At 52.7% G+C, this 64,738-nt stretch overlaps 1 protein-coding gene across 1 annotated transcript; it reads right to left on the bottom strand.

Moving 5' to 3' along the window:
- Nucleotides 1-4,362: 4,362 nt before the first annotated feature.
- TNS4 (tensin 4) lies at nt 4,363-20,878 on the bottom strand. The gene is made up of 12 exons (XM_054593629.1): nt 20,458-20,878; nt 14,365-14,788; nt 12,841-13,265; nt 10,458-10,544; nt 10,014-10,139; nt 8,517-8,609; nt 8,344-8,421; nt 7,231-7,302; nt 6,207-6,375; nt 5,461-5,529; nt 5,144-5,170; nt 4,363-4,617 (listed from the first exon to the last, which is right to left on the bottom strand). The coding sequence occupies exons 1-12, from the start codon at nt 20,876-20,878 to the stop codon at nt 4,476-4,478; spliced, it is 2,133 nt and encodes a 710-aa protein (XP_054449604.1). The 3' UTR covers nt 4,363-4,475.
- Between the last annotated feature and the right edge of the window lie 43,860 nt (nt 20,879-64,738).

Raw genomic sequence — 64,738 nt, 5'->3', positions numbered from 1 at the left:
AGGTGTGACGGAGGAAGGAGGAGAGGCTACACAGGAGGCTTTGGGGAGAGCAGGGCAGTATCTGGGCTGGAGCGGGGGTGTAGTGTTGGTGGGGAGAGTCTGTGGGGGATGGGAGGGTGGAGAGAGAAGAGATGGCTCTAGCCTGGTGGCTGGGAAAGGTCACTCCCAAGAAGATGAAGTCTGAGAGTAGCCTCCAAAATCTCCAGCTCACCCCTTACACAGATGGGAAACTGAGGCCCAGATGAGCCCTTGACTTACCTGCCTGAAGGCTTAACGAAGCTGATGGCAGAAGCTCGTTCGAATGCAGAGTAATGTGGTTTTTTTTTTCCATACCATCTCCCTGTGGGACCAAGGTGAGTGTTTGAGCACCCAAATGGAATGGGACTCTTCAGGCACCAGAAAGGGGAAACTCAGTAGAAAGGGCTATTGTTTGGGAGGAAGGAAGGGGGTCCTGATGGAAGATGCTGGGTAGAAGATGACAAAGGAGGATGTGCCACTTTGCAGGCAAAGGAGGAGGGGTGATTTTATCAACATCTTAAGCAGCTGGAGGCTGGGGACCTAATCCCTGATGGGAGAAGAGGGGACAGCGGACAGCGGAGAGAGGGGAGGAGAACACTACCCCGGTGTACCTGGAGGAGGCAGGGGACTGGACCTGATGGCCTCCGGTTTAAAAAGCTCCAGACGACCTCCTTACTGTCATCATTGCCAGGGATTTGAGTCCAGATTGCCTGGGTTCAAATCTCACCTCAGCACCTACGGTTGGAACCTGGGAAATTGACAATCACCTAATCCGCAGTTTCATATCCACCAATGAAGACAAAAAATAGCGCTCATGCAATGTTGTTGTCAAGATTAAGGGAGATACTTGGGGCAAAGCTTCTAACCCACACATACTGAGGCCTGATGGGTGCCAGGCACTGTTTAGGTGCTGGGATTCGGTGCTGAGACAGATGAGTCGTTTTTCTCAAGGAGCTCCTGTCCCGGGCGCGTGGGGCTTGGCACAGACCCTAGGTGCTCAGTGAAAGATGGACAGGAACGCTGTCTTCCACATGACAAACATTTGAACTCTGTAGGCCGCAGAGTGCGCTCACGCCCAGCGTGTCTTTAGGCTTCTCATAACCTCAGTTTTTTAACATTTTATTTTACCTATTTATTTTTATTTATTGATTTGAGAGAGAGAGAAAAAACCACTGAATTGCTGTTCCACTTATATATGCATTCACTGGTTGGTCCTGACTGGGGATCAAACCCTCAACCTCGGAGTGTCAGGATGTTGTTCTAACCAACTGAGCCACCCCGCCAGGTCCCATAACCTTAATTTTATGGGGTAGGTATTGCAGTTGGGAAAACTGAGGCTCAATGTCCAGAGAAGTGATAGACCTCTCTCTCTCTGGGTTGGGAGCCCTTAGCCCCCACCCGCCTCCGCCCTGCCCTGGTTCCAAGCCTGGAGCAGACTGGATGGCGTGAGAATGAAGGACAGGAAGTGGAGGACGAAGCAGCAGAGGGGCACCGCCAGCCCTCGGTGGGAGATGAATGTGGGGGAGGTGGTCAGGTGCGGGAGGGTGCAGAGGGTGCTTCAGCCTTCCGCCAGGTCGCTCGGCAGCCGGAGAGGAGGCAGCGTTCATGGCGCATGGGGATCTGCGTCTTGAGCGGCTGGCGGTGCAGGCCACTGCCACCCTGCCTTCCATCCATCACTCCCGCAGCAGCTGGGCTTTGCTCTGGGTCCAGCCGCTCGGGACAAAGGGGCCAGGGAAGTATATGGGAAGAGAGTGAGAGAGAGGGAAGGTTTTTCTGTAAAGAGGGAGGAGATGGGTGTAGGGGTGGGTGGGTGGAGAAGGTGTGAGGAGGAGAGAGGTGAGGAGGGAAACAGAAACCAGCCGCGGGGGAAGTGAGAGGAGGCGGGCGCGCAGCATGTGTGTTGGGGGGGTGCAGAGAGGAGGATGGAGGAAGGGGTGGGGAGGGATGGGAAGCTGGGAGAAGCGATGCTGGAGGGGGTACTCAGAAGGAGGGCTTAGGGCCAAGGGCTGCAAGGCCTGGAAGCCTCTGGAGAGAAAACTCCTGGGCGTCCACGTATGGGTGCAAGGAGCCCTCCCCTCCTGATTCCTGGCTTGGTGACAGTCCTTCCTCCCCTCTGCCCTCCAGCCTCCCATCCTTGCTGGGCTGGCTGCTCTGCCCATCAGCGAAAGCCCAAGTCAAGTTCCGCGTCAAGTCTCTCTGGAGGAAAGATGAGCTGTGGCAGATGCTGCAGAGACTGTTAGCTTCCGTAGACCCTGTCCATGGCCTGGTGAGGGGGCCCCAGGCCGGTGGCTGAAAGTGCAGTTTGGTAGTGGGAGGGGAGGCAGGGGCTGCTCAGCGCTGTTGGGAGGGTTCCTTTAAATGCCTTCCAGGGCAGCACCTGCCACTGGGGCCCACAGCTCAGCCCAAACCGAAGCAGCAGCTCTCCCCTTCCTAAGGCTCTTCAGGAAAGTGGATGCCCCTCGCAGCCCCCTCTGGTACCACTTGGACTTGGACTGCCAGCATCAGAAGCCAGGCAGAACCTCAGGCCCGGGGTGGGATGATGGGGCCACTGTCCCGTTCTCAAGGGCTGAAGTGGTAGCTTGGGGGTCACCTGGGTTCAAGGACTCTTCTGAACTCCTCTTGAGCTGCGCACAGCCCATTCCCCTCTCCTCACCCCTCAGGGAACCCGAGTGAGACCTTAGAACCAGTCAGGGATGCCACACAGGCTCACCGTTGGCCCTGGGACACAGGGGAAATCCCAGCTCTCTGTCTTTCTGGCAGAGTGGCAGGAAAGGGATCGTGTTGGACACGTGAGGGACACAGCATGGTCAAAGTGATGGTCTGTGAAGTGGAAACCAGTGGAGACTGTGCTGCTGTGACCAGGGGCACGGAGGGAGCGTGGCAGGGGTGGTCTTCTCTAAGACACAGCCAGCTCCTGCCAGCTCAGGTCTCCTTCTCTGTTCAGGCCTCCATCTCTGAGGGGACAGTCCCAATTGCCTCAGAACCAACTGTTGTGCAAAAACAGACACTTTATTTTCTGTGACGGGAGCTACCCAGACACCCACGAGTATATATATGGAGGGCTCTTTGCCAGCTCCTCCCTCCCCCGTGCCCCTGGCCCTGGGGCTATGACCTTGAGAACTTGGGTACTGTGACCTTGAGAACCTTGTCTAGCATTCTGCAGTCTCTAGGGGTGGGGCAGTGCCAGACCACAGGCTGGACGGGCTGGTCTCAGCCGGTTCACCAGCTCGGGGCCGCTTCACTCTGGTTTGGTTTCTGGGTTGGAATCATACTCTGTCAGGCCCAACTTTGGCCAACGATAATGATGCTCGGGCAGGGCCCACAGCTGGGAGACAGCAGGTTCTTATCCTCATAAAGCAAAAGTGGCTGGCTTCTTCTCTGAGCCTCCCTTTCCACCCTCATGGTGTGGTTTCCTTAGGACCCCAGGCCTGCTAGACAAACTATCCCAGTTTCTGGAAGGCTGGGTGGGGGTGGGGCGGGAAAGACTGCCCAGCTTCTCCAAGCTTCTTGGAGCGGAGGCCGGGTTGCATTCCTGACTCTCTGCTGCCCTCGTGTGGCTGTAGGGTTAGTTGCTGCCACGCCACTGTAGAGGGCTGGGGTGGGGCAAGGGAGGCGTTGAGGGACAGGGGGGACCCCGAAAGACTGGAGCTGAGGCAGAACTAGAGAGATCCAACCCTTGTGTCTGTTCTAGAGAGCAGGGATCTTGCTGTCCTCACCCCAGGTGTGGTTACACCAGCGACACTGGGACAGCTGTGACACCAGCAGGAGGACAACTTGCTTACCAAACAATTAAAAGAAAAGATGGGGCTTTGACACTTATTTGCAGTGGAGGGGATGAGACATCACGACCGTGAGAACAGCTGGGCGCGCTCTGACCTTGGGGGCAAGTTCGCCCCGACTGAGCCGCTCTGACAGCCTGGCCCCCTGGCTGGAAGAACCGGGGCGCGGGATCCAGCTTTGTCCTGGGCACGGCTGCCCAGGAAGCCTTCAGGGAAGTGGGGAAGGAGCAGATATGGAGGGACAGAGAGTCAGCCCACCTCGGCCTCGGTCCTCCCTCCTCCAATCCATCCGCTCCCAGACCCCTCGGTCTGACGGCCCAGCGCTGCTATTGGCCGTGAAACAGGGGCACCGGTCTCTAGCGTCCAGGCTGATGGAGCCAGATGTCCTCAGACGTGGAGGAGCTTCAGGATCTCAGGGAGCTTGTGCAGATGCCAGCCAAAGTCTCGGAAGAACAGCAGATCCTACTGGCCTCCTTTCTTGGAGGAGGAAACCGAGGCCCAGGGAGTCTGAATGAAGGTCACTGCCGAAGGTCATGGTGGGTACAAAGGTGTCAACTTAGTACCAGTCTCCTTCAGTTCAGTGCATTGGTCCGTCGGCTACAGCAGCTTGTTCAAAGGGTGGAGGGGATTCTGAGCAAGTCCCTTCGGATTTCGGGGACACGTGCGGGGGGCTCCCCTCTACGCCCTTTCCGAGTCCTGCAGCAGAGCCCTCACCAGGCCGATGACCTGTGAGGTGGGCTGGACCGTGTCATGCTCTGCGAAGAGGTGGCACACGTTCTCCTGTGATTCGGTCTGGCTCTTGGCCACGAACCCAAAGATCCTGGTGGGAGAGGGCAGCGTGAATGAGGAGGGGGGATCCCAGGCTGCGGGGGGAACACAGCCCCCCAAACCTCTCCCTGCCCCTTCCCTGGCCAAGCGCCCTGCCACCTCAGTATGATGACAAGAGCTCTCTGCAAAGGGGGTGTGTGTGTCTCCCCTGTCAGAATGGGAGGTTCCTGAGTTCAAGACCTGGGTTTTCCTCATTTTGAAATAGGGGTCCCTGGGGATGGGACCTACGTATTTCCCATGAGAGTGGGGAGGGCAAAGATGTGTCTTGGCCATCAGCCTGGAGACTCCCTACAGACCAAGGCTCCCTGAGGTTAGAGCCCCTCCTCCTTCCTCAGACTGGAGAGTCCCTGTGGGCCCGGGCCTGTGCCACCCCCATCAAAACCATGGGCTCTTCAGGTCAGGACCGGGGCGGGGGGGGGGGGCCCATCTTTTCTGGATTCCTTCTGCATGCTGGGTGGGAGGCCCTGTCTCAGGGAGACCTCTTCTGGTGACTGGCTGAGCAAAGAGAAAGGCCTTACCGGGAGGGCTTGCAGTACTTCTGCCACCTGTGGGGAGGAGCAGGGGCAGCAGTGAGTACTGGGGCTCTGCTCCGTGCCTCGGCCTGGCCCCCAGCCGCGCCCCCCGCCCCACCCCGCCCCGTCGGCCGGCGAGCAAGGTAGAGAATGGCCTGCTTTGTCCCCACCGGCTCCGCATCCCGCATGCCCCTCCTTCTGTTGCCCTTGGCCACGGAGGGTCACAGGCTCTGTCTGGGATTCCAGTCCCAGAGCCAGAAGGACACTTGGGTGGGCAGCTGGGCTCTGGAGGGCCTCCTTCCTTTGGCCAGACTTGCACTTACTTTTGTTGCTCAGGGTCCATGCCACAGAAGCGGAGGGTGGCGAGCGGGTAATGGCGCCGGAAAAACAGCCTGGGAGGAGGCAGGGGAGCAGGGGAGCCGGTGAGAGCCGGTCCCAGGGTCATGTCTGCCGCCACCTCTCCAGCTTCCCGCCCTCCCAGCCTCCCGGCCGGCCCCTTGCAGCCCGCTGCGATCTTGCCCACCGCGGAGGGGCCTCCCAGGGCGCAGGTTGCACTTCTGTCCTTTCATGGAGCGCTCCTGCCATGCGCCTGTCCTACATGTTGGGGTTTTCTAGCCCCTTTCTCCTCCCCGCCCGCCGTGTCATTTAACTATTTGAGGACAGGAATTACGTCTTGGTCGTCTCTTGTTTTTCCAGCCCAGGACCAGGCTCTTGCTAGACTGCAAATCCCTGAGCCCAGGGGAGGAGCAGCCTCGTCCCCCTGAGTCCCAGTGGTCAGCCAGAGCCTGGCTGGCAGATGTTCTCGCGGTGGGTGCAGACTTAATCGATGCCCAACGAGTGCTGGTTGATTCCATCTCCATCCGTCACAGGAAAAGGGGGTTTTGGCAGGTCATCGGCGTCAGACTCAGTGAAGGCACAGAACTCGCCCGGAGTCACTCAGCATCTCTCTGACCCCATTGGGTCCAGGACACTGAACTCTGCCTTCACCATGGGTCCAGAGCCACCGTGGCCGTGCCCCCCAGCTCACCCTGCCCAGCCCTGCAGCCCCAGGGTGAGGGAAGTCCCTTACTTCCTCTGGAGGTCCGTCAAGGTGATGCCCTGCTCGGTGACTTTGAAGTGGACCATGGTGGGTGTGGGGAGGACGTCCCTCTCCAGGGTCGCCGAGATTGCCTTCCGTATGGCCAGGGCTCCGGTCAGAGTCTCCACGCTCACAGAGCTCAGGTACAGGGCATGGCAGCCTGTGGGAGGCAGACACTGCGCTGGAGCCCTGCCAGGACCCGCGGGACGGGCGGCGGTCAGCCAGGCCCTGGTCCCCGCTCTGCCCAGAGCCAGGCGCCAGAGTGGCCTTTCTGCTTCAGAAATCCAGTAGGGCTCCTCTTTGAGCCACCAGGCAGACAGACAGAGATGGCGGTGGGGACTCTAATTTGCGGGCGACCCCAGAGGACTTTGGGATCATCTGTTGCTGTGCATTGCCCTGGCCCCTGGCCCTCCCGTGAGGGACAAGGGAGGGAAGGTGGTCTTGTGTATAGGGACATTCAGGCAAAGCTTCCTTCTGTCCAGACCCACGGCAGGCGCTGCCTCCATCTCCACCCGCCCTTGGAGCCCTGCTTCATTGTTGAGAAGAGAGAGAAGACAAGGATGGGGAGGGGGCTGCTGGGCGGAGGGGCACAGAGTATGAGCTGTCACTCAGACAGGTGCTGATCTGTGACTGGCCTCTGGATGTGAGGAGGAGGGACCTTTCCCCTGTGGAAGCTCTCAGGACCCCACAGAGGACCACAGACACAGACCTCCAGAACAGGTACTGTAGGTCCAAACAGATCCCAGCACGTCTGCACGTGCCCATGTGTGTGCCGGACGGGGTGTAAGCCTCCCCGGGCCCCTCCTCCCCTGCCCCTCCTCCCCTTGGCCCTCTGCCTGCAGCCTCTCATCTCCCGGTTTACGGGGAAGGGGAGGAATGTGGCACCTTGTTAAAGATGAAGAAATAAAGCTGTGATGAGAAACACGTGTGGACATGCGTGTACGTGTGTGCGTGCAGGGCTGGGAGGTGCCCTCCAGGGACACAGCCAACCTGGAGCCCCCCACGTACCACTTACCCGCAGATTTCTTCAGGCAGGACGCCCGGCTGTCTGCAGAGGGGTCTGAGGCTCCGTCTCCACCTCCCAGTTCTGGGCCAAAGTAAAGGAACAGGCCCCGAGGGGCCGGGGTGGAGTGAATGGACGCCTCTCAGAGGAACAGGCTTCATTAATCCCTTTGAACATCTCCACCTCCGCCCACACCTCCAGGAAGTGACTGGGCTGAGAAACCAGGTGTGATTACTATAATCAGGCAAACGGGGCCACTTCGGGCTCCCCAACGCCCAGCTTGCAAGCCTTTTGATCCATCCTTCCTTTCCTTACTCCTCCGGGCCCGTGGACAGCTGCAGTGACCTGGTCCTTGGAAGCCCCTGACCCCTCACTTCTTTCCAGTTCACGCCCACCCAGGCCTTTCTTTGCCGCCAAGTAGGGAGACTGTTGCCCTCCCTTCCCCAGGCGCACCCCTGTCCTTTCTTCCTCTCCCAGAAGCCCCCTCGCTGCTCCTCCTGTGGGCTGACCTGCTCCGTCAGGGCGGGGGGTGCTCGGGGGTGCGGCTGGGCTGTAAACCCTGGAGGGGGCTTCCTGATCAGGGCTTGCGGCCTGGCTCTGAGTGCCTTTGGGTGAGTTACTTAATGCTCCAAACCCTGCTTCTCTGTGAAATGGGGGTAACAGCAACATCTGCTTCACAGGGTGTGAGGTGACGTAGGAATGAGCAAGGGAGTCCCCAGTTAATGTTAGACCTGGGAGGGAAAAAAACCAAGCCTCCCCAAGCTCGCTGATTTATGTACCTTTCATTTTCTCAAAGAAAGCTACTGTTTATTAAACATCTGCCCTATGCCAGGCGTCCTGCTAACGGCCCTGCCTGAGTCATTTAATTCCTGCACCAGTCCGATGAGTGGGTACGATGACAGCTGTCCCCATTGCATAGATGAGGAGACTGAGGCTCGGAGAGATAAACACCCTCAAATTCTCATAGCTTGGAAGTGGAGATATTGATGGGCCCTAGAGTATGTACTTTTAACTGTGGCACTAAAATAATCCATAAATCGGGCGAGACGTGACCACAAGGAGCCCTTCCAGTGAGAACACACAGACCCGGGGCCCCGCCGCTGCCGCCTCGGGGCCTGGACCCACCTTTCTGCGGGATGGTAAGTTTGCAGGGCAGGGCCAGCGCCATGATGGAATGCTGGCACACAAAGGCAGAGAGGCTCCCTGCAAGGAAACAGGCGGTCCTGCGTGAGAAGGCCTCCCCGGACCTCCCTCCCGGCCCAGGGCGGCCGGGCCCACCCAGGGGCCTGCCGGCTCACCAAAGTAGGGCTCCTCGTCTGCTCCTTTAAGATGCACCCCTTTGGCGGTAGACTCAATGAGGAAGTGGCGGATAAAGTCACTGCTGTCATCGCCTGGACAAAGACAGAAGCAAGCGCGTGTGTGGATAAGAGGTCCAGATCCCGTTGTCGGCCACACCTGACCCGCCTCCTCCGGGTCCATCCAGAGGTGTGCTTGTTCCTTCCTCTTCCCGCGTCTAGGACTCCAGGTAGGAATCCCGTCTCTCAGGCCTCCCGCAAAGGAGGTGCCCACACTTCTGCTGAGAGGCTTCTGCATCCAGTGACGCTCCCTTCAGGAGACCTTTGTCTTGGTCCCAAGAACTCTCAGGGGCCTTGGCTGGTGTGGCTCAGTGGATTGAGTGCTGGCCTGTGACCCAAAAGGTCACCAGTTCAATTTCCAGTCAGGGCACAGGCCTGGGTTGTGGGCCAGGTTCCTGGTTGTGGGTGTGTGAGAGGCAACCGATTTATGTATCTCTCACACATCGATGTTTCTCTCCCTTTTTTTTCCTCCCTACCTTCTCCTCTCTCTAAAAATAAATAAAATCTTTAAAAAAAAGAACTCTCAGGGATGGTTTAGATCAAATCTCAACTCTTCCGCCTGGTTTCTCTCTCCCCCTCCCCACCCTCTCCCAGGCGCCTAGGATTCTCCACCAGGCGGTCCCTGCGGGAGCCGAGCTGGCCGGGAGGGTGAACAATGCCCTCTGCTCCTGCCCCACCAACCCACAGCTCCCTTCTCCTCTGGGCTCATTGGCAAGGCTTCCTTGATAACCGACAGCACCCCAGGCATCACTTTCTTATTTAGCCCCAGAGGCGCAGGGCAGAGAAATCCGGCTGGCTTTTCATCCTTGGGTTTCCGCGCTATCACTTGCTTGCTCCATGGGGTTGTCTGCTAACTCTCGGAGCCTCTGTTACCTCATCTGTGTGTTGTATGAAAGCTGTAATCTTGGGGTTTAGGGCGGGACTGCGACCAGGTACCTCATACTGTAGTGACCTGTTTTTAATCTCTTTCCTCAGTGAGGCACCCTGGAGCCTTTCGCAGTGCCTGGGTCAGGGCGCACGTCCCACCCATGTGTGTGGCGTGTGCGAGACCACGGGCACGCACGTGATAAGCTGTCACACATGGGTTTTTACGTTGGGCCCCCTAGTGATAAGTCTGGAGGGAGGTGGGCCCCCAGAAGAGAGCAGCCTGGAGAGGGGCTGGGACCTTCCTCCTCCTCTTCCCTCTTCCCACCATGACATTAAAGCAGGGAATCTGGGGACATGGTGGGGGGCGGGGAGGGGGTGGACAGCTCAGGCTTGCCGTGAAAGGAGCTTCTCACAGAGTCCCAGGGCTGAAGGCTGCTGGGGGAGGCTGAGGCGGGCCCTCCTCCCCAGGGTCATTGTGGGCCCGGCCCAAGGTCACCCTGCAAGCAGCAGCAGAGCTGGGACTAGACCCACATACCCCGTGGCCTCCGAGAAGGTACAGAGACAGGCGCGTACCTGATCGGTTCTGGGCAGATGTGGGGGCCTCCTGCACCTTCAGAGCGAGGCCGAATGAGCCTCGGTATGAAGAACTGTCCCTCACGACGAATGTCCCCGGCTCCTCCTTCCTCAGCAGCTCGATTGCTGGAACAATCCTTGGGTCAGAGACAGTTACCACCCCCTCCCCCCGGACAACCTTCATGCACCAGCCCCATAGGGTCTTCATGGGGCAGATGTTGCAGAACCACCTCTGGTTCCCAGGAAGCCCTTGCTCTTGCTTGCGTAATCCTCACCACTGCCGCTACCGCCCCTCATTCCTCGGGTCGTGAGGTCGCAGGACACCCCCTTCCCTGGGTCTGCCCTTTGCCGTTCCCCTCTCTGCCATGATCCAGGGCCCTGACTGCAGGACCCAGGCCTGATTCCTGCGTCACTTGTCCCCTGAAACACTGTGTTTTCTTTTACCTTGCTCTCGGGTGATGCTTGGCTTAAACCAGTATTTAGAGGTGTCCATCACAAACTTCATGGTGGGCTGCATGTCCCTGGTAGGACCTGGAGACAGACAGAAAAGGGGAGCCCTGTAGGCTGGACAGAGGGGAGCTGAGAGACCCTCTCCCATGCCCTGCCCAGTGGTCCCACTCAACCCACCCTCTCCTGCCCCAACCACGTTGTATCTCCAACTGCCTGAAGAGGCAGAATGCATCAGAAGAATTTCAGGGTTTGGCGCATCTAGGATTTAGGAGTCTTCCCTTGTATCCTTGGTAATGAATAAAAAAGCTGGAATAGATAAAAATCTCAGTGGATCGAATGCCATCCTGTGAACCAAAGGGTCGCCGGTTCTATTCCCAGTCAGGGCACATGCCTGGGTTGCGGGCCAGGTCCCCAGTTGGGGGCGTGTGAGAGGCAACCACACACTGATGTTTCTCTCCCTCTCTTTCTCCCTCCCTTCTCCTCTCTCTAAAAATAAATAATTAAAATCTTAAAAAAAAATCTCAACTTAATGAGAAAGAGTTCCTCAAAGCTAGTGTCGCCCGCGGGGGACTGAACAAGGGGTAAATAAGGGATTCTGAGATGCATCATTTGTTTGATTTCACACTCTCCTCCTTAATAATCCTTCATGTTCTTTAGGGATTTATTCAGTTTGGAAAAGAAAATGAAGGAAAAGGTGAAGGGAGGGGAACGGAAGATCTGGGCGGCAACGCGTGTGCTCAGGGGTCAGGAAATGGGATTCCTGACTGGTGTGGGACAAGCTTTCGGCTCCTAAAGCTCAGAGAGGGTGGAGAGAACTCAAAAACCCCGGAGGGTCTTTATGCGCCAATAGCCTGTGAAGTTACAATGAATTTTGTTGTGTGACTGTTTTGCAGAATCTAATAAGATTCCAGGGTATAATTAGTAATAATCCCGGGCATCACCAAACCAGAGTAGGGCTACCGCCACACTAAGTAAATGTGCTCTTTGAGATGCCAAAATGCCGATTTTCTGGGTCCCTAAGGCAGAGAGCAATGGTTCTTCATTTAGGCATCTTGAAAAGGTGTGTTTGGTGGCCAGCTGAGAGTAACTCACAAAAACTGTACTGAAATCTGCTGATGATTTGTCGTAGGAAAACAGAGCAGATTCAAAGGCATACACATTGTGTCGTTTCTCGAGCTTGCGTCGACATGGCTTCGCGAGTGGGATCAAGCAGCCGGCGGGAGTCAGTATTTCATCCCCCCCACCCTGCACCCCCGCGGCCAGGAGTCACCTTGACACCCGTTTTGTGGCCCAGGGAGGGCTGAGGAGCAAGCCCCGGGAAGCAGATGGCTGAGCAAGGAGGGCCAGCGTCCCTGTGGCTTTGCAGGGGCCCTGCTCATGGCCTCTTGTTTACTGCTTTGGGCTCTGGTTGGTTTTGCTCTTTTGGATGCCTGCAGTGGCGGGCTCCGCGGAAGAGGGTGTTCGCCGTTGTGTGGTTTTAGCTGTCTGAACTGGAACGCATTGTCTCCCTTGCCAGTTCCCCTTTTGTCTGCTCGTCCACCCACCCACCCACGTCAGAGTGAGGGCTGACTGGCTCACCCTCTCTCTCCCCCGGGTTTAGTCATCAAGCCTGCTGCTTCCACTGCCCGAGGGTCTCTGGGCCCTCTCCCGTCTCCTCGCCCCCCCTGCCCCCGCCCATTCAGGCTCCATCTCGACTTGTCTGGACCACTTCATGATAAAAGCCCAGGCAGAACCACATAGAAACCACCCTCCCTGCCCAGGCCAGGCCCTGTATGGAATTGATCTGGCAGGGCGATCTACTGACGTGTCTCCGACCCCCTCCCTCCCGTTTGAGACACTCTGATGCTCTCCCATTGCCTAAAGGGTAAAACCTGCTCTCTAGCTAGGTGTTCAAGGCCTTTTACAGTCTGGGCCTACGCTATCGTTGACCTCACCCGGCGCCCAACATTCCAGTCATTCCCTAAACATGCCATGTGCTCCACACCTTCCTGACTGTGGACTCTGTTCCCAGGGCTGGAGATGCCCGTCCTCTCCTGCTCTGGCCCAAACCTCTGACCCGTGTTCCGGACCCAGCGAAAGTGTCACTTCCTCTGAGGAGTCCTCCCAGTTCTCCAGACTGAAAGGCTCACTTTTCCCTCTATGACCCCATGAGGCTTTGAATATTTCTTTACCCCCATGTTTATCAACTCTATAGTTATCCTTGGTTTTGGTCTCTCTTTCTAGAATGTTTTCGTCTCTCCTCACTCCCTGGCATGGTGCTTGGCACACAGTAGGTACTCAATCAGTGTGTTGACTGACTATTGCAGAAACCCACTGGTGCTTTGTCTGTTCCCCCCAGCCAAAGCTTACAATGCTGGGCGTGTTGGCTTACCCGTACCTTCTGGGGATGTGGTGGGAGATGCATCCGGTGGGGTCTGGCTGTGGCTCCTGCTGGCTGGACAAGGGTGGCTGGCAGAAGTAGCCCCAGATCGGACAGAGTCCTGGTGTCCTGGGGTCCCCTGGGGTGGGGGAGACCCTGGTTCTGGGCAGCCGTTGATCAGCACGATGGGTATGTCCACCATGGAGTTGGCGATGGATGGGGGGCAGCTGTTGGCATGTTCCTTGGCCAACGGTGGGGAACAGGTTGCTCTGGGCTGGCCCGTGCTTGGGGTAGAATTGCTGGGGACCTGGATGTCACTGGCTCTCGTACACAGAGACGCTGGGCCGAGGCTGTGGAGGCTGGAGGAAGAGCTGGCTGGGCTTTCCAAGGACCTAGAGCATGACCGCTGGCTGGAGAGGCTGGAGCGGAGGAGTGACTGGCTGCTGCACAGGGAGAGAGCAGCAGGGCGGCAGAGTGTCAGGGTGCGGAGGTGGGCACTCAGGGACCAGAGCCAGGCTCTCTCATTTAGTGACCGGGGTGTCTATGGCTTTGGCCAAATAAAATACTGCAGAATCCACTCCCTATAGCCTAGAGCAAAAGGCATGCCTACCTGATCCCCAAGGGGTGCTGAAGGATAGAGAAATGTCCCCCCCTCCACTGTAGAGTCTTGGATCAATTGAAGTAGTCAAAGGGGCTGACCCTCCACAGATCACAGGACTGAGACTGGACGGATTCCTTCAGCTTTCCCAGCGGGGCAGGTCTGAGTTGGCGCACCAGCCTCCCCATCACTCCCACGAGCCCTGCACAGGGGCCAGACCTGGGCTGGACCGCGTCCCGTCTAATGCAGAGGGTATTTGCCAGCTGGGGGAGGAGGCCAGCTCTGCCCCCAGCCAGGCTCTCCCTGAGCTCTCAGGCCCATGCCAGTGGGCATGGCTGTGGGACTCCAGTCTCCTTGCCAGGGAGTGCCTGGCACAGAGGCTTTGGAACTGGTGTAGGGGACAGAGGTCCTGTGGTTTGGTCTTCCTGGGCGGGGCGGGGCTGAGGGAGACGGTGTGTGCAGCTCCACTGGGAGGTCTGCGGAGAATGGGGCTGGGCGATTGTAGAGAACGCCAGGCAGCTTTGCCTCCCTCCTGCCGGGTTTTGCCAGCAACAGGGAGGATGGAGTCTCTTCTTTCTTAAAATGGTTCACCTCAGGCCCCTCAAGTCTATTTACATCCTGTATTTTTTGGGTTTTTTTTTAGTTTTTATTTTTTTAAACCCTCCCTTGAGATGGATTGCATGAGGGCTGGAAAGGATGCAGGTGGGCACATTAATACAGCAAGAGGTGGATATAAGTTAAGATCTTTGTATATTGAATCATATTCTACATGGAAGGCTTGAGATCCCAATGGCTGTGATGGCATAAAAGAGAACATCTACTCTCTTATTTTGGGTGCCTTCCCAGATTTTGCGCAGCGCAGGGGGCCTCTCTCCAATTTTAGGCTCTCTGTATGTGTGTGTGCTGTGCAGGAAATGTAAGAAGCGATCGTGGGAGTGACCTACCTTCCAAACACGTAGCTGACATCAGATGCTGGGCTGGCCGACAGCACGGAGACCCTGCTGCCTTGCTGTGGGCCGAGGCCCCCGAGTCCCTTCTCCAAGCCTGGAGAAGCCTTCAGCGGGGATCCCAAGCCTTGGGGGCCCGAGGCCTTGCTCCTCAGGCAGGGGATGGCGATGCTAGGGGAGGGCGGGGGGTGAGAGGACGGAGCCCCAGCTGGGGGTGGAGGACGCTGGTGCCCCCTGCCCTGGTTCCCAGAGAAGATGAGGCTTTCGCTGCTGCTCCGAGTCTCTCGGGGGACATCTCTGGAAAGGAGGAGGCCGCCACTGCGCGGGGAGCCGAAAGGCGGGCTGACAGATGGGCTGGAGCAGCGCTGGTGGCCATCGTGGCACGTCGATCTGGTGGACGTCACCTCGATGTACTTTATGTCTTTGGGGAGAGAAGCAGAGCACTGGTGAGGCCCGGGAGGCTGGATCCACAGAACAGAAACACTGGAAGCGTCAGGAAGACAACTTGGTCCCCCTTCTCTTATATAGACTAGACAACTGAGGCTCGGAAAAGAGAAGCTCATTGGAATCAGAATGAGCACCCAGCTCCACCCTCCGGGCCCGTGCCAAAGTCACACTCTTTGGGACATCTTCCCTTGGGTGGGGAGATGCCATGGAATGAGCACGGGCCTTGGAGTCGGCAGATCTGGGTCTCCAATCAGGCTCTGCCACTCACTGTCTGAGCTTGGCTAAATGGCTTCATCACCTAGAAGCTCAGTTTCCACACCTGTCAAATGGGATAACTGTATTAAGCCTCTTGATGTTACAGTGAGGATGAAATGAGATGAATGTAGGGGGCCCATTGCTGTGCCTGGCACATAGTAAGCCCTTTGTGTGTGCCCCACCCTCCAGGCTGAAATGACCGCTTAATAGAATACGCCAGTCTCATCTCCTGCTGTCTCCTGATGTTTCGCGCGCAGATTGGGCGTGCGAAAGCTGTTTCTTTGTCTGTACCTACAGTGAAGGCCTTGCTGCACCCAAGAATCACCCAATGGGCTTTGGAAAGTCCTAATGCCCGGGCCCCGCCTTGTGCCCATCAGACCAGCGTCTCTGGAGTGGGCTCTGGCCTCAGGTTGTTTCTTTTGTTCCCCAGGTGATTTCAATGTGTATTGACATCATCCCCATGGTCCCTGCCCAGCAACTTGCCACTCGTGGGAGCTGGTCTGATGTGCAGAATCTTAGGTTCTGCCCCAGGCCTATCGCATCAGAATCTGCAGTTTTAACAGGAGCCTGGGGGTCTGGGTCCACTGCAGGTGCGAGAGCTCCGCTTTAGCGCAGGAGTTCCCTGAGGGCAGGGCTTGTCCAGGGCCGTGCTGGTAGCTGGTGCACAGCAACCGGTTATCAAACTTGGCCCGGGCTGCTGACTCGAGCTCTTAAATTCCCCAGTGGCGGCACACGGACTTTTGTCCCCAGACTGTGTTCCTCCCTGGAATGGGGCGCCCTGTGGTTCTACCCATGGTGAGGATGGACATCTCTCTTCCTGGCCTGGGGGAGAAGAGCTGTCCCTTGGTGCTGTTCCAGTAAAGGTGGGGGTGAGTGGGGGTTACCGAGGGCTGCAAGCCCCGCCTCTGGCTTCCCGGGATGGAAACTGAGGCAGAGTCAGCAGGAAACTGCACCGTCAGCGCCTGCCTGCTGGCCTCTCACCTACTTGGGCTGTGGCATGCGCACCCCGCCCGCTGTGACTCCAGAGTCCCTGCCTGCCCCAGCCCGCCCCGGGGCAGGGCCTCTGGCTCTGCTCACCGCTGCTGCCTCTGCCTGAGCCTGCTTGGGCCGGGGTTGGGGTGCCGGATTGCATCAGAGGAGGGGGGCTGGCAGGCTGACCTGGGCTTTTCGCTCCAGGGGTGGAGGCAAAGAACTGGCTCTGTCGTCAGGCAGGCCTGGGTGTGAGCCCCGGCATAGCCATTTTCCCGCCAAGAGGCATCAGGAAGCTTTCCAAGCCCTCTGAACCTCAGTTTCCTCATCTGCGAAGTGGGGAGCTAAAACCAGCCTCCCATGATTGTGCTAAGATAAAGTACGCGGATGAATGGAGCCTGGAGTCTGGCCCGTGGTGGGCTTCTAGGAGCATCTTCTACCCGCCCGCTTTTGGGGGCCGTATGGGCCAGATGGTTAATGCTTGCTGGCTAAAGCGTGGGTCCCACTGTTGACGGCAAGAGGCTGTTTGGCACAGTGTACTGTGGGCTCTGAAAGAAATGAGGTCTTGGAATGGGGTGGATTCTTCTGGAAGTTTGGCAAGCACAACTTGTATTTTTATGGGACTTTATAGTGTTTATACCCATAATCCTTTCAAACTTCACAACAGTCCTTATGCCCAGTGCCAGCAGGCATGGCTTTTATAGAGGAGGAAACTGAGGCCCAGAGAAATAGGGGAGTGGAGCTGACATTTATTGCACAATTTTTAATAAAGGCTGGTATTTACTAAGCGCCATGTGCCAGCACTGTTACAGGCACGTTACCTGTATTAGTTTATTCAGCCTTCACGGTAACTCTATTGAAGCAGGAAATATTATGAATTCCGTGTCACAGATGAGAAATCAAGGCGCAGCAAGGTTAAGTGAGTTGTCTGGTGCCACACAGCCAGGGAGCAGGGGAACCTGACTTCTGCTCTTGTGCTCTGAATCGGGACCTCTTTCCAGAGGAGGGGTTCCTGGGGACGCTTTCCCGAGGCCTGGTCCTGTGAGAGGGCGCTTGGCGGCTCCGGGGAGGGTCTGTTGGTCTGGGGTGGGGGGGCTCTGGGCCACCTCCTTACTGGGTTACCCAAACTCACCAAAGGCCTTGCTTGGGGGTGGAGCAAGCCTGGGGACAGTGCGGGAGTCGGGGAGCTGTGAGTCACTTCCTGCTGTTGCTGGGAGGTGGTTGTGGCTGGGGGAGGGGGAGGCCCCCAGCCAGCACCTGGTGCAGTCACTGTTTACAGGCCCCTGGGGCAAGTCTGAGCAGCCGGCACCAGTGGGTGGGTGGGGTCACGTAGGTGGGGGGAGGAGAGACAGCATGTAGGCACCTTTCACTTGGGATTGGCAAACAGTCTTGCCTGGCAGAAACTGCTGGAAAATAAAATGTGAGGACCTCTTCCAAAGATGAGGAGGGGCAGGAGGGAGGATAAAGAAACGTGGTGTTTCCTTCCAGGAGCACAGCCCCTGTGGGGCGAGACCCCCCGCCCCCAAGCCTGAAGGAAGGTGAGCAGGAGGCGGGGGCAGAGAGGTTATCGCAATTTCTTCCACAACTCATGCGTCACCAAAGGCTTTCTGTATGAACAGGGTGGGGCGGCTGTGAGTCCGTGAAGCACAGAGTTTATTCTTGTATTATTATTTTTTATGGATTATTGTATTATTTCCCATACGAACAGTAAACCTACTTTTGCCCCTGCCCGCATTTAGGGGAGGGGTCCGCATAGGACCATCAATGTTTACTTTTTAATTCTGCCAAGTGCGGGAAGAGCAAGAGCAAACATCTGCTAGCACCGCGATTATAGAATGTCTCCCCTTCAACACCCCAAAAGTTGGGAGGATGAGACCTGCAAATGCAGGGAGGTTCTCTGCGTGGAATGCACGTGGCCGCCAGGCAACTCACCTGGTGCCCAGATTTAGTTGCACTGCCCACGGGCCAGGGAGCGTTTGCTTTGTTACCAGTACTGGTGGTCTGAGGGGAGGGATTTGGGAGGTGAAGATGCACAAGAAAAGTGCAGCTTAGGCCAGTGACATGTGGACACTCGCTCTTCTGAGTGATCACACAGAACTTTCTAACAGGAGCCGACCAGGCTGAGCTGGATCAGGAAGGAGTGAGTTCCCCAGACATCGCAGGTATCCAAGGGCAGACTAAAGGAGTCTGAAGGGGCTAGGACAGAGCTGGGCAGCTTCTTCAGGCCTCTCTGACCACGGCTGCCTTCTGAGTGCCCGAGTCAGGTGGGCACATCCCCACGATGGCAGGTTGTGGCCAGGGCACCTGAGAACACAGACTACTGCCCGTCAGCCCCTTGGAGGGAGGGCCTGGCCGTGAGTGTCCCCACCTCATACATGTGGGGGCTCCCCAGAGACTGGTCTCAACACTCCCCGCCCCCACCGCTGGCCTTGAGTGTGTGGAACCGCTGCCTTGGGGCAGGAACATTAAAGTCCTGGCCTTGCTCTTGTCACTGGTAATTAGGCCCCACCACCTTCCCTGCAGAGGCTTGCCCAAGACTGGCCTTAAAAAGCAGAATGACTCTGGAGAGCTGGAGGCAGTTCTTTTAACAGGCCTGGCAGGCAAAGCTCAGTGGGAGGAACAGAGGCAGGTCAGGCGCCCAGGCGCCAGGGGACCTGGGCCGGGACTCCCTTTCACCCCAGAGCCTGAACCTGCCCTGGGGCTGGTCCCAGGCACAACCCTAGCGATTAATAAAGCAGCCACCATTTATAATAACACAGCGTGTCAGGATTTGTGATAAACACCCAACGAGTGTTATTTCTTTTAATCCCTGCAATACCCTTTGAGGTAAGAACTCATTTATATTTTACAGATGAGGAATTTGAGACACAAAGAAGTGGAGTAAACAGCTTGGGGAAGGTTTGCCTGACCCCAGTGGTTAGGCTAGATCGGCTCCTTCCTCAAACCTTTCAACCTCAGTCTTTTCATCCATAAAATGAGGATAAAATAGTGACCTCATGGGGGTGAATTGTGAGGATTAAAGGTTCTACTAAAAAGTGCTCAGCACAGTGCCTTGGTAAACTAAGGGCTCAATCAATAAGTGGAAAGTCTCATGGATCCCATCTTTAATCCTAACCACACTCCTTGGCCCACGCTGATTGTTTAAATCCCTGGAAGCCTCAGTCTTCCAGCCTGTCAAATGGGGCTGCTGCTCCTTGACCTTCATTTTCAAAGTACACTGAAAACTTCTTGCTTGGGAAACTGCTGTCAGAGGTAGGGATTTCTAGATCCCCTAGGATTCGATGGTGTACTGGGGTGGCTCGTACCAGCTCAGGGCAGCTGCTTGTTAAATTTTCAGGATTTTGTCAGGCTGGTTGCTAAACTCAGCCATTATTAACAATTAAATTATATAAAATTGCAATAAACTGACATATTAAAAACAGAAGTAATAAATATTCAAAATTCATCACATCCCAACGATTTTACTACTTTTTGCAACTTATACATACGCTTGAGGTGATTTACATCTGTTGCACTGGTCTGGTGTATATCAACACTGTACAATAGCCTGCTGCTGTGTATCTCCTTCTAAGGCCACATGCAGTGACGTCATGTCGGTGGCTTGAAATGGGCCATGGGGGGAGGATTTATACCACGGAAACTGGCAAACGCCTCAGGTCAGGCTCTCTCCCCCGGCCCACCAGGAAGCCACTGTTCAACCTTTACCAGCAGCTACAGCTGGAAGACAGCAGGGCTGCCATCGCAAGCCAAAGGGGCCCTGTGTATCCGCAGCCCCTCTCCTCCCAGCGCGGGCCCGCCCGGGGGGACACTCCCCCGCACAGGGACGGGGGTTCAGCTAGGAATCCTACAGAGTTTTTAAGAGGGCCAGGTTAGGACCTAAGGAGAGACAACATAGAATAGCAAGGTTCTGGGACTGCACACGTATTGAGCTCTTATTTATAATGCATGGCATTGTACTATATATACATATATATATATTTGTATATAAATAATGCATGGCATTATACAAAAATATGTAAAAATAATGCATGGTATTATAAATATGTAATATATATTTATAAATATAAATAGATATTTATAATGTATGGTATTGTACAAAATATATATAAATATATATTTAAATACACTAATGTGTATAGATATAACATTATATACATATATATATATCTATCATTATATATATTAAAATCACATAAAACAGATACCCATCACTTTCCAAACTCAGGAGCCAAATAGAAGTGGATAGTGAGGGAAACGCGTATTTATCCCTTTTACACAGGGAAAACAGAGAAGTTAAGCAAATTGTTTAAGGCTGCTTGTCATCCCCCAGCAAGACGGTGCCCCCTGCTCCAGATTCTGTAGACAAGTCCTTCCCCAGGAGACCCGTCCCCTGCTCCCTGCTGTGACCCTGCCCCTTACCTTGGGTTTCGGGCTCCTCTTTCTTTCTCCTTGGGGAAGCGCTCTGGGTGGGCTCAGCCCAGGGGAGGAGCTGGAAGGTGGGGTCCAGTTCCAGAATCATCTGGTTGAGGCTCTCCAGGGAGAGGTCTATGTAGGAGTCCAGGTCGTCCAGGGCTGCCGCGGCCTGCTTGCCCGGGGACGGCAGGAGGCAGCTGGCTTTGGCTCCCGCCTGCGGGGCCTGCTGGAGCCTGTGGTGGGGCTCCTTGCAGGGCGTGGGGGCCATCAGAGTCTGGGCCCCCCAGCCTTGTGTGGTATAGTAAGGACACTGCGGCGGCAGGTTGGGGCTGGGGGCTGGGTGCAGAGCCCTCCTGGCTTCCTCACAGGGAGCCAAATGGACAGTGTGGCCTCCTGCCAGCAGGGAGCTGGACATCACCTGCGACATGGTGGGGGGCAGTGATCCGGGGCTTTATCCCCGGCCTCCGACCAGCCTCGCTTCTGTCCCAGAGACGTCACTTGCCAACCAGGAGCTCCCAGGACCTGAAAGAGGCCAGGGGTGGGAGCTGAGTACCTTTTGTAGATGAAGCTACTGCCTTCTCTCCCCCCAAACAAAGGCACATTTATTCATTCATTGAGAAGCACAGATGCTGGAGCCAGGCTCCCTGGGGTTGCCTCCTGGTTCTACCATTTACTAGCTGTATAACATTGGGCAGGTTAAATAACTTCTCTGTGCCTCAGTTTCCTTATCTGTCACATGAGTTAATATTTGTAACATGCTTAGAGTAGCCTGGCACATACTAAACATTATGCAAGTTATTGTTAAATAAAATAACTTCAATAGAAGTTTATTAAATATCTACTAGGTATCAACCTTATTTATTAAATTCTAGCTAATATTTATTGAGTAATGACTGTGTGCATAGGTACTGGTGTTTACACACAGAGTCTTAAAATCCTCATAACCACCCTATGAAGTAATATTATAATTATACCATATTACAACATGAGACTGGAGACCCAGAGAGGTAAATAACTTGCGCAGCGGCAAGTGGCCAACAAGTGTCAGAGCAGAATGGACCCCAGGAGGCCTGATGGCAGAGCCCCTGCATTCAGCTTCTATTCCACGTGGGCCAGGGTGTGAACCAGACCAGTGGCAGGTGAGCAATCATATAAACAGTTACACTAGGGAGGAGGGGAAGCAGAGGGGGCTCTGTAGGCACTGGTGGGGAGGTCAGGGAGGACTTCCTGGAGGAAGGAACATGTATAAAGGGAGACGAGAAGGAAAAGCAGGAGCTGGCTGGCCGGGCAGGTTGGGGTGAGGAGGTGGGTGTTCAGCGGCCTGACAGACAGGGGAGATCAGGAGGCGTCACTGAGCACCTTGGAACAGGGTGCATCTTGGGTAGATGGAGGGAAAGATGGGGCGGGGGAGGCAGGCTGGCCAGATCCTGCAGAGACTTGCAGGCTGGGCTCAGTGGGGTAAAGGGGAGCTACAGAACAGTTCTGAGCTGGGGAGTGACATCATCAAAGGGTGTTCATTCCCTGGGGGCTCATCCCAGAAAGAGATGCCTCAACTTCCTCATTTCCCTCACTGTGGAAAGTCCTTCCTGTTGTCTAATCATAAGGTCACATATTAATACTTTGCCGCAGGTGGGGCTGGGTAGGGGGTAAGAGGTTCTGGGACTCAGGCTGCCAAGAAAGCTGTAAGGAGCCAGGACATTATCACTGCCTGCCCTGAGCCTCATCGCTTGTCCCCGATACTCTCCACCTCTGCTTCTCCTTTTTTCCAAGACGCTTCCATCGCTCACTGCCTTAGAGTCAGACCCCCAGTGCTGGAAAAGGTGTTGAGACCAGTCTGGAGCAAATGAAATAAATGTGGACTCTGGAGCCTGAAGATTCAGATTTGATTCCCAGCTCCAACAGTTCCTTAAGGTGTGATCTGACCCTTAGCGTCCTCATCTGTGAGGTGGGCATAAGGATTCCTGGCCTGCACCCTCCCCCAGAGAGACATGGAACCAATGAGGTGCTGCTTGTGAGGGCAGTTGGCGAGCTCTAAATACTACTTAGACATAAGGGCTTGCCTAGAATATAACAGCTTCGTAAGAGTAAATAATAATAGCTCCCATTTATGAAGCATCCACCATGTGACAGATGCTGATCTCTGGGTGTTTCATCTGGTAACTCTCCTCCACAACCCTAGGAAGCAGTGTACCCCTAGTGCCAGCCCATTTTACAGATGGAGCTACTGAGGCTCAGTGAGGTTAAGAAATCTGCATGGGCTGCACAGCCAGATAAGCGATGTATCTGGGATTCAAACCCAGGCTGTGGTCCTTGGGACGCTTAATTCCTTGTACCACATGGAGTTCAAATGCAGAGGGACACCTGAGGTCCAGAGAAGGGGTGTGATTTGCCCAAGCCACACAGTAAGTTAATGAGAAAAGCCAGGCCCCTCTTCTCCTCCACGGCTCCTGCAGGCCTCTGCCAGACTTCTCCTTGGCCCGGTCCTAGAGGGGGTGGCGCGTCCCAGGCTCCTGAAGCGTGTCTATAAATGGCAGTGGAAGGGAATCAGTCTCTGAGCTCCTTTCTGGGGGCAGCTGAGGACACGGAGCTGCGGCTTTTTCCTCACATGCTCCCGGAGGCCTGGGTTTGCTGGGGCAGACCTCGGCGTACCCTCCAGCGTTCTCATCTGGGCCCCGCAGGGGAGGCTGGGCTTAGTGACTTTATGGAGTGTGCTGGGGTCTGGGTCTCCCCCCAGCATTAGGACCCAGGATGCCCGCCAACTGATTTAGAAACTGCTTTTGTGCCACCCTGGGCAATTGTCCTTAGCTGTCCCATCTATATAATGGGGACATTATAATAACAGATACTTAAGATTTACTAATTTCCTTTTCTCAGTGGTTCTGTGAGGAGGGCGCTCTTACTGTGGGGCTAGAGAGGTTAAGGGATTTGCCCAAGGTAATGCATTCGCCCCACAGAACCCAGTGGCGGGATTGGAACTTGAACCTGGGTGGTCGAGGCTCCCATGCCCCCTGCCCCTTCCTCAGGGGGTTAGGATCCCTTTCAGCTCGTCCCCGTCTGGGACCCTGGAACCCGTGGGATAGGCCTGGGAGGGCTCTTCTTCCAACTCTTCTCACTGTGACAGTCCCTGAATCACCCTGGACCTCCCTGGACTGGGGCAGGGCTCCTTCCTTTACTCTTGGACCTCCTGCCCCAAGCAGCGCACTTTACGAGCTCTTCCGGTCCTGCTCTGAGGGGGAGGGGAGGGCCCCTGGGGCTCAGGACTTCGTGTGTGGCGGGGGGAGGGGGTGGAAGAGGTGAGGGGGTGTATAGCGGCCAGAGAGGGTTCCAGCCAGCTCAGCCCTGTTTATGGGTCCCTCCTACCCATTCGCCCTTCATATTTGGGCTCCAGTCTCTTTCTTTGTTCCCAAGGGCTCTGGAGGCAGGAGCATCTTGCTACCTTGGCAAATCTGCTCTTCCGCTTTGTTGCCAACCTCTTTTCCCTCCTGCAGGCCCAGGTCGACGAAGGGAGAGGGTGGAAGAGAGCGAAGCCTGAGTCCTCCAAAAAGCCACTTGCCTCATTAGCTCAACCCTCACTCAACCCCCACCCTGGAAGAGTGGCTTCTGACTGTCCCATCTCTTCCACCCAGACCCAGGGACAATAGGGACCTGCGGGACCACTGAAGGCCCCCGTCCCCCACCTCTGGGTTCCTAGCAGCCTGAGGGCCCCAGCACCTGGGCAGAGGCCAGGCTGGGAGGCAGGAGGCCTGGTTCGGTGCCCGTTCCCTTCCCAAGTCTCCATGACCTTGGGCAAATCTCCTCCCTTCCCTGCACCTTGGTTCTCTCACCTATACACCCAGGGGTACAGATTTACTACCTCAAAGCGCTAAATTCCCTGGTCTGTGGTCCCGAGGCTACTTCTCTCTCGCTCACAGCCTCTTCCCCACCTCACTCCACCTTCACGCTGAGTCTGGACTCCCAGAAGCAGAGAGGCAGAGCACACAGGGTTGAGTGAGTCAGGGCTGGGAAGGGGCTGAGTCTCCCTCTCTTCTCCTTAAAGAAAAAAGGCACCTACCTGGGTGTCCAGGGCAGCTGCGTTCACTCCCAGCTTCTGAGATCACGACAGTTCAGAGACCAGGTGAGCAGTAAGGGGAGGCGCAGTTCGCCTCAGACCTGCCTTAAGAGCACCAGCAAGCCGGCCTCCCTCCTCCCCTCAGGGTCCTGCACGTGGCCAACAGCCCGCAGGCCCCGCCCTTTCCCTGGCTGGACAGCACAGGTGGGGCTGGCCCAGGCACAGGAAGGAGAAGCACTGGGTGGTGGCCTGGCCCGGCTAGGCTTGAGGAGGGCTGGGGCTGGGTGTGTGTGCGAGGAGCTCCCACACTCCCTCCTCCTGCTGACCCCGCCTTGCCCCCAAGTGTACCACACGCTCAGCGGAACCTTGCTTGGTTGGGCAGGGCTCGTTAAAACCAAGGTGTGCTGGCTCTGGGCATTCCTGTTACCACGTGCCAGCCGGGGGTGGGACCGTGGGTTGGCAGAGGTGGCAGAGAGTGAGGTTCTTGACCTGGGGAAAGCAAGATGCCAGTGGGCAGGAGACCCTTCCCACAGCCTCCTCCTGTGTCGTCCGGGCTGGGTCACCCTGTGGCAGCACAGGGTAAAGGCTCATTGCAACTGAGGCTCGCCACAGGTCTGGCCTGGTCTTTTTTTTCCTTCTTAGTCTGGGAATGGGGCTTTAAACTCAAAGCGGGGAAGCTCTGAGTGTCTGGAGGGCTTTGAGATGGGGCTGTAGCCTTGCTTCATTTCATTCATTCATTCATTCATTCATTCATTCGTTCATTCATTCACTGACGGCTCTCCCTTGGCGTGGTCTCGTCTGTGCCCCAGCGTGGGAGTCCACATGGGCGATGGCAGGAAGTCCGGAGGTCCAGGCATTTTCTCTCCCTAGCTCCATGTCCCTCCCTGTTCTGTGCCAGGGCCCCAGGGGGTTGTGAAAGGTGTCCAATGGGGCAGGTTGGTTTGCAGCGAGGGAGCTGCCATCCTCCAGCTCAGGGGCTCATGGCCATCCCAGCAGTGGCTAATCTCGAGGTGAGTGGGCTGCCCAGTACCCCCATTATGCTCAGTGGAAAGACTCCGGGCCTTAAAGTTTTTGACGCCTTGTGGCTTCGAGGAGGCATGATGAAGCAGTGTCTTGGGAGGCCAGTAAGCAACGCTGTGCAAAGTTGTAAAAAGGTGCCCCTTCCTGATGGTGGCATTGGATGGTTGCTCTGGGTGACCATGCAGCCCAGGAGGCACAGGGCTTGGTGAGCAGTTGTGTCTTTGAATGAAGAAATTGATGTCCCTTCCTTGGGGCGGTTGCAGGTGCCAGCTTGGGTGCGTGGCACATAGTGGGGGCTGGAGGGATAGCTGCTGAGTTTCTTGGGTGGAAGGGGCAGGTTCCAGGGAAGCAAAGTGTGGGTCCAGGATTGTGGCGGTCTTGGCATTAGCTCTGGCTGCATCCCTGGGGACTGGCACCCAAAACGGTTTCTGCAGCAATTCCTTAGGGTGGGGGTGGGATAGCTCCTGGGGTTATGACCCTGTGACTGAGGGTTCCAGTCTGTCTTGGCAGATTTAGCTTTTTTTTTTTTGCCTCGCATTTGGCCTCTTCTTTCACTTCAAGGTGGTTCCAAAAACATTGATTTCAGCCTCAGCCACCTCCCAGAGCCTGACTGCCTACCCCCTTTTCCCTCTGCCTCTTTCCTTCCTTCTTCCCTCCCTGCCCTTCCCTTTCCCCCCTCCCCGTGACATGATTAGCCACCCAGAGGGGTGGAGCAGCATCTCTTTGTGTGTCATTGATATGATCGTGTGATTTTTCTTCTTTAGCTTGTTGTTGTGATGGATTACATTAATTGATTTTTAATGTTGAACTGGCCTTGTGTACCTGAGATAAATTGCACTTGGTTTGGTATATCATTTTTTGTTCATTGATGGACTCAATTTGCTAATATTGTGTTGAGGATTTTTGCATTATGCTTCTAAGAGGTATGGGTCTGTAGTTTTCTTGTAATGTCCTTGGTTTTGGTATTCAGGTAATGCTGGCCTCAGAATGAGTTAGGGCAGATTCTCTGCTTTTGTCTTCTGAAGGAGATGGTAGAGAGTGGGTCTATTTTCATCCTTAAATATTGGGCAGAATTCACCAGTGAACCCATCTGGGCCTGGTGCTTTGTGCTTTGGAAGGTTATTAATTATCGAGTCACCTTCTTTAGTAGATATAGACCTATTCACAGCATTTCTTTCCACCCTCAAAATATAGCATTTCCCTGGCTGATGGAGTCACCTTGATCTTCATCCTACCCCCCAACCCTTCACCAAGAGAAGAGATTCCAAGAAGACTTTTTTGTTTTTTAGATTTTATTTACTTATTTTTAGAGAGGAGATGGGAGGGAGAAAGAGTGAGAGAGAAACATCAATGTGTGGTTGCATCTCACAGGCCCCCTGCTGGGGACCTGGTCCCCAACCCAGGCACGTGCCCTGACTGGGAATCGAACCCTTGACCCTTTGGTTCACAGGCCGGCTCTCAATCCACTGAGCCACACCAGCAAGGGCAAGAGGACTTTTTTTTATCCCAGCCTATGTTTTGAGGTAGAATCAGTCAAACAAACAAACAAACAAACAAACAAACAACAAATGCAGTTTCTAACAGGGCTTTTTCTTGTAGAGAGTCTCACTACTCATTTATTCAAATACATCTATTGAGCCCCCCTGTGCTCAGGTACTGGGATAGAGATGAATGTGGCAATGTTCCTGCCCCTGAGGAACACGCTGTCTGTAGGAGAGGTTGACTCACAGGGTGCCAGGCTGGAGGTCTGCAGAGCGTCGCAACTGTGCCATTCCATATGGTTGCCATTAGTCATTAGTGGCTGGTCTGAGCTGCAATGTGCTATAATTGTAAAATACAGTCCAGGTTTCAAAACTTAGTATGCAAAAAAGAATGTAAGATAGTTCCGTGAGGATTTTGATATTATCAATACATGTTGAAGTGATATTTTATTGATATTGGGTTAAATAAAATATATTCTCAAAATTAATTTCACTTGCTTCCTTTCGCTTTTGGGAATGTGTTTTATTAGGTTCCCCAGGCTGTTGTAACAAATGGCCATAAACCTGGCCGTCTTCACACAACAAACGTTGACTCTCTCTCAGCCTGGAGACCAGAAGCCTGAGGGTGGATCGTAGGGAAGAATCTGCTCCTTGCCTCCTCCACCGCTGGGGGCAGCCCTGGAACTCCCAGGCTCGTGGCCACGTCACTCCAGCCGCTGCCCCCTCTTTGCTTTGCTTCCTCCTTTGTTACCCACTTTTGCTTCTCTCTTGTATGGACACTTGGGATGGCATTTAGGACCTGCCTAGATAACCCAGGGTAATCTCTTCTTGAAATTTTTAATTTAATTGCATTTGCAGTGATCCTTTCCCCAAATCAGGTAAAGTTTACAAGTGACAGGGGCTAGGATTTGATATTTCGGATGGCCATGATTCGGCCTACTGCATGTAGCTACTAGAAAACTTTGAAATACATAGGTGGCTTGCATTACATTGCTTTGGACAGCTCTGGGTTGCAGTAACCCCTGGCTGAGGGAGCCAAGAGAAAGTATCTCAGGTTCCTGAAGAGCATTCGAAGTGGAGCGGGGATGGTGACCAGCATGGGGAAGATCAGAGAGGCGAGAAAGAGCGTGGGGTGTTCCCTGGACCCTTAGTGAAGTCCTTATAGCTGGAATTCAGGGTGAGCGTGGGAAGGGTGCTGGAAGAAGTATATGGAAAAACAATGTGCGCATAGCTTCGTCTCCCCCCGCCGCCCACTGTCTTCCTCTAGTAAGCCTTTTTGAATACTGTATTTCTCACATGCCCTTGCCGCTAGAATTCTGGCTAGGCAACAGATCCTGTCCACTGAATGGACGGAGGAGGTGGCTTGTTGGTGCTGGTCTGACTGGTGATGGAGACTCTGGGTTGTTTGGGCAGCTGCCTTGTAGCATCCAGTGTCTAGCTTTGTGGATCTCTTGTTCCTGAAATGACTTCCTGACTCTTGTGTTAGCTCAGTGGTGATTCTGGAAGGCAACAGACTCTGGGTACATTCCTTATCTTCTGCTGCGTCCTTATCTTCTTGGTGATGCCAGAGGGAGCAGGTCCAAGGCGGGTCCCGTGTTTCTCTGGAAGTCATTCCTGCAGGTGCAGCTTGTTTGTCTAACTCTTCCAGTGATTTTCAAGCACTGGATGACCTGCATGAAATTCCTTTCTGCTTAAATTCGCTAGTGTGGTTTCTGCTTCCTGCCGGTGACTGATGCACATGGGCTGGGCCAGGGGGAGAAGGACACGTGCGTTGGCCTGAGCAGCCTGGCTTTTCTGTTGTGAACGATGGAAATACAGGGGAAGCTTCAACATTTTTAGGGTCCCCATCAGGATGAACCCAAAGAGGCCTACTCCAAGACATATCATGATTAAAATGCCAAGTGTTAAAGATAAAGAGAGAATCTTAAAAGCTGCAAGGGAGAAACAAGAAGTCAATATAAAGGAGCCCCTGTATGGCCAGCAGCTGACTTCTCAACAGAACCGCGATAAGCCAGAAGGGAACGACAAGAAATACTCCAAGTCATGAAAAGCAAAGGCCTGTAGCCAAGACTGCTCTACCCAGCAAGGCTCTCAATTAAAATAGAAGGTGAAATAAGGAGTTTCCCAGACACAAGGAGCCTGAAAGAATACACCACCAAACTGGCATTGCAAGATATGCTAAAGGGACTTCCATAAGAAGAGGAAGAAAAAGAGTGAGAGAGAGAGAGGAACGCAGTATAGCCAATAGAGACCAAGTGAGTCAATATCTTGTAGCATATATCTATAGGCTAATAAAATAGGAAAATTAAAAAAAATTAAATTTATTTTTAAAATAATTTTTTATTTTTCAATTACAGTTGACATACAATACTATATTAGTTTCCTGTATACAATATAGTGATTAAAAACTTACAGAGCTTATGAAGTGATCACCCCAATAAACCTAGTACCCATCTGACACCATACATAGTTATTACAATATTTTTTATTATATTCCCTATGCTATACTTTGTATCCCAGTGACTATATTTTATAACCGGCAATTTGCACACCTTGGTTTCTTCCTGTTTTTCACCCATCCCTCCCAAGCCCCTCCTACCTGGCAACCATCAAAATATTCTCGGTATCTAAGAGTTTGTTTCTGATCTGTTTATTTGTTAATTTTGTTTTTTAGATTCCACATATAATGAAATATATGGTATTTGTCTTTATCTATCTGACATTTCACTTAGCATAAGTGAAAGTTAAAACTAGGCATACAGCTTAGAGGACGTTTTCAAACAGAGCCAGAGCAGGGAGGGAAGGACTCACGTGAACATATTTGTGTCATAGAAAAATGATTGTGCTTCAGGCAGGTGATGAGCCCCCTAGGAAGGTAGCGGAGGCGCAGGCCTTACTTTTTTTTTCTGGGACTCTCTCTTCTTTGGGGTTAAGACAGATGCAAAAGATTGGGGAGGATGTTCTTTGTTATCATGGGGCCGAGAGCTGACAGGGGTGGCGAGCCTCCTGAACATTCTAGACTCTATTTGTAGCATGTAATACTGAAATTAATAACAAGCAGGGATTCCCAACAGAGACAATAGTGGGAATTTTGGTCACTACAAACCAGGTTCTGCATCAAGGTGCAGAGAGAGCAGAGCAGGTAAAAGGCCAGACTGTACTCTGGGTGCCTGGATTTACACTTTCTTCCCATTGACAGTTCGCTGTGACCCAGAGGAAGGATCCTCTTCAGGCCTCTGGGCTCCCTCTGAGCGGAAGGGAGGTCTTGTTTTCCTTCTCCTGTCGCCGGTGGGAGGTGTGAGAAGGGGAGGAGTGAGGTCCTTCTATCCCGGGGGAGGGCGTTCTGGGCTTCATGACGGGGGTGCCCTCGGGAGGTGGAACACATCTCAGGTCTGACTCTTCTGCAGCTCTGACGCCTTAGCTGTAAAATGTGTGGCCTGAAACTGCACCTGCAGGCCAGGTGAGGCCCAATCCAGGAATATCCTTCTCCTGGATGCCTCTGCCCATGCAGGGTGGGCCCCCTGCAGTCTCTGATGCCAGGGCTGGAGGGGCCTTTAGGTGCTCAGTCAGCCTTGAACTCAGATTGTAGAAACTTTATTGTTTATACATCATCTGTAAAAAATGTTAAGCAGGCACCGCTGATACCTATTCATTTATAAGTTATATACATAGAACTTTATAAATGATGTATAGGAACTAGGTACATGAATATACATTAGTATGCACATTTTAAAATGTTGTATACACTATCAAATACACTATGTCCATTATATACACATGAATAAAAGATATATAATGTATATGATAGTATATACATTAGGAAGCTATATAAATAAAATAGTTTTAAGGTAATTTACATGGCACTTCTCTTAATAATGGTAAAAATCCCTTTTTGTTCTCACAATGAGAGCCATGCCATTAAATATGCTTTTTTATTTTTGAAAATCCTGGTTTAACGCTTTGTGGAAGAGTGACTTGAAGGTCTGGTGCTAAATTAGGTTTATTTCAATATTCAGTTTTAAAGGCTGACACAGCTGAAAAGGAGGCCTCTCGAGGAGACCTAGACCCAGACGGACGAGTCGCGCTGTGGGCTTGGCTCATCGGGCCCTGACACTCAGCGCTCAGCTGTCAGTGCCGTGCACCAATTATGCAAAAGTTTTGTTCACAATTGACTTTCAAATTTCCGTCTTCTCTCATGTCAGTCAGTTGTTCTTGCAAAGAAGTTGGAATATGTTGTCTTTTCATGCTTTTAGCAAATGAATTTTAAACCCACTCAAACACTTCATTGGAAAGATTTTAATGCAAGTTAAAAAAATTCCTCTTTGTTTCCTGTGGGTTTTTTTTTTTTTTTTTCTTGAAGGGTAGATAGAAAAGAACTTGGGAACACACAAGATTTTGAACAAGAAAATCATTCAACCATGTGAACACTTTCAAACTTTATTGCTAAATCATACTGTTTTCCTTTCAAAAAAGGTACTTCTTCAACAGCTGTTTAAACTTCACCTTTACCCTGATGAAAAGAGATGTCATTTTGGGAATGTCATCTCCTGTCGCCCTCCACAGACAATCCTGTTTTACCTTTATGGAATGTCAGAGGAAGTCACGTCCTAGGATGAAGGCGAAGCACTGCTATTTTCTTACTGTTTCTTTGCAGAAATCTTTTGAGGCCACTTGTCCTTTTTAAAGGCAGATTAATTTAGTTTGAATCAGACATTACAATCTGCAAATTCCACTGAACTTGGCACACGTAAATGGCAATGTGTTACATGTTGAAAATTGAGCAATAGAGTGAGAAGGCCGCCTTGAGTTCTCTGCCTGATCGAGCGCCCGCACCTCTTTCCAGACATTGACTGATGTGGGGGGCACATCCGGCCAGAAACAGACTGAGTGCCCAGGCCAACCTGCATGTTCAGTATCGGAGAGCTGGACCCCTTCCTTCCTTTTAGACAGAAACACATGCAAGTGCATACATTGAAATCTAAAATTGTCTTTCCATGTGCCAGTGGGTCATTCTGCGTTCCTTGAGGTTCGTGCACTTCAGTGTGGAGGTCAGACCTCACTGGACCCCCGGGTCAGCTGAGGCTCAGAGAAGGAGGGGGCGTGGCTGAAGGGCCCAAGGCAGGTGGTGACAGCCAGACTGAAACTCAGGTCTTTGCCTTCCGGGGGCCCCCCCTCTGACCCTGACAGCGGCATGTGGGTACAGTGCAGCGCCCCTGTCCCAGTGCACAGGGCTCTGTGGTCCCAGGAACCCCTGTTCTGTGGGGGCCCAGGGTGTGAGCCTCAACATCTTTTCCACTCTGTGCTCTCTGGAGAAGCAGGTCCACACCTAGAACAGGTGTGAACCTGCTTCTCGTTAGAGTATCCTGTTCCTTTCCCATATCTTCCTCCCTCATGACAGACAGTTTGGATCACTCTGCTCAGGGGTGAGTCGTGTGTTCTCTCTGGACAAAATAATTTGTCTTTGGCTTTGGGACAAAGTTTGCTGATTCATACTCCTTAGAGTTAAATCAAGAGAAAATCAGCCACCTGCATCCACAGGCAGGCTGGGGCTCAGCGCTGCCACCTTCGGACGGCCCTGCTCGGGCCTCTCACTCCCCCTGGGGGAAGAGAGACATAGAGATGCTCCCAGGGACATCAGTGCCTGCGCCCTACCTGTGCCAGGAGCAGCAGCGGCCCAAACTTCTGGGCCGTCTGCCCAGGGACTGGCCTGGAGAAGGGGGTCCCTGGAGAGTTCCGGGGGTAGGGAGGTGCTGTGTATGATTCTGCATAGCCTTAGGCGCAGGGTGAGCTCACTGGATGCGCGAGGCCCCCTGCTGCGCCTAGCTGTGAGTAAGAGCAGGCTGTGTGTTCTCACACCTTCCTGGCTCGCCCCCCCACCCCGCCCCCGCACGCACGCCCTAATCTTCATATCCTGAGCTTAGCTCTGATGTCACTGACGGCACCTGCAGCCCTTTGTGCACAGCTGCCCTGGGCCCACGTGACAGGGTGTTGGCCTCCACGGCAGTGCCCATGCTGTCTGTTTCCCAGATTCCAATCCCTTTTTCTGTTGGGCATGTAGCGAGACTACATTTCTCAGCCTCCCCTGTAGTTAATGGGGCCATGGACGGAGTTCTGGACAGTGCAGTGTGGCCAAAGAGATGTAAACCATGCCATGTCCTAGTCTGACCCCTGAAAAACCACCTTGGCTCACTCCCTTCCCTGTCCGATGGCCTGATGCACAGGGCCCAGGGGAGGATGCCCCACAGCGGGGCAGACGGGGCCTGGGTCCCCGCCCCTGGCCATTGCACCTGTGTGAGAGGGAACTCTTTATAGGCTAAGCCACCCAAAGGTTGGGGTGGATGAGCAGGGGCAGCCTGATTCACAGTGTTTGACCCCAGATGAGAAGCTGGGGACTTGAATTCTTGCAGATTTTGTGAGGCAACATAGCGTCGGAGTTAAACGTTTAGACTCCGGAGTTGGAGTGCCAATTTCTCCATAGACAGGGACATTGGTTAATGGTTTTGCCTGTTTCGAATATTTGATGTAAATGGAATCATACACTACGCGGTCTTTTGTGACCGGCTTCTTTCACTCGGCATAGTGACTTCAAAGTTCGTTCGTGTTTGGCATGTCACTGCTTCGTGCTTCTTAATTGTTGAGTAATATTCCATTGTATGAAGACATCCCCTGTGCAGGGCCCTTTCTTGACAGGGTCTACGATGGTGTTGGGCTGGGAACGGGGGAAGTCAGCTGGTGGCTCCCTCTGCGTCTCTGGGGTCTGTCACCCCAGCATATGCTGCTGGGGCTTGGAGACCCAGGGAGACAGCCAGTCTCACCACATCCCCTTGTCTTTGCAACCCGATCCTGAAATCCCACCCAGCGGCGGGGGCAGCGTCACACACAGCTGGTGTGGACCTGTCCCAGGAGGATGCTCCTGTTTCAGGTTCCCAGCTGTCTCTGGTCACTGTGCCCCAGCCGAGTCTGCAAAACACTGGAGCCCTTCTCTGTTGACAGTTCTGAGGCCACGCAGGGTGGGGAGGCGGCTGGGGGTGGGGAGCGGGTGCGTGACCTCAGAACCTGGGATTGCTCAACCGCTGAGCCTGGATGGCCGTGGGAGTCCAGCCTGGCACCAGCGGAGTCGGCCCCGCGCCCAAAGAGATGCTTAGATCTTCACTTGTGGAGCCTGTTTTCCAGAGAAATTTAATTCCACATTGTTTGTTCTCTGCTCCACAGACGCCTCAGCTGAGGAAACCACGGGAATCTCATTGGAAGAAGAATTTGGCCCCTGGAGCCCCCTCCCCATTAGCTGGTGGGAGGGTGCCAAGGTTTCAGTGGCTGCCACCACACCAGCAATCCCCAAACCACAGGCATGCAGTGGGGTCACCTGGGGACAGAGGGAGGGTGGCTGGACGGTGAGCGGGCAGTGAGCCCACGGGCCTGCGTCACGTGGGGGTCTGCCGGTCTGTGACAGGAGCACTGGACTCGGAGCCCTCAGGCCTCAGTGGGAATCCAGACCCGGGATCTTGGTGGTCACATCTGCGGCCGACCACGCTCACCTGGCCACTCCGGCCCTCAGCCAGGCTCAGGCAAGGAGCTGAGCTTGGTAGTGAGGGAAGCCACGTGTGAGGGTGGGGAGGGAGGCCAGGACTGGAGGAGGTGAGTGAGGCAGAATCTTCTAGTCTCCAGGCCCTGCAGGCTGAGCCGGAGAGGCACCCGGCACGCACAGGTGCCTCCTAGCTTCAGGGGAAGGGAACCACGTAAGGATGGCATCAATTATGGTCTGGACTGCGCCAGACGCTTCACGTGATTCATTGCATGTCTCCCTACAGCTGGTTTATGGTGTGGCTGCCACTCTCCTCCTCTACAGATGAGGAAGCTGAAGAAGGTAAAGGGACTCACCTCGTGTAACCGGGTACCAAGGGCAGAGGCTGGGCAGAGGGCAGCCGTCCCCAAACAATATGTTCTTTCCACACCATACCACTTGTCCCTGACTTGGCCCTCAGACTTGTTTCTTGATGGGATTATGGTTGAAATCATACAGTCAGTTGTGTTTGTGCTGGATTGGATATGGTGGAAGTTGCCATTTTACAGATGGGGAAACGGAGGCCCAGAGAAAGCAACTTATCCTGAGCCACTCAGGCAGACAGCAGATCTGCCTCCTGATGCTGACAGGCCGTTTGATTCACATGGGTGGAGTCAAGTGTCCCTCCGGCCAAGGCTGTCTGTAGTGTCCAATGGGATAGAAATTCTTTGCTCTGCCAGGTTTAAAACCTGTTGATCTGACCCTGCCTCTGGTCCTGAGAGAGTGCGAGTGGATGTCTCAGTGACCCCTGTCCCTCCTACTGTGACAACAACTCCACGTCCTCTTGACAGGGTTCATGATCATAAAACTGGAGGATCAAGGGCTGCTCCATGCTGTCTTTATCTTAACAACTATGTGTCACCTGTGTTGATGTGAGGCCGAGAAAGTCCAGGTTCCCATCTTGGCTCAGCCACTGTCCAGGATGTCACAGTAAAGCCACCTGAGCCCAGTCATGTCATCGGTTGGCCGTTATTTGCTGAGGATTTTCTGGGAGTGGTCTTTGTGCTGGGTGCTGGGGAAACAAAGATGAAGCCATGCCCCTGACTTCAACAAGTTCACAGACTCGTCGGGGAGGCAGCTCTTCAGATAAACAACGACTATTTCATGGAGTCCTTGCTCTATAGGAGGATGTGTAAGGGACGGTGGAAGTGTGGGGGAGATCAAGGTGGGCTTTCCAGAGGCGGCAGGGCTGAGCTGAGACTAGAACTGTTATTGGCCAGCTGAACAAAGCAGAGGTTATTGAGTTTCAGAAGTGAGTTCAGCAAGTACAAAGGAATGGATATGTATAAGGAGAAAGAGGAAAAACTTAGAATCGTTGGCGCCTCTGGGGGGTGGGGGGCGGTGGTAATGATGTCCTGGGGAAATCACGAGAGCCAGCCGGTGGTACCCGGTGCGACGGGCTTTATGCCACACAGGGGTGTTCGGATTTCATCCTGGGGGCGCGGGGGAGGAACGCAGGATTTTGATCACGGGACGGATGCAACCAGATCTGTATTTTGGAAGGTTCACCTGGGTTGCATCAGGGACGGCCTGACTGGGGTGGGGAGGGTGACCTGGCGGAAAGGGGCTGAGGCACCTGAGGGCGGGCACTGGTGGAGAGGACAGAGGAGTAGCAGGACTGACGGCTGTGACAGATGGGTCGTAAGGAATGGGGAGAAGAGAGTTGTTTTCTGACTTGGGTTAATTGTGGCGCCATGCATCCCAGATGTAAACTGTATTTGTAGACTGGCTGGCGGGGGGAGGAAGTCATTATGAATTAAGTTTAGGGCCTGATGATTTGAGGTGTTCATGGGACATCCAAAGAGAGACATCTGGGTGTGCTTGGTTGATAGAAGGATCTGGAGACCGGAAGAAAAGTTAGAACTGAAGTTCGAGATTTTGGGTTGTCACCTTAAATCCAATGGAGATGAGTTAAGGGACTACAGAATGCTCTGGAAGCGGCGTTGGAGGATCTTGGCAGAAAGTGTCAGTGCCCTGTCCACCTCCCCTTGGCACTCCGCCCTCGCAGCTCTGCCACGGGGCCTTCTCCGTAGCAACAGCGCGCCCTAAACGAGCCGCACAGATTTGGTTTCCTGGTTTATACAAAAGCTATGTTGACACTACACTGTAGTCTACCAAGTGTGCAATAGTGTTATGCCTAAAAAATATACACACCTTAATTTTAAGATACTTCATACTAACTGTTATCTGGGCTTTCAGAAAGTCAGAATCTTTTTGCTGGTGGAGGGTTTTGCCTTCAAGCTGTAAAAAACCCCGCAATGTCTGTGAAGCGCAGTAACCGACGGATGCCTATGTGTAACTGAAAACTGAAACCTTGCTTATCCTCCTGTGGGGGAACACTGGTATTTTTCATTCTATTCCATCTCATCTTATTTCATTCCACGGCATATTTCATTTTTTAAAATGCTGTCTGTGAACTCACCAAATGGGTTATAGTCTCGAAGTCTGAAAACTGGCCTGCACACCAAGCCGGGTGCCAGTAAATTCAGGAGACTTGGGGCTGGATCCACGTTTACTCTCCAACGTATCCCTGGCATAACACAGTGCCTACTGCACAGAAAGGGGCTCCATCGATATTTGTTGAATGACCATATGATACCATGCAAATATGTGAATGAATTGCCTACCTCACTCAGACAGGAAAGTGTGGCTTTGATGTTACTGAAAGAACCAGCCCGCTTCCTGTGGCTTTGATCTCAGCCTTCAATCTGAACTGCCCTGCCTCAGCCAACAGCTCCCCGCAGCTCATTTCCTGCTCTTTGGCCACCTTATCTCTCTCTCCAAATACTCCTCTGCTTTCCCTTTCACTGACAGTAAGCACACCTCTCAGTTCCTCCTCACCGCACCTTTTGGCACAAGGTGGGGCTGACATCTTGGGTGGGTCAAGTCCTTCCCAAATCTCAGCCCCCTGGGGTACAGGGCATTTCTGGGTCAGGTGTGATCCTCTGCTAAGGCTGGATATTGTTCCACATCCTGCTGATGGTCTTGCGGTGGGAGGAGGATGGGTGTAGGGAATAGATGATGAGCTAACCATGCAAGGTGCAATTATAAACTGTGAAAGGTGCTGCAAAGGAGAAGCCAAGGATGCCTTGAGAATGTAGAATGGGGAACCTGCCCTTGAGGGATCAGAGAGGGCTTCCCCAAGACAGGGACAGTCCGAGACCTGAGGACAGTGGGAATTAAGAGGGAAAGAGAGTAAAAGAGAGGGAAAGAGCTGCCAGCTGGTGAGAGCTGCAATCGCAAAGGTCCTGAGGTAAGAAGAACAACAGCAGTCCACTTGAGCCAAAGAAAACTAAGTGCATCTGGTGCCCAAAGAACGAGGGCTTATAGGAACAAAGGCTAGAGAGGTAGCCAGCGGCCAGCCCTTGTGGGCCAGGTTAGCGATTTTGGATTTGTCCCAAGAGCAGTGGGAAGCAACACTGTTGGCAGAATCGTGATGAAGCTCCTTGGGCTGTCACATGGCTGAAGGATGGGGGTGGTGTTCGAGTGAGGAAGCTGGGACACCAGTTTGGAGGCTGTGGCAGCTTCGAGAGGGCGCCCCTTCGGGGTGGTGGCCACGGAGGGGCAAGCCTGTGATCAGCCTGAAGCAATACTGCGGTTCGTGGGGCATTCGTTCACTGGATTATAAACACCTGCTGGGAGTCTGCTCCCCACGAAGTGCCCCAGGGAGCCAGAGGGTCAGGCTGGGCTCTGCCTGCAGGCAGGTCACAGTCTCTCCAAGAGGACAAACCAGGGGCAGATGAGCCAGCACAAAAGTGCCAAGGGCTCTGGGGGGTTCAGGTGGCACAGGGCCCGAAGCGCATGCCCAGAGGGAGCGTGGGTCCCTCTCTTGGCAGTGTCCTCCTGCAAACGCTGTTTGAGGTCTGTGAGAAGTCAGGTCCCCTCCCCTGCCCTGCCCTCATCTACAGCACTGGTTCCCAAAATGTTGGCGCCAGGGACTGGTTTCGTGGAAGATGAGATGGGGCTGGGGGGCGGTGGAGGTGGGCACCAGGAGGCGGAGCTCGTGTTCCTACCAGGCCACCCGGTGGCCCTTGTGCCAGTGGTCCGTGGCCTGGGGGTTGAGGACCCTTCATCTACAGGACTTTAGGCTCCAGGAATCTTCCCTGTGCCCCTGGAGGGCCTGTCTCCCTTTGCAAAGGCTCTTTTCCTGGCATTAGTGGAGCCTTAGGCTGTGGGGGCGCGGGGGGGGTGGCTTTCCAGTGCCCCGAGGCCAAGTGAGGGCAGCTGTCCGGCCCCAGTGTTTTCACTTTCCTCTTCCTGCCTTGAGTCACTTTTCTTGGAAGCAGTCCTTTGTGATCTGCTTACTCAGGGAGTTTCCACCCCCACACTCGGCCCTGCCCTTCCCTGGGAGAGGGAGTCCAGGAGGTGCCCTGAGATGTCTCGGTGAGCAAGCCGAGCCCCCTCCCCCCAACAGGTAGGGCTGGGGTCGCTCCCTCGGAGGGGGAGCTCCCTGAGCATAGGCTTATTTCTTTGCCTTAAGGCTGGGGCTTCTGCACAGCCTCGAGGGGTGCTGCCTCCCAGAGGCCTGTTGACAGCAGCCTCCCTGCCACCGCCGTGCTCCTGGAAAGGCTCCGAGGGAGCCTCCCAATGCACAGGGTAGCACGTGGAGGGGCAGGTTTGCGGGGACTGTTCTGCTGGTGGCCCTCCGGCTGGCACTCTCAGTCTGCGGAGGGAGCATCATGGAACTGTACGACTTTGCAGCAGGCAGTGGGGTTTTGACAGCTATGCAGAGATGGCAAATTGAAAGGGCAGTTCATTGCCAACAAGCATTCTAAGTGGAATCTTCTACAACGGGTGGGACTGGGAGACAGCTCCACAGGCTCCAATGTGTCGGTGAAGCAAAAAGACCATGGGGGACCCAAAGGTGCGTGAGGAGCTGTGAGAAGGTCAGAGGGCGTGGGTGCAGCCTATGTCTTTGAAGATCTCAGAAATATCCCATATAAACTCCCTTCTAGAAGGACTGAACCAACTGGACAGACCAACGTGGGTAAGAGAGAGAGGAGGTTTGGATAGTGAGGGGGGTTTTCCAGTGAAGGTGGCCACAAAGAGAAGCTTATGGGACCAATGCCAGAGGAACCCAGGGGCAGCACAGGGGAGAAAACAACCCCCCACCCCCAACCCAGGAACCTCCTAGATCCCAGTTTAAACACACTCAGTGGAAAAGGGTTGCAAACAAACTTCATATGAAGATACTCCTAAGAAGAAAGGAGGATGCTAGGCCCTTTCTTCGAAAAGAAGTTTGTCAATAAGTGTAGACTAATAAAACAGATAAGCCAGTGCCCATGCAGTTGAAGGGGTTAGGCACTGAGAAAAGAGATAGGCGCCCCAACTGCTCAGCCCCTCCCTCCTCCGACACCCCCGCGGGGCTTCTATACGGGTGATGCACTCTTACCCCCTCCTGGGCAGGGAGGGCGGCCGCCCTGGCGCTGGTTTGTGGCACAGCAGGGCGAGCTCCCTGCTGGACTCCCACCGGTTTGCAGTCACTGCCTGAATCCCTCCGTTCGCTGAGTTCCCTTTCTCCCTTCCTTCCTTCCTTCCTTCCTTCCTTCCTTCCTTCCTTCCTTCCTTCCTTCCTTCCTTCCTTCCTTTCTTTCAAAAAGATTTTATTAATATATTTTTAGAAAGGGGTATGGGAGGGAGAGAGAGAGGAAGAGTGACATCACACGGTTGCCTCTTGAACGCGACGACCAACCAACTGAGCCACACTGGCCAGGGGGAGTTCTCTTTCTTGCCAATGCCTGAGCAAAGAGCCAGCAGAACAAGTTCCCCTGGGTCCGTCCCAAGGAGCCCAGGTCCAGAGTCCCTTGGTGGCCTGAGAAAGAAAAGAGAGAAGTGTCAAAACCCTGTCTGAGGTTTCACGTTTGGGGGGGCTGGGGCCATGGAAGGGGGTACAGCACTGTCGTCTCCTCGTGTCGGGAAGTGGGGGTGGCTGCAGGGGCGTCAGGAGGTCCGGGCGGAAACCTGGCCCTGGCTTCTCTGCGGCGGTAAAGCCCCTCTGGGCCTCAGTTTTCTCACTTGGAATACGGGGTCACACTTCCTGTCCTACCAGCCTCGAAGCCAGAGCCTTCACGTTCTGTGACAAGATGCCCTGAATAAATGATACTCTCCGCCTGGCCCCCAGCCCACTCTCACCCATGGTGGGAGTCCCTGGGTGTCATCCTCAGTGTTGAGGGCATCTTCATAGTCCTTCCCGAGCCTCTGCAGAATGCGCGGCCCCCCCATGGAATGCCCTCCCACACTGGGAGCTGTAGGAAGTGGACCAAGGCTGAGAGGAACGCCCTGTGGTCGCCTCACCTACATCCCAGACACCTACAGACACAACAAAAATGTCCTGAGATATTGAGGAATTCATCACACCCTGAAAATGTTTTCCATAGATTGTTCACTCACAGCCCTGAGTCACCCAGCTCATTCACGCTGGGCACCATGCCAACTGATAGAGCTGCATATAATATGTCTTTTCAGTGATCATATCTCCCCATGGACAGAAGTCCAATCATTGCAAGTCCTTCTAATGTTATTACTATCACTAGTAGCATGTCCTTGGTTACGTGTTACTTGCTAAACTCTGTTTTTTTTTTGTTTTTTGTTTTTTGTTTTGGTCTATGGAATAAAAATAATAGCATCACCCTTTTCAAGAGGCTGTGAGGCTTAAATGAGATAATATATGTGTGAAAGGATGGAAATTATTCGTGTGTGTGAGAGTTCCTCCCCAGTTGTTCCCTCCTCCCTGCCTTTTGGAGCAAATTCAAGCTTGGCTTGCTCAGTTTCACTGCCTCCCTCAGCCTCTAAGGAAGGTGCTGATTGTCAGAATAATCCTGAGGCTAATGTGATGCAGAATTGGGAGGAAAGAGAAGAAAAGGGATCAGGGGCAAGAATAAAAGAGGAGGGAGGTTTGAAAGTGGCCACAATGTGTGAGCGAGGATAGTGGATGAGAGAAAGGAGATTTAAGGAACATCATTGTTAGAGTTGAGGAATTCTACCTATTTTGAAACGATTATTTTGACATGATTACTTATGTGTTATTTTGAAGTGATTATTTATGGGTTGCCATCTTTGATGATGACACAGCTTTGAGACTTGACCACTGGCTGATGACCTTGTAAGTGATGCAAATGTCAGATACTTAGCACACAGTAGGAACACGGCAGTCACTGTAATTGGTGCTGTGTCTGCTCACTTAGGGATGGTGTTCGTGTGTCCGTCTCCCACGACAGACTGGGCGGCTCCTGAGTGTGGGTGTGAGCACATCAGCCTGGTAGCTCTGCGAGGGCTGGGATTATACTTTGTCTCCCCACCCCCGCCCCCATTGGACTGGGAGCTCCTCGAGGGCAGACCCTTTGCGTTCTTCATTAGACCAGTGACTCCCAACGTGGATGATGTTCTTCCACCCCGGATCCCAGGACAGGGTCCTGCTCACAGATTGTGTCAAATCTCCATTTTGCCTGACTGATGGCCTGGCGACCCTGCCTGGGTGGGAGGTGGAGGTGGAGGGAGAGGGGAGGAGAGGTCAGTGCCCAAGATGTTTTCTTCTGCTGTGCGCTGCCCAAGGAGGTAAAGGGAAGAATAACAGAGAAAGCATCTTGCCCCAGCCCAGCCCCTGAGCTAAACATTCATTCTTAAAGAAGAAAAATCTCCTCCCTACCCAGTGGGTTCCCATTAATCCAGGTGAGCTCTGTCTGGTCCTCCTGACTCTGTCTCATGGGGTGGGGCAAAGGCTGAGCCCAACCAAGGTTCTGTGTTCTGTCTCGTGGAGACGGATGTGTTTACTTGGGCTTGGTAAATGGTAGGGCTGGGGGCGGAGGTCATTATGACAACAGCTCAGAAACTTCTGCTAGAAAAGAACAAGGTGTTTGTATTGTGGACAAGTCTGTATCTGTCTGTCTGGGTCATGGCTTTGTTTTTGTATCTCAGCCTGGCAGTTGGTTCTGGCTCTCCATAATCTGGTTTAGTTTATTGCAATTCAATTAGATTCCATCATTTATTGAGTGCTTACTCTGTGCCAGCTACCGTACTGGGTGCCAGAGGGCATCCGAGGAACACGATAAGGACCCTGCCTTTAAGGAATTCTCCTCCAACAGAGGGACGAAGGTATGCGTGACTCTCTCTGTTACAGAGAGATTGGAGTTACCATGGAGGTGTGAACAGGTGCTAGGGAGGCACAGAAGGCAGAACAATGGGAATGTCTGATTGGAAACTCGAAGGCTGAGCAGGCTCTTTCCAAGAAGTGGTGAAGGGGTGAAGTGGAAATAGCATGAACAAAGTGGGGCTTGGTGAGTAGTTCAGTATGAAGTAAGGAGGAAGGATAATAATTAGCATCTATTAATCACCAATTACCAGGTTCTGTGCTAGGTGCTTTTCCTGTGTATTATCTCATTTAATCCTCCCAGGACTCCGAGGAGGTAAATACTGGTGAAGGAACTAACATTTGGAGAGAACAGATGGCTCTGAACCAGGATCTGAATCAGGTTTGTCTGATTCCAAATTCCATGCTCTTTTTTACTAGGCCAGTGTTTCCTGAATATATTCTATGAAAGTTTTAGGATTCTGAGAAGGTACTTTAGGGACATGCCTGATTTTAGCTTCGTATTTAAAATATATTTTAATCAACACACACTCAAATGTGTTATGCAATAAAAAATGTTTTCCTTCCATCTCTGTGCATATTTTTGAATTTATGGTAAGTGTGTCACTGATTAGAAAGATTGCACAGTCTGCTCAGGTCTATCCACGTAAAACTGTGAAATAGAACACGTTCCCATGCTTACCACCCTTCAGTACAAGGCAGGTGGGACTTCCAGTCCAGTATGGCTGACTAAATGCACATGAGCTTATCTCTTTTCCCTCCAGAAATGTCTTAGGAATAAAGAATAAGCATATAAATCTTTCCAAAGGAAAGAGTTGAGGGAAGGTGTCTGTGGACAAGAGAAAACAAGTTTCAGGAGGAGTAGTTTCAGGAGGAGTGGTGATGGAGGGAGCAGGACAGAGGAGGGTGCAGTGCGGGTTGCCCACGGTAGGGTCTGTAGACACGGAGGGAGCTGGTCTGCTCACAGAAACTTGAGACTTGGATATGCTGGATGCATTGGTGGGTGGGAAGGGAATATGTGGCTGAAAAATGGGGGCTTAGTTGAAAGTCTATAAATGGAATATTAAACATTTCTGACCCTTGTATACAGAGTGTTCAGATATGACCCTTGAGTTCCCTTCCTCCTAAAATGGAGAGTCTTTAAAGAAATTAAACTGCCTAAGCGAGACTAGGAAAGCTGAGTTTTAAGGTGGCATCCTAGGATGTAAACCACATTACAGGCTGACATTTAGAAGTCCCAAAGCATAAAGATTAGCTTACTCTGAAACAAAGCCTTCCATTCATCTCTTATCTATGTATACAAATCTTCCAGAAAATTTCTACTGCTTTATTCTTAAATATAAATGGGTAACAATAAGGGAGAAGCTATTTAAGAAAATCCTGAAATATGAAATAGAAAGAATGAGATAACCTGAAAATAAGACCTCTGATTTTCTGAGGAAATAGAAATAGTTTATAGGTAAAAAGAGAACTTAAGAGAATTCAAGAAGCACTGTATCTATAAAACATGAGTAGTGCAATGAAAAACAAAAACAAAAACAAGAGAGGAAGAAAAGTACCTGAACATAAAAATATCACTAAAATTCAGTGGAAATGGAAGTTAAAGTAATCTCTTAAAAAAATGAAGCAAAAAAACAAAAACAAAAACAAAAACAAAGCAAAGAACAGAATTTTATTAGAAAAAAGATAAGAGGGGGGAAAAAAACTATGCAGGAGGTCCATGTTTGATTAATAAGAATTTTAGGAAAAGAGAGAAACAGGAACAGGGGAGAGAATTTCTAAATAAATAATAGAACAAAATATTCCAGACCAAAAAGATTCAAGTCTTTAGACTAATAGAGCTTGTCAAGCCTCCAAAATAAAGAAAACACAAAATTTTGAAATTTCAGAATATCCAGGAAAATGAGAAGACATCTCTTCAGAGTTTCCAGAGAGAGAGAAAAAAGTCACCTATAAAGGAACAAAAACCAGATTTCTCACCAGCAGTGTTGTGTGCAAAAGGAAAGTGGAAAAATATTTTCAAAATTCTGATGGAAAATGACTTTTAACTTAGAATTCAATACCCAGCTAAACTATCTATTAGGTACCAGACCAGATCAAAGACATTTATAGATCCATAATGACTGAGAAAGTTTACTTCTCACATACTGTTTCTTGGGAAGTTATTTGAAGATGTGTTGTATAAAACAAGGGAGAAACCAGGAAAGGGGAAAACATGGGATTTTTGTTAGCTTGCTGCCTAGCTTGGTATGCAGTTTTATTAGTTAATTTGTATATTTCATATGTATTTTTTCTTTGTTAGGTTTAGATTTCAGGGTTATGCTAGCTTTGTAAAATGAACTAAGTTTTCTGTCTTTTTATTCTCTGAAAGTGTTTGCACAGAGAATAATCTCTTTCCTTGATGTTTGCCAAAAAGGAAAAAAAAAAAAAGCAAACCAAACAAACCAACCTATTTAGATTTTTTTTTTTAAAAGCAATTCTTTGACAATATTTTCTGTGTTTTCTTTCATCATTGTTTTGTGACCTTTGTGGCAGGCCATTCTGCTATCCAACATTCATTCTTAGTCTCCCTTTATTTGAAGTAATTCAATTCGCCAAGTTAGAAATTAAATTTCATAGGCCCTCATGCAGAGTTTGGGCAAGTGACACAGCTCTGGCCAATGAGAAAATGCACATGTGCTAAATGGAGTTTCCAGAAAAGGGACTTAGCTGTCCCTTTGCCCTTCTCCCTTCCTCCTGCCCAGAATGTAGATAGGATGCCTGGAAATAGAGAAAAAAATCCTATGAGCATGAGGACAAAAGCCACTTGCTAAAGATGGTGCAGCAGAAAGACAGAAGGAACTTTGGTCCTGGATGGCATCACGGAGCTTCATATCAACCCAGGACTGCTTCCCTCTGCATTTCCTCTTGCATAAAAAAAAACATAACCTTTATTAGTGTAATCTACCAATTGTTCAGTTTTCTGCCTTTCTTTTTTCCCCAGCAAATTCATCTTCACCTGATACAACCTTTAATCTCAGAGCCGCTGCCTAGAACAGAGAGGCTTGCAGAATCTATGAAAGAGCCTTTCGTACAATGAAGGCTGTCTATTAGTCCTCTCCCCATTCTTACATCCTCTTGAAAGTCCTGGGAAGAAATGTATCCACTTTCTTGGCATCCCCTTCCTGGTTCTTCCCTGTGAATGGAGGAGTGACCTTTTGGGTTGTTAGGAAAAGGTATCAGATGCGCGTTGCTTGGCCGGGCCCTGGCTCTCTCTTTGGGACTGACCTAACCATAGGCAGCATGTGCTGTCTCTCTCTGTTCCTGCCTCTTCTAGGCAACGTGCACCAGGGCAGGCCCAGCCTCTGCTTTGGAGAACTTCAATGGTCCAGCTGCTCTGCTGTGAGTGGGTGGGGAAGGTCAAATCAAGGGAGAAGAAAAAGGAAGCCCATTTGGGCCTTGGGTCTAAGCCACATCCTCCAATCCATCTGGACCAGTAATAAAGCTGACATTTTAATCCCTGCTTGTCTCCTGTGACTATTTCTCAATTGAATCAGAAATTGGAGAAGTGAGGGGTGTGATTAACTAGCACCCGCAGACCCCAACATCTGCTGAATACTTAGCCCCAATGGGAAAAGCCAAGGTTAGATGAAAACAGTGATTTAACATTTTGATATTTATTAGACAGTACTTCTCTATAACTAACTGATTATATAAAATGTGTATCAGGTTATTTGTTTTCTAGATAAAAGCCTGGACGGAGAGTGACATGGCTCTTCTAGATTTCACTACCCACTAACTTGCTCTGCAGTTTGACTTTTCAGGACTTCAATTTTATTAGCCATAAAATGAGTGGGTTAGACTAGATGATTGATCTGATATTCTTTCTTTTTTTAAAAATTATTGATTGATTTTAGAGAGAGAAAGAGAGAGAGAGAGGAGAATGAATCATTGATTTGTCATTCCACTTACTTGTGCATTCTTGTTGATTCTTGTATCTTGTATCTTGATTTGTGCATCTTTGGTTGATTCTTGTATGTGCCCTGACCGGGGATTGAACTGGCAACCTTGGCATAGAGGGACAATGCTCTAACCAGCTGAGCTACCCAACCAGGGCTGATATTCTGTCAATCATTCAACACAATTTTACTTTGTGTACCCAGTATGTGTTGAGTGCTGTGCTGGAAGCTGGTTATATAATATTGTGCAAAAACAAACATGACCCCACCATCTCGGAATTCAGAGTCTAGTGGGAGAGACAACCATCAAATAAACACACAAATAAGTCTCTAATTACATTTTATTCTTTCATTTTATTCTTTTCAGTAAAAGTTTAATAAATGAGCAATTGGGTTGTGTATAACATTCCTACTAGTTCTCACTTACCCACCCTGAAGGAAAGCCTTGCTGGTTGGCCGGTCCAACGGCCACACACGGTGGTGTCACCGCGTCAGAACCACTGTGCTCAGAGCGACATAACGAAGAAGCTGCCAAAGCGCTGGCCTTTCAGATTAAAACAGGTTAAACATTTTTTTTTTAAGTTACAAATTAATAAAATGCATGCTGTAAAAACTCAAGCAGTACAGAGACAAATAAATTGAAAAGAAAACACCTTTCCCTTTCCCCCTGTAAGCTCACTTGGAAATAAAAACAATGGTTAGAGGTCTATCGTTTTAATAAGCTGCATACTTAATTGTAGGCTCTAGGAGGGCAGAGACAGGGTTTGCCTGATTCATTGCGGTATCCCTGGTGGGAACTTGGTGAACATTTGTTAACTTAATACATGAATAAGTAAAAATCACATATAAAGGCTCATATATATATGTTTTTAAGATCAGAGAGGAGATCATGCTTTTTCTTGTACCTTTTTTTTAACTTAAAAATCCATAATGGACATCCTTCTATGCATCAATGTCTAATTTATCCATTCAGCTTGTTGTGGGTTGAATTGTGTCCCCCGAAAAGATATGTTGAAGTCCTAATCCCCAGTACCTGTAAATGTGACCTTATTTGGAAATAGGAACTTTGCAGATGTAACTGAGTTCAGATGAGGTCATACTTGATTGGCAGGTGTGGGGGGCCCTCATTTAATGTAACTGGTATCTTTATAAGAAGTCAAGAGACAGGGACACAGGGAGAATGTCATGTGATGAAAGATGTGGAACACCAAGGAACACCAAAGACTGATGGCCACCACCAGAAGCTAGGAAAGGCAAGAAAGGATTCTTTCTACCCAGAGTCTCAGAGGAAGCCTGGTTCCAGCTGAACTTCTAGACTCCAGAATTGTGGACGATGAATTTCTGTTGCTTTAAGCCACCAGTTTGTCTCATTTGTAACTGCTGCCCTAGGAAACAAATATATTCCCCTTAAAGGATGTTCAGGTTGCTTCCAATGTTGATGTATTATCATAATGAAGACTGAGCAGCATGACTGGGGCCTGCTTGGAGGGGCGAGCCTCAGGTGTTGTTTTTTTTTTGCCCCCCAGAAACCCTTGGAACAATCATGGACCCCAGGCTTGGTGCCTCAGCCTCAACTCATACCTTGGCAGGGTTGATAAAACACAAGACTCCCGTGACATATTGGGGACATACCTATTCTTTATTGCTTATTTGAAATTCAAATTTAACTGAGCACCTGTGTTTTTAGGTGCTAAATATGGCAACCCTAGCTCTCCAGCTTCCCAACCGTAATCCCAAACAGCGGGGCTGTGGGCAGCCCACACCGTATCTGAAGGAGACCAAAGATGTGGTTTTCTGCTGCAGGTTTGGAGGCTGTCTGCCAGTCCTGGGTCCCCAACTATCACTCTGAGTGTCGTCAGGGCAGCCTGGGTGTCCTACCGTGCCCCCTCCCCCAGACCCAAGGCACACCTCTCTCTTGCCCACATCCGAGGCGACGTGCTGTGTCGCTTCATCCCACCTTGAAATGGGCGTTCATGTCCATCTCCCTCCAGCCTGCCCTCTGCCTCCCCCTCCCACCCCCACTGGACTTGTCGTTAGGGAACTAACCAACCAGGTCCAGGCCAGCGGGGTGAGAAGGGAGGAGGAAGAGCGCGGTGAGAGCTTGTGACGGCTGCGGGCAGGGTCTCCCAAAATTGCACGACTGTTGAAATTGCTATTCTGGGCAGAATCAGCAGTCTCCAGGGAGGGGCCCTGACCTAGTCTGGAGGCTCAGGGAAGGCCTCTGCAAGGAGGGGATTCCCAAGCTGCGGCTGAAGGCTCAGAAGGAGTCAGGCAGGTGGGTTTCTGGGGACTCGGTTGGGTCCAGGGGAGGAAAGATCACAAGCAAATGCTGTGAGGAGGCAAAGGCGGGTGTGGTTGGTTCCAGAGAGCTGAGAAGAAAGAGGAGAAAGAGCTTGGAGAGAGCAGATGAGGCCACACTGGCAGGGTCTTGTTGGCCGGTAAGAAGAAAAGCAATGAGCCCTGGCCGGCGTCATCCCGCAAAGCAAGAGGCCGCTGATTCGTTTTCAGGTCAGGGCACATGCCTGGGTTGCAGGCTTGGTTCTCAGTTGGACGCGCGGGTGAGAGGCAACCAGTCGACGTTTCTCTTGTTCTCCTTACCACTTACCTTCCTTTCTCGCTAAATAAAAAAATCTGAAAAAAGGGAAAAAAGCAATGAGGTTGTCCTTGAGGGAGAGACTGTCTGCGCCTTTTCAAAGAGCCGGCTTCCTTCCCTGACATGTGGCCCCTGGAAGTGTCCATGTTGCCCCGTCCTCCCTCAGCTCCACCCCCACATTGGGCACTGGCTCACCCGACAGGGTAAGTCTGGGGGGAGCCAGTCAGGTGCCATGATGCCATGGGCATTAACGCTGTGGGGGAAGGGACTGGGGCACCGTGGCTTGTGAGAAACAGGTGTGGGAGTCCACCAACAGATATAGAAAATCTCTCTATTAGACAAACGATGCTCGAAAATACTGTTTTTGTGATTGAGAAGATGCTGTAAGTGTTCAAGCATGTGATAGGCGTGCCACACGTCCTATGTAACCTCCTCCTCCTGAGTGGACTTGCTTCTAAGGAACAAAAGATGGCAAAAGCGAGAGGATGTCGGGTTATGACGCACTGGGACGTCCATGTTGCTTGCGCTCTGTGAGGCCTCTTACTTGCTCTGGTGAAGCCAGCTGCCGGGCCGGGAGCTGCCCTATGGAGAGGCCTGTGTGCCAGTGAACTGAGCGCGGCCTCTGGCCAACAGGCAGCGAGGAGATCAAGGCGCTCAGTCGAACAGCCCTCGAGGACCTGATCTGCCAAAAGCCACGTGAGCGAGCTTGGGAGTGGGTCGCTCCCCAGTGGAGCCTTGAGATGACTGCAGCCCTCAGTGATGCCTTGCTGTCAGCGGGAGAGACCCTGAAATATAGGACTCACACAACTAAGCTGCATCTTGATTCATGACCTTCAGAAACTGGGAGATAATGAAGGTTGTTTTTAAGACCCTTGAGCTTTAGAGTAACTTGCAGCAATAGGCAACTAGGACAAAATATAATTTGGAAAAGGCCAGTTATACTTACCATTATCTTCACATGTATGTTCCCATAAGTTGAAATCATGGTGTGCACATTAACTTTGAAGGCCTCTGTTGATCACTTATCAGTTTGTGGACGATATTGTACATGAGGGTCCGTGTCCATGGTCTGCGCGTGTCTGTCAGGGTCCACTCGGAAAGCAGAAACCACACCAGTTATCTTCATGGGATTTACTATGAAGAACTGACTACTTACTTGTAGCACAGTACACTGTAAAAGGTGAAAATCACTGATAACCAATAACCACCATTACTCTCAGAAAACCCTGTAGATTCTTAGGACCTAGGGCCTCAGAAGCTCAAAAGCCAAGAACTATTTAGTTTGGTGTTGCATTTAAGCTTCTCTTCCATTTCTTTGGGGGCAATGGAGGCTAAGAATCTGTTTTGAACATGAACCAAAAGACCTCTCTCTCTTTCTCTCTCTGACAGACATGATTGGTTGAATCAGCTAGTGAGGTGGGACTGTGAAGGCGACGCATTGTATAGGAAAAGCACTTCCCCGTTCTCATCACAGTCATACAGCTGTGGATTTCCAGGACTGATTGCCCATTGTGTTGATGTCCTCATTTACTAAACCACTTCCCTTGTCTGGTTCCCAGTTTTTGACCTTTAAAGAAAGACTTCAGTGCATGCATTTATGCAGATAGCAGTTGGCTTCCGTTTGAATTATTTCCTTGGAATAAGACCCAGGAATGAAATTATTGGGTCAAAGGAAGAGAAACAGCTTTATGGGTGTTGCTGGGAATTGCGTTATTGCTTTCAAAGGAGTGATGCCAACCCCACATCAACAATTTAAAGTGTCCGAGGGGGTAGCTTCAGGGCAACAAGTTATTTACTCCGACACCAAGGAAATTAGCTTCCAGGTCCTTCAAAAGCTACCCGAAAGGGCTTGGAGATGTGGGAAGTGGGGCCCAGCATGGAGCCCTGGGCTGAGAAGTGGGAGGTCTGAAGATCTAATGCCAAGGGAACAGGGTGAGCAGTTAACAGCGCCAACTATGGACAACTGGTCCTGAGTTCCAATCCTGACTTTGTTACTTAATCTTTCTGAGACATTTGTTTTGTCATCTGTAAAACAGGAACTCTCATAATCCGGAACCTGGCAGAGGGGAGACAAAGATTAAATGAGCTATTCCTTGGTCAGGGATTAGATCGGCATGTGGTCAGCACACGGTGAACACTGAGGAAGTATTAAGAGCGAACATTTCCTACCATTTCTACTGTTTAGTGCCTGGACCTCGGTTTCCTTCTCCCAGTCCCATCTCTCCAGTGGCGGACCATCGCTCCCTCTGTGTTTCTGTACAACCCCCCCACCCAGGTGCCTCAGTTTTTCCCTGCGGATTTCCTCGTCTCTCTGAGGACAATGTAGGTGGCAGCCTTTGCTTTGAGATTTTGAGTCGGATGGTCTGTGGATGCCCCCTTGTGGACAAGCAGCTCTCTTTTGTTCTTCACCAGCTAGAGAAAACCAGCCCTGCACTTGACACAGACTAGGAGCGTGCACACACACGTGTGTGTGTGCTGGGTGCTGGAGGCCTCTGCTTCTGCAGATAAAACGGGAACTAGCACGTCGTGGCACCCTCCTCACCGGCTGGCAAGGGGATGGGTCGATGTGCCTCTGTGTGCTTGCACACGTGCATGGGCGGGAGTTGCATCGGCTGATTTGCACGTGTGTGCATGTGTGCTTGTGCTTGATGCCGCTTTCTTGTCCCAGGGTTCCACTGAGGCTATATATTTTGAGGACTAAAAGCACTGTGTTACATGAGGCCATTATTATGTATACTAGCATATAAGCTAATCATGCCATACTCAGTTTATGCCTTTGCTCATTTGAATATTCAGTTCCACAAATATTTATTGGGTGACTACTATGTGCCCTGTCTCCTGAGGTCTGGGGAGGCAAGAGTGACAAAGACAGAATCTGCCCCTGCCTTCTCCCAGTCCAGTGGGTGAGAGAGAAGTGAGCAAACCGCTGCAGTACAGGGGGGCTGGGAAGGTGTCAACGGGGGCTGCGGGAGGAGGTGATGCCGGAGCTGAGTCACGGAACTGTGGGTGCTCTAGCCTCTCCCAGCCTTGAGGCAAAGGGGTGGGTGCAAAGAGCACTGGTGGGGGTTAGAAAGCTAAGTGTCGCCCCCAGCTCCATGAGCAAGTCCCCTCCTTTGGGTCTGTTTCCCCCTAGGTTAAGCCGGGGTGGGGGTTGGCCATGATACTTATAGTTTCTATTGACTTTGATGTGTTCTGATCCTTTCTTCCCTCAGCCTGCGGAATTCTCTTTCTTCCTACTGTTTTGTCACACTCCACCCCCTTCCCTGAAGAGATGAAAACCAGACGGAGTAATGGAAAGCAGAAACACATTCATATACGCATGCAGGACATGTGCATGCCCGTGTGTGCACGCAGGCACGCGTACACGCATTCCTCCACCCCCAGCCCTGCCTTGCTGGAAACCCCCAGCTGCCTCCCGGGTTCACAAGTGACCTGACAAGGGAGGGGTGGAATGCAGGTGATGTCTCAACGGACCAAGATCCTTCCATCCTTGGCTACTCAGGCAGCTCACTGGCCTTCCCGGAGCCTGCTGCCAGATCAGCCAAGTGCCCGGCTGGCAGGGCTTCCATGACAATCAGAGCTTGCCTATAAGAAGTGCTCCCCACTTTCTGTAGCACTTAGTGGGCTTTCCGAAAAGGGGAGCTAACAAGTAATTGCATTTAAAAATATCTGGTGTGGGTCGGACAGTTGTCTCTGCAGGGGAGAAGAGTTTGACTAGAACACCACTTTGACCTCCCCGGTGACAATAATTTAGGGGAGGATGTACCAAATTCAATCTAGTTGGCTCTGCACTCTTGTTCCAGTTAGAATGCAGCCTATTAACTGGGTAACTTTGGCCAAGTGACTTAACCTTTCTAAGCCTAAGTTTCTCATCTGCAAAATGGGGACCTGACAGTACCTTCCTCGTGTAAGTGCTGGAAGGATTAAGTAAGGCAACGAGTGTGAAAGCGTACAGGAAGTGGTCAGTAAATCGGCACTTGTATTGGTCAGGAGAGGCTAGCTGGTGTAACAAATAGGCCCAAGAATGAACAATGGCTGAGAGATGGTAAAAGGTTGTCTTTTGTTGCTGTAACAAAAAGTTTCTGGTCTCAGGAAATACCAGTAGGGCTCATTCAGAGACCAGGCTGCTGATATCAGTGCCATCTTCAACATGTGGCTTCCAAGGTCATTTTAGAATGTCAAGCTAAGGGGGTGGAAATTTGGAGTCAGGTGTGGCCTTTGCAATGGGGTACGGGGAGTGGGTGGTTGTGGAGATAAAGGAGTGAGAGATGGGGGAAGCGGAAGTGAGGTAAGAGAAAGAGAAGGGTGGGAGGAAAGCCTCAGGTTCCCCGAGGAGAGACTAAAAGAATCAGGAGGAGGGAAAGGGAAGGGGTCTTTGACTGATCCCTTCACCCTTCTTCTTCCAGGGGCCCGGAGGTCCCCCAGTTGTCACCCGGCAGCTTTGTTTCCTGGAGGCCTGCCCACTCAGGGCTCAGCCTTCCACACCCCTTGTGCGGCGGGAGGCTTAATCTCCTCTTTCTACTTTGTTTTCCTTCCAGGAAGGAAGTGGCTCCAGATGCTGTGGGTGGGACATTCCTTGGCTGGGATCACTGTTCCCAGATTTCTCATGATTCCTGGTGACAGATCTGGCACCTCTAACCAGCCTCAGAGCGGGCAGAGCCTTGCTTAAGAATGCCCCGCACCCCAGGAAATCTGAGTGTCTGAGTCTTGCTTTGAGCCACCCCAGCCCTTTAGGTGCAAGATCTGTCTCCAGAGAGATACTGTGACAATTCAGCTCTACCCAGGCCTGTTTGGCACCTGCTGTGCGTCCGGGGCTGGCACCAGGACTCTGCACTCGGAAGCTCTCAGCAGCCTGGGGGAACCAGATACTTGAGAGAACTATACACCCTGCGAAGCGGGCCACGGGGCCTAAAGGAAGGAGAGCTCACCGCTGAAATGTTGCTTGGAGGGGGTGGCAGTTGTAATGGGTCACGAGGGAGACACAGGAATCTGACTGGTGGTGACGGCTGGGAGGGGACTTCAGGGGGAACAAAGAGCATGTGCAAAGGTGGGGAGAAAGGGAAATGCAGGCCTCTTCGGGGGACCACAGGCCGACCGGTCCAGTTTAGAGGAAACAAAAGGAGTGATGGGAAGTCATGGGGGCGCTGAGGCTGGAGGGTCGTTGGGATTAGGTGGAATAGAGGGTCTGTATGGGAAGCTCGTGATTCCTCGGGCTGCCAACGGGGGGTCCGCAGGGTTTTTGAGCGGAGGAGGAGTGATGAGGTAAATGCTAGTCTGCTCTTCACATGGGACACGCCTGCCCAGGGGCCCTTGCCCTGTAGGGAGATGCCCCAGCCTTCGGAAGTCAGGCCCAGGGTGGCCCTGACCAGGTCCAAGGGGCCAAGGAGCAGGAGACCCTACTTTTGGTCTCAAGAATCAAGTCAGGCTCGCTCTGAAAGGACGGCGGTCCTGGGGGGAGGACCCGGGAGGCCTGGGCCTGCCTCTCCGCGCAGCACCCCCAGCTGTGGGACTTGGGAAACCCCTCCGGGCCTCAGTTTCCTCAAAGTGACATGAGATAACAGCACCTACTGCTCATAGTAAAATGAGATAACCACCCTGGCTATCTTCTCACTGTGTTTAATAAATAGTGGTTTCCTAACTATTAGGATCAACATGAGTGGGAGGAGGAGCAGAGGATCAGACACTTGGTGCTGACAACTGAGCCTGGAGAGGCCACCCCCGTCCTTCGCACGCAGTGTCCTTCCCACGCAGAGCCTGCACTGCCAGAGGCTGCTTTCCCTGCCCGCTTACCTAGTAGGACAGAGCGCGAGGAAGGACCTGTAGGTGGAGGATAGTTTTGTCAGCTTCTATCCAAAGCCCATGACGAGCGAGGTGTTCAAACTGCCCACCTGCTTCCACTGGTCTTAGAGTGGGAGAAGGGGACTCCCGGCCTCCCCTCTAGACCCAGCAGGGCGTGGGAGAAATGGGCAGATCTTGGTTCTAGTCCTAGCTCTGCCACTTCCCAGCTCGTGACCTTGTGTACATTAGTAACCGCTTCCAGCCTCAGTTTCTTTGACTGTAAAATGGGAATAATACTAGCACCAAGCCATAGTGTTGTGGCTAGAATGGAATGAGCTAATGGTCACATAGTTTGTGTGTCACCTGCACATATTAGGAGCCCCTTAAATGTCAGTTTCCTGAAGAAGGAAACTTCCTTCCTTCCTTCCTTCCTTCCTTCCTTCCTTCCTTCCTTCCTTCCTTCCTTCCTTCCTTCATTCCTCTTCACCTACCTACCTTACAAGCAGAGCTCTGAATGCGGGACCATGAGAGGAGAAAGCAGGAGGCCGGTGGTTTCCTCCTGAGGCTGTGCTGCCTCCCCCACCCCAGTGCTGAGCAGCCTGAGGCAACGGGAGTGGTTGGGCTCAGCAGGGCGGGAGGGGGAAACTAGCTGGACCCGTGCTTTCCCCTTCCTGAGGCCAGTTCACATGTAGCCATCCAGATGTCCCATCCCACACTCTGTCAGCAAACTGAAAAAGAACCAGTAATTGATTCACACTAAGATGTTAATTGCAATAAATGAATCAATGATCTTCACACCCTAGGAGTGCTGATAGCTTTTAATGGCTTTCGGTTCAGCCAAACTGCCTTCTTAACCAATGCAGCTCCCCTCCCTGAAGCCGTCTGCCTGGGGCTCAGCTGGAGTGCTGAGGGCCCGCAGGGAGAGGAGGCCCAGGTTTTGGCCGTCGTCGTCGTCTGGGGCTGGGGAGCCAACTGAGGGGCTCCAGAACAGGGCTAAGGGGGGGGGGGGGAACGACACACCCAGGGCTCAGGGACAGGCAGAACGGGAGCACTTGGTCACCTTTGTGACCAGCAGGTGTTAGAGACTAGGTCAGAGAGGATAGGTCAGAAGAGGAGACCTTGCCTGTGGCCCACTGCCCACCGCTGTCCTTGCTTGAAGAAGAACAAAGTCTGGAAGGTGGAGAGGAGGTGGGGGGCGGGAGGGAGGCGGACTAGGCCACGGAGCTCCTCCACGCCCAGCAGGGGGCTCATGCATCCTGCCCACCTTCAACACAGGCAGCTGAGACCCTTTAAGGTTATGCCGGTCAAACTCCTCTGACTCTTTTGTCCGAGGGAGGAAGGTAGTGGTGACTGAGGAGGTCTGGCTGCACACTCTCGGGCATGGCTGAGCAGCTCTTTGGGTGGAACATAGCTCCTAGGATCCCCGGCCTGGGCTGAGGGGTCAATTAGGGGTCTTATCAAAATGCAGATTCTGATTCCGTAGATCTGGGGCCTGAGCACCTGCTTTTCTTTTCTTTTTTCTTTTTTAAAGGATTTTACTTATTTTTTAGAGAGAAGGGAAGGGAGGGAGAAAGAGAGGGAGAGAAATAGTAATGGGCAAGATACATCAATTGGTTGCCTCTCACACACCCCCAACTGGGAACCTGGCCCGCAGCCCAGGCGTGTGCCCTGACTGGGACTTGAACTGGTGGCCTTCCGGTTCGCAGGCCAGCTCTCAGTCCACTGAGTCACACCAGCCAGGGCTCTCATTTGCATTTCTTACATTCTCCTAGGTGCAGGGCATGCTGCTGGTTCAGGACCATGCTTGAGTAGCGAGGGTGTGTGACTGGGAGTGGGGGCTAGGGACTCTCCAGGCCTCAGTCATGTGCCCAAGGAGCTGGCTTGTGACCTCTGGTGTCCCTTTTGTCTCTGACCCTGTGCATCTCCAAGACCGCACGTAGGTGGGTTGCCTGCAGGCTGAGCTCAGACACTCAGCCACTCCTCTGGGTGCTGTCCCAGGCAGGCCGAGGAAGGCAGCTGCCCTTTGACAGTGATTAATAAAGAGAACAGTTTCCCATCATCGAGAACTTAACCGAGAACTTCGACCTCATCACTTATAACTGGCAGAATCAGGCTTCAAGATATATTTCAGGCCTTTGGGAACTTTGGTTTGGAGGAAGTATAAGGATGGGAGGCCTTTGTTTATTTGGCAAACATTTCCACTCAGGACTCTCCGGTGATTTGTGGGGTTGGGGGTCTTATTAATCCCGTTGTAGGGGCTCCAACACAGTGCGAGAGCTAAGGGATCTTGGGCCCCATCTTGCCTGAGCTTACTGCCCAGGCAGGACGGCAGGCAGATCACAGAGACCCGCGTCAGGTTAGAGTCTCTGTCCCCTGCAGGGGAGCCAGCCCGGGCAGGGCAGCCCGGGAATGCGGGCCCCCACCTTGGTAAACACTGAGCTGTGTACCCCAGGAAGCTCCTGGGACAGAAGCTTCCCTCTCCCTCTGCCTCTCAGGGTTGGGTTCCTGTCAAGGAAACAGAGAAAGTTTCCATCGAATGTTTGCAGGTCTGTGTGCGCGCCTGTGTCTGCGTACCTGCTGCACGCCCTCAGAGGTGCCCTGTTATCTTTTCCTTTTTGCAGAAAATCAGGTCAGTGGTTTGTCTGTTGTTGCTAACCACACGGTGCCGTGGGGAGGCGATCTGAGTAGCCATGGCCCCTCCTTGCTGATGGCTGAGGGCAGAGGGTGGGGGCCGGGGTGCAGCCCCCAGGCCCCCATGTCTGGCTCCCAGGCCTCGGGGTACCCAGAAAGTAGAGGCCATGGCTGTCAATCTGGAGAGAGCACGTCGCCGGCCACATCCTGTTTCCCTTTCAGCATTCCTCTCCCTTTCCTCAGGCCTCGGCTGCCTGCCCAGGGTCTGGAGCCTCCCTGGTGGATGCTGTTGAGTAATCGGGGAACCGGACCTGAGGAAAGGCAGTCGCCCGTCTTCTGGTCTTCTGGCTGGGGACTCTTCCAGGCTGAGAGCTCCGGGGTTAAACCAAGGTCAAGTGGAACTCTCCGCACAGGTGTTAATAACAACAACAAGGGCTCCAGCTGCTGAGCACTTTCACACCAGTTTCCTCACTTTGCCCACAACACCCTTGGAAGAGGAGAGAGTGGGCGTTATTGTTGTGCCCCATGCTGCTGACGCGGGTGTGCGGGGGGCGGGGGGGCGGGGGGGGGGGGGCGGCGGTGGTTCAGAGAGAGAGTGAGGTCAAGGACGTAGTTCAAAGGCATCCAAACTCCAGTCCTAGCCTCACTCTCCCCTTCTGGGGCTGCGTTACCCCAGGGACTGAAGGGGAAACTTTCCCTGTTGCCTTGCAGGTGGTAGGAGGCAGAGGCCGCAGGCTCACGAGCCAGCAATCCGAGCAGCTGAGCTGCCCATGGCTGGGGGAGACTCTGCCTCCCCAGGCTCTGAGCTTGAGTGGGATGGGGACAGAGAGCGGAGCATCTTCTGGTAAGGGCAGCCCCTCCATCCTCTTCTCATCCTGTCTTTAAGTTCACCACTGCCTTGTCCACCGATCACCTCCCTTCCCCGCCACAGTTCCCAAGCCCTTCTCCACTCAGCGTTTGTGTCCCTGTTTCTCGGAGGCTCAGACAATAGAGGCTGATGTTCCAAGGGCTGAGAGCACAGCCTCCCCTCCCCCTGCAGCCAGAAATCATCTCTTGCAGATCGCTGGGGCCCAGGCTGCCAGACTCAGACCTTTTTCCTCCCTCCCACTTCTTACTGGAAATGAGCCCCTGTTAGTTCCCCACTTCTCTCCAGCCCCGCCCCCCACACTGCTCTGCCTCCCTAGGGGAGGTTCAGGGATTCCTCTCTGGCTCCACTCCTCTGTTGGGCACCCCTAGGCAGTGCGGAGGCAGGCGGGGACTGATGCCGGGGCCTCTGAGTCCCTTTTGGGAGGGGAGCTTTGTGACCCCTCTGGGTCGCAGCAGCCTCAGAGGAGCAGCTCGCCCCGAGGTTGTGATGCTGGATGCTGACGTTGCACAGACTGTGCTGGAAATGACAGAGTGCTTTGGGGGAGAAACACACTGGGGTTTTAGTTCCTATGGAAACGGCATCTGTTTGCAGCGAAGCCCACAACCCTGTGCCTGGGGCAGGGGGTGGACCCTGGAGGGCAAGGTCATCTGTTTACTGGCTGGGACTCTTCCAGGACTGCGTGTCTGAAAGAGGCCCCTTACTTTTAGCCTTGACTCAAAGCTCTTTCCACAGAGGGACCCGCCTGCCTGGGCATGTCTCTGCAACGCAGGAGTGGGTACATTTTAAACTTATGAGTCAAGAGTGCGGGAAGACCCCAAATTCACCATTTGTACATCTATCCTGCCAACCTTTTTTGACCTATTCTGCGCTGGGCCCTGGGCTAGGCCAGCCAATCAGGAAGTAGCCTGTACTTGCTAAATTTGGTGGCTAAAGCTTCCCTTCGCGGAAGGAGCTGTGGTCAGAAAAGGTGCAAAGAGGACCCATGGGGACTGCATGACACAGGTATAACAATGCCACTCCCCTTGCTCTACAACAAAAGCAAGTGACTTCTGTTTTCATGTCAGGGAGCAAATTCTTACATCCCCTGGGGAAAAAATTGCCCCTAAACAGTCGAGACAGGCACCTACGTGAGGGGCATTACGCCATTATTGTTGTGACCAGAGTGCCTATCATCACCTGCCCAAAGGTGATGCCAGGTGGAGGTCATCTCGTCTGGTCACCAAGATGAGGCCCTTGTTCTATGTTAAATTGTCAGCTGGATATCCTTAATCAAGCCAATGAAGAAAATGAGTCTTTATTTTCATATCACTTTACTGCTACAAAGAGCTCCCGCACCCACCATCTCGGTTAAAGCTGTTGGAACAATATCATGCCCATTTTCAGATGGGGAAACTGAGGTTGGGGAGGGTAGGGCACTGGTCACGGTTACACAGATGGCAAATAGTGAAATCAGTGCGGGAATCGGGTGTCAGATTCCTTGCTTCATCTTCTCCTCCCGGTCGAGGGGCACCTGCTGACCAGATCGCCCACCCTGGCTGTCCTCCAGCCCACCTGGGGACAGGGCACCGGCTGTGCCTGGGGGAGCTGGGGCGGGCGGGGACGGGTGTTCTGTTTCAGGTCTCCTGGGGGCTGCGTATCAGAAATACCACAGGCCCCAACTCTTGCTCAAGTCGCTTTGCCCTTTAGTGCTTCACTTTCCTTCTCAGGAAGCAAGGAAGTGCGTGTGGACCTGAGCCATCTATGCCCTTGTAAGAATTCCAGTGACATCAGGGTTCTTGTTGGTGGCCACTCAGGTGGCCGTTCTCCTCTCCGTGTGGGTGACCGTGATGGGGACAGGGCAGGGTGCACAGCAGACACCGATTAGAGCTGCCTAGTGTCTGGCAGCCCCTAACAGATTATTGGTCCCCCAGGGAAGTGCTCAGTCTGGAAGAGTTTTAAATAGGAAAGATGGGCAGGGAGGGAGGACAGTCGAGGAGGAAGAAAAGTTTTTAGGCTTTGGGGTCCTGTTTGGCGTGAGGGGGTGCGGTGGTGGGATCAAAAGGGGGACCTGAAGTGGGGGGGCGATAGACTCTCCACTCTCCTGTGCTATCTGGCTGGGAAGGGAGGGGAGGAGAAGAGAAATAAACACGTCAGAACATCTGCTGTTAATGAGGGGTCTGGAATTTCTGAACCAAGGATCAGATTGCAAGGCCCGAGAAGGAGACCAGATGTCTAAGGATCCAGTATCCACACGCACCTCACAACCCTGCGGTGTGCACGTCGTCGTTGTCCCCATCCTGCAGAGGGGGAGGGGGAGGCTGGGAAGCTAAGCGGTTGCCTAAGGCCACGGAGCTAATAAGAAGCGGAGGTGGAGCTCCTGTGACCGCCCCAGGGGGGCGGAAGGGAGGGGCTGTGCGTGCGAGGGTGCAGGTGGGACGGGGCCATTAGTCTCACTTTTGGGGGTCCAAGGCTGGCTCGGCTCTTACGGGATCACCGCTCACCTGGAGACCCCGTTCGGCCCTTCTCGTTCTTTCTCGCTGCCGTTCTCCCTGTACACCCCCATCCCACCCACCTCCCCATCACTCCCTCCGCTCCCCACACTCTCCCTGTCCTCTGACCCCAGCTGCCCGTCGCAGGCCCGAGAGAAGCTGGCGGTAGCTGTTGGGGGCGTTGTGGGGAATCTCTTTCCTGCCTGACCCAGGGCTTTTTTCTGTTGTGCCCCAATTTTAAGTCAAGTGAACCGTGCCAATGGGCTGCAAGTGCTCTGCAGCGGCCTGAGTGTTGCCGTCCGTGAGTGCCCACGGCCCGCTGGGCCGTGTGTATGTGCTACACTGAGTGTGCACAAGGGGTGAGGGGACTGTCGCCATACGTGTGGAGGTGAGTGCGTGTGTTTACACCTCTGTGTACACGGGCCGTGTATGCAGTCTTGTCTATAAATGTTGGTGTGCTTCTTCGGCGTGTTGTGAATGTGTGTACTTACACATGTCCTTGTGCACCAGCAGGGCTGGTTGCAGAAGCTGCACGGTCTGGTGCAAAATGAAAATGCTGGACCTCTTGCTCAAAAATTATTAAGAATTTCAAGGCAGAGACAGCCAAGCCTTCACGCCAGTGGGGCCCTATGTGACTGCACAGGTCTCAGGCCCGTGAAGCCAGTCATGTATCCGAGGAAGTGTAACACTGGCGTATATGTATGTGTGTGCTGTTGTGTGACTGTGTGTGCTCTTGGGCATGAAATCTGAACTCTTTTCTCACTACACCCAGGCCAGGCCCCTCAGCAGCTGCCTGCCAGTGCCTATCAAAGAAAACGTTTGCCGAGTGCTTTATTTTTGGCGCCTTTGTTGCCTGTTCCCATAATGCCCTGGGAGACTTTTACTGCCTTTGTTGGAAGGGTGACAAACACTTCCCTCCATCTGCTGCCAAGGTGGCCCCACCAGAAACCGCAGCTGGGGGTGGGGCAGCTTCCTCAGCCCCTCACCCACTCATCCTGCACCTCTTCCAGGCACCAGCCCGGAGCCCTACCCAGCTGACCCCACCCAGAAGAGGTACCTGCTGCGCATCAAAGCTGAAGGGGAAGATAGAAACCACTTGGTCCAGCTTCCTCATTTTACAGCTAAGGCGACCGAGACCCAGAGAATGAGAGCGACCCACCTGTGTGGCCCAGGGAGTCTGTGGTTGAGCCAGGATACCCGCCCCCCGGAGCAGGCGGCCCTGCAGGGCTGGTGCAAGGAGAGGCCGGGGCCGGAGCCAGGGCCAGGAGGGGAGATGGGGAGACTGAGCTCTCAGCAAAGACCTGCTTGCTGCCTGGCTGGCAGGTGGGGGCTATGTCTTTGTTGTTTCATTCCCCCTTCTCCCAGGTGAGGCCTCTGCATCCAGTAGGTTTTGAAAAATGCTGGCTGGCACCCTTGGAGAATGTTGGCATAATGTCTGCCACAAAGTAAAGGCTCCATTTACCTATTTGGAAATGAATAAATAGCTATGTAGTTGGCCCGTGGAGTCAACTAAAGAGCTTGAGATTTGGGGACCAGCTAGAACTAATTGATATCACTTGATAGCTTTATCATATAGTAGCTGTGTGACTTTGGCAAAGTTACTTAACCTCTCTGAGCCTCAGCTTCCTCCTTGGTAAAATGGGACTTTGGTAGGATTGTTGTGAGGATGAAATAAGACATGATCCTTAGTACGGTGTGAAGTACGTGATAAAATCCTCATAAGGCTGTAGTTATTCTTGCTAGCTATGTCGTCTCAGGTAAGTCGCATACCTAGGTGAGTTCCGCATCCGTAGTCCCTGGCACGTCACAGGCCCTCAGTAAGTGTGAGCCCAGCCCTGCTCCTGGGGTAGGCCCCTTCCACCCGAAGCTCTGTGATTTCTGCAACCCCTTCTGTGACACCTTCCACCCCCTGCTGTCACCCAGACTCTGTCAGACTCCCCCAGCATCAGTATTCACAGGCTCTTGACAGCCTGCGGTCTCCCCAAGTTTGGGGGTTAGGGAGCATGGGAGGGGGTGGGGTTACTGAAAGGAGGCTGTGGCGGGGGGAGCAGATGTATTTCTTGGACAAAAATCCAAGTCCTGCCTGAGACCAAGGATTGGAGGATTCCAGGTGGGTCTAGTCCAGAAGGTCTTGTTCTGAAGAGAAAGAGGAAGGCAGACTGGTGTTCCATGAACTGCCCAGGTTCCGCATGGCTCTCCCCGCCCTTCTTCAGGGAGCTCCGAGAGGCCGCCAGCAGCGCTTCTTGGCAGCTGGGGCCCCTGAACTGGGGGTGTGCGGAGAAGGCAGGCAGTGGCAAGAGACGCCAGAGCCGGCAAGATGGTGGTGGCCGGGGGTCCGCTGTGAGGGCTGACACCCAAGCTCCTGGGCAAGAGACGGAGCTGCTGCCATGCAGGTGACTGCTTCCGGGCACCTGGTCTGACCACAGGCCTCTAACTGTGCCACAGAACCACCCCCGCACGCCCCCCACCATCCCCAGCCTGGGAAGAATGGACCTCTCAGCCTTTACATGTGATCACGCTCCTGCTTCAGTCACTTGAGGGCAGTTGGCATAAACCGTACAAGACAAATGTGCGTGCGTTTTCCAGGCCTCTTTTTTTAAACATTGGAAAAAGGTTTGGGGGCATTTCATCGGCAGCATCTGTTGAACTTCAACAACGTCAGCTATTTGCTCGGAACAAATATAAACTGTCCTGGCTTAAGCAAGCTCTGACCCAGGCTCGAGAAGACGTAAGTCATGTTTCCTCATCCGTCCTCTTGTCAGAGGGCACCGAGGCCTGACCTCGGGACTTGTTGCACCATCAGGGAATGGAGCTGGTCAGGGCTGGTAAGGCCTGACCGCGCCCTGCGCCCCGCTCCTGTGGGGAGATGTTTACTTACACAGAGAGGAGACCTTGGGGCATCCAAGCTTTGTGGTGGTCACTGTGACACATAGAACAACCCAGCGAGTGATTTTCCTGGGGCTAGTGAACAATAGACAAAAATAAGTTTACGTTTGTTCTCAAAATAAATGTGGGAGGGAAGGAACCCACAGCAGCAGAGAAGCGTGAATCGGGCCGCATGTACCCACCGAGAGAAGCTTGTGGGAAAGTTTACGTCCCCTCTTTTCTGATTCCAGATGAGCCCAGCTGAGTTGCTTTAGTCTAGGGCCGCTCTGGCTGGGGAGCCAGGGCTGTGGAGCCTATTCTGCAGGGGATCCCTGGCCAGTGTCTCTTTCTGGGTCCGAGACGGCAATCCAGGGGTGGGCGGTCGGGGTAATGGCTGATGAGGCTGCTACTCTTGCTGCACCTTGTGGACATTTGCTCCCATGGGGTCGGGGCTGGGAGGCGGATAAGGTCGATCTTTTGCGTTAAAGGAGAACCCTCATTCTCTTTCTCGCCCCGGGTTTTTTCTTCGGGCTCAGACCAGGGAAACTGCGTCGTTTTGAATCCCTTCCCATCAAAGATGGCCATGGACCCACCTGTCTCTGAGACTAATACTGGGACTGGGAGGCCCTGGACGCCGTGTGTGTGTTTCTGGGGGGGCATCTTTCTACCCACTGAGAATACTCTCTAAGTCCAGCCCCAGCCTTGTAGGCCCTGGAAGCCAGTCCTGCCTCACCTTCCCCTGCCTTCTGCTCCCTGCTCCCTTCTGCTCCCTTCCCCTCCTCATCTCTTTGGCCTTAACTCCCACCCCCATCCCTCTTGTAAGTCTGCTTCTTCTCCCCTCAACTGTTCACCCTCCACACAGAAATGCAACTGAGAACCTAACTCCCCAAAAGGATCCTTTCTATAAAACATCCGTTGTCGGATTTCCTTTGGGCCTGCTGCCATATTTC

This window comes from Pteronotus mesoamericanus, unplaced genomic scaffold (genome assembly GCF_021234165.1).
Source record: "Pteronotus mesoamericanus isolate MK-2021 breed Mesoamerican mustached bat unplaced genomic scaffold, CSHL_Meso_final scaffold_476, whole genome shotgun sequence".
Lineage (NCBI taxonomy): Eukaryota > Metazoa > Chordata > Mammalia > Chiroptera > Mormoopidae > Pteronotus > Pteronotus mesoamericanus.
The sequence above is the reverse complement of the archived record's forward strand: the minus strand, read 5'-3'. Positions and strand labels throughout refer to the sequence as shown.

Excerpts from the sequence above, each read along its gene's own strand:
- TNS4 (XM_054593629.1), bottom strand. The coding sequence starts at position 20,878 with ATGTCGCAGGTGATGTCCAGCTCCCTGCTGGCAGGAGGCCACACTGTC. Across the intron at positions 6,376-7,230 it reads CTGCCTGAAGAAATCTGCGG|GCTGCCATGCCCTGTACCTG; the intron begins GTAAGTGGTACG and ends TGCCTCCCACAG. Across the intron at positions 5,171-5,460 it reads ATGGACCCTGAGCAACAAAA|GTGGCAGAAGTACTGCAAGC; the intron begins GTAAGTGCAAGT and ends TCCTCCCCACAG.